At 37.7% G+C, this 72,089-nt stretch overlaps 3 protein-coding genes and 1 long non-coding RNA gene across 4 annotated transcripts; 2 read left to right on the top strand and 2 right to left on the bottom strand.

The window, feature by feature from the left end:
• Positions 1–11,247: 11,247 nt before the first annotated feature.
• LOC139357564 (tripartite motif-containing protein 51-like) lies at positions 11,248–16,879 on the top strand. Its single transcript, XM_071075433.1, has 5 exons — positions 11,248–11,324; positions 13,134–13,364; positions 14,077–14,099; positions 15,053–15,150; positions 16,227–16,879. The coding sequence occupies exons 1-5, from the start codon at positions 11,295–11,297 to the stop codon at positions 16,724–16,726; spliced, it is 882 nt and encodes a 293-aa protein (XP_070931534.1). The 5' UTR covers positions 11,248–11,294; the 3' UTR covers positions 16,727–16,879.
• Positions 16,880–25,744: 8,865 nt separating this feature from the next.
• On the bottom strand, positions 25,745–56,154 carry LOC139357565 (tripartite motif-containing protein 64C-like). Its single transcript, XM_071075434.1, has 7 exons — positions 56,092–56,154; positions 30,980–31,391; positions 30,346–30,441; positions 29,413–29,643; positions 28,616–28,638; positions 27,535–27,632; positions 25,745–26,441 (listed from the first exon to the last, which is right to left on the bottom strand). The coding sequence occupies exons 2-7, from the start codon at positions 31,385–31,387 to the stop codon at positions 25,948–25,950; spliced, it is 1,350 nt and encodes a 449-aa protein (XP_070931535.1). The 5' UTR covers positions 31,388–31,391; positions 56,092–56,154; the 3' UTR covers positions 25,745–25,947.
• On the bottom strand, positions 49,162–50,219 carry LOC139357362 (uncharacterized). The gene is made up of 2 exons (XR_011610347.1): positions 50,115–50,219; positions 49,162–49,973 (listed from the first exon to the last, which is right to left on the bottom strand). It is a non-coding gene; the product is annotated as an uncharacterized lncRNA (long non-coding RNA).
• Positions 52,234–58,014, top strand: LOC139357566 (tripartite motif-containing protein 43-like). The gene is made up of 6 exons (XM_071075435.1): positions 52,234–52,644; positions 53,260–53,355; positions 54,430–54,660; positions 55,640–55,662; positions 56,186–56,283; positions 57,395–58,014. Exons 1-6 carry the CDS (start codon positions 52,234–52,236, stop codon positions 57,874–57,876), a joined length of 1,341 nt encoding a protein of 446 aa, XP_070931536.1. The 3' UTR covers positions 57,877–58,014.
• The last annotated feature ends 14,075 nt before the right edge of the window (positions 58,015–72,089 follow it).

A 72,089-nucleotide genomic window follows, 5' to 3' on the forward strand; every position in this document is an offset into this window, starting at 1 on the left:
TGGAACAGGCTTCAAAGTATTTTAAGGAGGTAGTTCTAGGACAGTCGGTATAAAACTGATTTGATACACAAATTTCTTAGCACAGTCCGTAGTAAAGGCCTGTTAGAGTAGCCGTCAAGGTAGTTTGATGTAAGTGTCCGGGAATTGCATCTGTTTTGAGACTAAATGAGGGGCTAGTTCATGAATGCAAGATGTCTTTGGATGAGATTCATATACATTCGGGAAATTCTATTGGTGGAATTGTTCAGTTATCAACTTCTAGGAGTCAAAATTCCCCTGGCTTTAGGTCTGCTCTTGGGACTGTATTAAGAACCGCAGGCTAATTCTTCATAGTCTGTATATTCGTAGCTTCAATATCATTGGTGGCCAATTGTTTTGACAGTAAAAGAAGTGTTGTTAATCTCATCTGTCTGATACAGAGTCTCTCATCTGTTTGATACAGAATACATAGGGATGGGAGGGCAATTAAGATCAAGATAATGGCAGGCAAAATAGTTCAGACAGTTTCGATTTCTTGGGCATCTATGGTGTTACTGTGAGTTAATTTTGTTGTGAGTATTAGGGAAATAATATATAGGACAAGGGAACTAATTAGGAAAATAATTATAAGAGCGTGGTCATGGAAAGTAAGTAGCTCTTCTATAATAGGGGAAGTAGCGTCTTGAAGGCCTAATAGAACTGGAACTATCATTAAGACATACAAGATCTAACCTATAATTTAACTTTGACAAAGTTATGTAATGATTTTACTAATATCTTATAGAGAAAGCCATAGAGGTTATGGGACTGGTTTGAAACCAGTTTTTGGAGGTTCAATTCCTTCACTTTTTGTCTAGAGTTTAACGTAGATTTGTTCTTCAAATGTGTGGTCCATGTGGTGGACAGCCGTAGTCATTCTAAATTAGGAGATGATTATTCAGTTGTTAGAACTTTTCGTTTTGAAGCAAAGGCTTCTCGGATTATAAAGATTGTTAATATAACTGCTGTTATTGAAATAAATGAGCCTACAGATGAGATAATATTTCATGTGGTGATCACATGAGGATAATCAGAATAACATCCAGGTATACCAGATAGGACAAGGAAGTACTGTGGGAAGAAGGTTAAATTTATACCTATAAATATAATGGTGAAGTGGATTTCAGCATAGGCTCCATTAAGTCTGTAACCTGAAAATAAGGAGAATCAGTGGACAAAGCCTCCTATGATGGCAAATACTGCTCCTATTGATAGGACGTAGTGGAAATGGGCTACAAAGTAATATGTATCATGTCACACAAAATCTAGTGATGAGTTAGCTAGCACAACGCTGGTTAGACCTCCTACTGTGAAAAAGAAAATGAATCCCAGGGCTCAGAATATTGCGGGAGATCATTTGATGTTACCGCCTTGCAGTGTAGCTAATTAGCTAACGACTTTTAATGGCAGTAGAGATAGCAATAATTACAGTGGCGGAGGTGAAACATGCTCATGCGTCTACGTGTATTCCTACTGTAAATATATGATGGGCCCATACAATAAACTCTAGGAAGTTAACTGATATTATTGCTCATACTATGCCCATATACCCAAAGGGCTCCTTTTATTCCAGAATAATACGTTACAATATGGGAGATTGTCCCGAAGCCTGGAAGGATAAGGATATAGACTTCAGGGTGACCAAAGAATCAGAATAAATGTTCATGTAAGATATAAGATAGGGCCACCCCTGCCAGCGGGGTCAAACATGTAGTGATAAGGTTACGGTCAGTTAATAGTATGGTAATGCTGGCGGCTAGGACTGGGAGAGAAAGGAGGAGAAGGACTGCTGTAACGAGAACTCTTCAGACAAAGAGGGGTGTTTGGTACTGGGATATGGCTGGGGGTTTTATGTTAAGAATTGTGGTAATAAAGTTCATGGCCCCTCAAATAGAATAAACACCTGCCTGCCAAGTGGAGTGAGAAGATGGTAAGATCCACAGAGGCCCCTGCATGTGTCAGGCTTCCTGCTAAAGGGAGATAAACTGCTCAGCTTTTCCAGCGCCGGCTTCTACTGTTGAGGATGCAAGTAGGAGTAAGAAGGAGGGTGGGAGAAGTCGGAAGCTTATATTATTTTTCCAGTGAAGTGCCATATCGGGTGCACTAATTATTGGAGGCACTAGTCAGTTGCCAAAGCCTCCAATTACAATTGGTGTAACTGTAAAGAAGATTATAATGAATGCGTGGGTGGTAACAATAAAGGATCATCTCCTAGCAGAGTTCCTGGTTGGCCTAATTCTGTTCCAATTAGAAGGCTTAAGGCAGTGCCCACTATCACTGCTCATGCACCGAATAGTAGATATCATGTTCCCATATCCTTGTGGTTAGTTGAAAACAACAATTGACGAACATAATGTGTGTGTGTGTGTGTGTGTGTGTGTGTGTGTGTGTGTGTGTTGGGGGGGGGTTGTAAAATGGCTGAGTAAGCTTAGACTGTAAATCTAAAGACACAAGTCAAGACCTCTTTTTACCAGCCCTGAGGTGATTTCTCATGTTGAATTGCAAACCCAAAGGAGCAGTTTCAATCCTGCCTGGACTGCTCCCGCCTTTTCCCCCCGATGGGAGAAATAGATTGAAGCCAGTTGATTAAGGTGTTTAGCTGGTAACTACATTTTCATGGGTTTGAATTCTACCAATCTAGTAAGGGTTTGGCTTATTAAAGTGGTTGATTTGCATTCAACTGATGCAAAATAGAATCTTGCAGTCCTTACTTAGATCTGTTACAGAAATTAAGTGTAATTTACTTACTAAGGGTTTTGAAGGCTCTTGGTCATACTTAACCTAAATTTCTAAATCATATTTAGTATTAATGGAGAGATGGGTAAGAGGAGCACAGAGAAAAAGGTAAGTGGGGGGAGGAGTAATATTGGTTTTGTTTTTTTGAACTGTCATTTTATTTTCTTTTTATTCAATGTGGGGAATATTGTCACTGAGATGGAATAAATTAGGCATATATAAAAGTATAGGTTGAGTAGAGTTATAACATCAATAATGGTTTGGGCAATAAGACTATTGTCTTTTGTAAATTCTTGAATAATTAGTCCTTTAAGTCGAAAACCTGTTAATGGAGGTAAATCTCCTAGGGATACTAGGATTAGTGGGCTCATGGGTGTTAATCATGTTAATTTATTTCAGGCATAAGATAGTGACAAGTTTGTGGTGCTTATATTCATGTTGAGTGCTAGAAATGCGGTAATTGTTAAAGTAAATAATCAAGTTTGGAATAGTAATGTTTGGATTATAAATTGACAGTGGAATTATTCAACCTATGTGAGTAACTGAGGAGTATGCTAGAATTTTTTGTAGTTGTGTTTAAGTCCTCCTCAACCACTCACCCACTATAATGGATAGGAATGTGATAGATACGTGGATATTCGTGTTTATCGATGGAGAAATTTGAAACGTAATTGAGAGAGGGGCTAGTTTTTGTCATGTGAGGAGAAGTATACCAGACATTAGGGAGGTTCCTTGAGTTACTTCTGGGACTCAAAAGTGAAAGGAGCCATTTCAGTTTTATTACTAGGGCGATTATCATTATTAAGGAAGAAAACTGATTAATAATGTTTATTATTGCTCATCGCCCACAGAACAGGTTATTGAAGAGAGCACCTATTATGAGAACTATAGGTGTGGTTGCTTGTGTAAGGAAATATTTGGTGGCTGCTTCTGTAGAGTGGGGATTTATTTTGTTTTAATTAAAATCAGGGGAAAGAGCTAACATATTTATTTCCAAGCATGTTCAGATGAGAAATCAGTGTGAGCCTAGCATTGCGATAAGAGTTCCTGTGAAAATAGTGGTTCTAGAGTAGGTAGAACCATAAGAGGCGCTAGTCTTACTTTCTGCTCTATTCCTTAAACTTTTTAAACCCAACACTCATTAGTTCATTACCTGGAATCCAATGGAGGGAAACAGGTAAGATCTTGAGCCATTTTAGAATATCTACGGTTAGATCGGCAGGGGCTAGGAAATAAGATGGGAACTCTACTTCACATTACTCATTTCACTATTCTGTGCTATGAAACATAACTGTTAAATTGAAATCAAGCATTCAAATTTAGCAGTAGGCTGTGTAAGAAAGGGGTACTAAGTCAGATATGGGAAGAGTAAAGGATATTAATCTTCTGCCTACTGAATTTAGATATTAGCATAGAAGAAAATGTTCTGTTAAATCTGCTATGAAAATGTTTTGAGGCCGGAAATGTTGGATTACAGCTGTAATCTCACTGCTTTGGGGTAAAGGCAGGAAGATGTTTTGAATCTAGGAGTTGGAGACCAGCCTGGGTGGCATAGGAAGGCCATGTCTCTACAAAAAATAGAAATAAATAAAAATAAACAAAAACAAAAACAAAACCAAAAAAACAGAATGGTAGTTCCTGCCAGTTGTTCTTTCTACTCAGGAGGCAGAGATGGAGGATGGCTTGACCCCAGAAAGTTGAGGCTGTTGTGAGCTAGGAACCACCCACTGCACTATAGCCTGGGTGACACAGCCAGACCATGTCTCTAAGAAAATAAATAAGAAAAGAAAAAAAAGTCTTTCAAATCGAACATCTATGGTACTGTTTGCAATTGCTGCCTTCATTATTTCCTTAAGGAATATAATCTATTTGATTCTGATTTATTTTATAATAATAAATTTAATACATTCTTACATTTAAAGGCATAACACTTGTGACATAAAAGCTATGGTAGCATAAAGGAAGACATGTTGAATTGTTGTGTTATTTGATTCTGATTTTTACAGGCTTCTCTCATGTTAAAATGTTCAACAACTGAATGCTTTATTCATGAGATAAATAAACCTCAAAATGTAGGCTGAAAATCAGATAGACAAACACAAAAGGAATCCCACATGTTTCTGTGGTTCTAGATAAGGCAATACATTGAAATATTTGAGGATTTATGGAGTTGGTGACATGGGACTGATTCCTGACTCCCTCCCATACAGGAAACAGGATAGAAAAGAGATTGCTTATCCTTTATGTGCTTAAGTATGAAGTTGGGACAATGGGATACATATTCGACATTTTCTGTTGGGATTATGGAAGGTGTGGGTAGGGAGATAGCAAAGTATGTGGTACATCATAGCCCATGGAGTACATTGATCTAATATATTTATTATCTTAACAGAAATAAATAAGGGGTTTGAAGAGAAAATGACTGGGGTTTCCAGAAGAATATCTAATAAATGGGGTTTTCAAAGAAAGAAATTTAAGAGGTTTAAATATAGTCTTGGACACTCAGAGGCCACAAAGCAAAATATAATTTATTATTAAATTAATGCATTTTTATTAGCATGGATAAAATTGTGCACAGGTTTCTCCATGTGAGCAAATAAAATAAAGTAGCAATTACAATTTCAATGGAATTATAACTGTTGAATTTTGAATAATTTGCTGTAATTGAATTTTCATTAAAAAATTAACATTTCCAAAATAAAATAAATTCAGTTTTCTATGCATATTGAGAAAGCAGAAATAGATCCCCAACTCCTGTATGAAAATTTTATAATGAATTATGAAACCCAGATGAGGGAGAGAGTCTCTTACAGTTCTCAAAAATAGAATGGTAAATCAATAGAAATCTTTGTTGTAGAGGAAGGTTTCAGATGCTAGAATGGAAACAGACTCTCAGATCCAAAAAAGAGCCTTTTGTATTGAAAGGAGATGCAGTGGGAAATGAGGAAGTGTTCAAAATTGGTTAGAGTGCTCTTTGTCCACATGATATATTGTTCTTGCCCATACACACATCTCTAATGCCCACACCCATCTCTAATCCCGCTTCTAGCTTGGACTTTTAGAACCTACAAAATGTCAACTCTAAAGGGTCTTACATTCTCATATTTGTTTCATAGTTTGAGACTCATGTAGGAAAATAAGTTGTTTCATTAATAAGGCCACAGTAGACAGAAGTAGGTCTAGATTGAGAGCTCCTGATTTCCAAGGCTCTAGACTTCATCTGCCTAAAGTTGACTGTTGGGATGAGTAAATTATGTGGTGCAAAAAGTTGTTGAAGTTAAACTAGAAGCTACCCTTTTTCCTTTCTCTCCTTGCCCCAACACTTTCTGATACACATAGTCATCAGACCTTGTGATGGAATACCAGAGCCCCACCAGGGAGCCCCTGAATCTCAGCAGAGAATATCTGCAGGGTCCAGTCCATGAACTAAGGTCTCAAAGGCTTCCCACTCTTGAGTGCAGGGCTGAGCCCCCAGTACCCTCCATGCACCCGGGGCCGATCTCACCTCTGTGTGGACACTTGGATTACCTCAATCTATTGAGTTACAGAATGTATATCCAGGGGCTTCATTCTGTTGGTGGTCTTGCACAGTAAACTTAGGAACAAGGAATCCTAGTTTTCTCTTTCTTAAATTTATGCCATATAACCTCGTAATGATTTGTTCAATGTGGCAAGTGGGCGAGCTTTAACTACAAGGAGGGAAATGACAGCAGCAACCATTTTGTAGCATACACACACCTCCTTCTTATTCAATGAAATATTAACCTAGGCCCTGCTGGGAAAGCAGTTTTCAGATGTAAATAAATGTTCTAATTCTAGGACTAGGAAGTCTACCCCAGTAAGTCTGACTTTACCAGTGAAAGTCCTCTGAAGGAAGACTTAGACATTCCTTGGACAAGATTAAAGTGTGAAGGATCTCTATTGTTCCAGTTGATCCCTACTGAAAGCTTTATTCCAGGACCATTGGGATCCAAACAGCAGATTGTTTTTTCCTGATTGACTGTACCAGAGACCTTATACTTCCTTCATCAGCCCCCCAATTGAGTAAACTAATTCCATGTACTAAATCCATATATGAATCTCCCTAAGTGTACATATATCTTAAGGGTTCTGCTTTTGTCTTTGAAACTTGACTGATATATGGCTGATAGATATGTTTTCACAGTTCTGTCAGTCTTGACCATAAATCTTGTGAGGTACTAGCAAATAATTCCGCTGTGAGAAGATATTTGGGTGTCCCCTTCTGGAATCTTTTCCTTCTTTTGGAGTTTCATCTCACAAAACAAACTTTGGAATAGAAAAAAGCCTACATAGTCCTTCCCCATCATCTGGATTCTGCATTCATGAATTTGCCTACATCCTAATAGATATTTATAATCCGAAAATCAATACTCATGGTACTTTTCGAGCCATTCTAGGCTATTATGCACTATGTGGAGGAAAGTAGTTAAAAGAATAACTCGTGTTTTACCCATGAGATTGGCAAAACTTTTGAAAATTTGATAAGATGCTAAATTATTATGTGGGATTATTTCATTAATTAATGAATACTCATAGAGTGCTAAAAAACAAAAATGGAAATTTTAGTTCTCTTTGGCCTACTCTGAGAATACCATGTAGATAAAGGAGGCTTTATGACTGGGTGATGTGGCTCACCCTGTATTACCATCATTTTGGGAGGCTGAAGTCAGAGGATAATTTGAAGGCAGGAATTAGAGACTAGACTGGGCAACATAGCCATACCCTGTCTTTAAGAAAAATAAATCAATAAAAAATTAGCTATGTGCAATGGCATAAAACTCTAGTCCTTATTTGAAAGCTAAAGTGAGAGGATTACTTGAGCCCTGGAATTCAAGGCTGCAGTGAGCTAAGATTGTACCACTGCACACCAGGAAAACCTTTCTCTAGAATAAATAAACAAATGAATTAATGTGCCCTTAGAGGAAAGCCTGTGCCTTCGAAGAAACTCAGGAAACAGTATTAATCAATCTTAGTTAATTTCTAGCATATGTTTACCCTGATAAGATTGATGATAGGTATGCCTCATTCAAGCAGTGGTTTTTACAATGATAGTGTGATGCTAATTTAATCAGTGATGAAAAGGTGTGTACTAAATATTGCATAAACCTAATCAACTATGTCTCCACCTTTCTTAATATGCTAAATACCACTAAAGAGGTGGGTGTGGTCTCCAAAGATTCATATAAAAGGATGTAGAAGAGAGAAGCTCATTTTGCTCCAGAGGAGGACAGCACTTAGAGTTACCTGCATTCAGGTGGCCTCAGAAAGTCAGCTCTGCAGGGAATGAGCTCCTGATCTTGGGAGTACTTAAAATAACTTTTTTTTGGAAAAATCACTGCAGGAAGCATTCTTAGAGCCCTGGGGTGAGTGCAACTTATTACGAAATAGTAAATTACAGTGATTAAAATATCTACCTGTCTTAAATCTACTTAATGATATTATTTGTAACTCCTAATATTACTATTCATTTTATGACATGAGGTATTAATTGTTGTTATTTTGTATATTCCAGAAGTGTTCAGTACATTTTTGTAAAATTTTAGATGTCTAGTGTTTGCTACAATAGATTTGTATATATAATAAATACATGGAATTCACATTAAAACATATATGTGTGTGTACTGCATGTACTAATATTGGTACATTGAATTAAGTAAAAAGAGAGAATTATTGAATATTATAAATGTTGTGCTTTCATAACCTTAAGCTTTTAGACATGATTTTAAATTACTAAAGCAACGATGAGATGAAACTGGTGATACTAAAGGAAACAAGAAGGCTCTCCAAAATATCCTAGCTTAGAAATCAAAATACAGTTGTTGAGTGGATAAATGTGTAAGGCATAATTTGATACATGATACTCGTTGTCATTTTGATTGAGGCTTATGTCAGATGAAACTATGAAAACTTCCTGGAAATGGCTCAGATGACTTCTGAAAAATATTTGCTTTTTTTTTTTTTTTTTTTGGAGATGGAGTCTTGCTCTGTCGCCCAGGCTGGAGTGCAAAGGCACGAACTTGGCTCACCACAACCTCCACCACCTGAGTTCAAGCGATTCTACTGTCTCAGCCTCCCGAGTAGTGGGGATTACAGGCGCCCACCACTATACTGGGCTAAATTTTGTGTTTTTAGTAGAGACGGGGTTTCAGCATGTTAGTCAGACTGGTCTCGAACTCCTGACCTCAGATGATCCACCCTCCTCAGCCTCCCAAAGTGCTGGCATTACAGGCATGAGCCACCGCGCCCAGCCTAAATATTTGCAATTCTTAAATTTTCACTTCTGGCACTTAAATTTAACACTGCTCCGTAAGAGAGAGTAAGGTAAATGACTTCAAACTGCCAAAGCAAAGATTATAGTTTGTATGAGCCAGGGTTCTCCAGAGAGACAGAACCATAGGATGTATACATAACTATAACTATAAATACATATAAATTGTGTGTGTATATATACATATGTATACAAAATAATTAAAAGATACTTATATATATATATATATATACACACACAAAAAAATACTTACCATTGTGTTAAAATTCCCTCTCGTATACCATACATGACATGCTGCCCATGTTTGTAGCCTAGGAACAACAGGCTATACTATATGTAGGCTATACCATCTAGGTTTGTGCACGTATAATCTACAATGTTCGAACAATTAAAAAACTGCCTAATGCATTCCTCAGACCATATATCTGTCCTCACTCAACACATAACTGCACAGGGCAGGAAGTCTATTACAAGAATTTGTTCCCTTGATTATGGAGTCTGAGAAGTTGAACATAGGCTGTCATTAAGCTGGTGTCCTGGAGATACCAGTATCCTGGCTGAGTTAGAATCAGCTTTAGGAGAGGGAGAAAGCAAATGGCCTTCTCTCTGCCCTTTTTTTCGGTCTGAGCTCCCAGCTGATTGGATGGTGTCCACCCACATTGAGGGCTGCTGTTCCCCACTCAGATCACCAACTCACATGTCTCCCTGGAAACACCTTCACAGACTCCCCCAGAAATAATGCTTCACCAATTCTCCATATATTACTTAATCCAGTCAAGTCAACACCTAAAATTAATAATAATGCCATAGTAATATAATTATACATATTTCAGTTTTAAAAAAACTGACAATATGTGAGTTCACAGTTTGAGTAGCCCAAGGAAGAAGTTAATTTAAGCCACAAGAAAAATAAATCCAATATCTTTCATTATTTATTTTCTGTCCTAGTGAACATAGACTACTTTAGTTGTTGTCTTTTTGTTTATCTGGTTGGTTGGTTTGTTTTGGGGTTGCTTTTGTTTTAAAGAGCCAGGCTTCTGGGTCCCTCTTTCTGAAAATATGCCATAGAGCCCTCTGACCATCTTCTCGTGTTTTCTTATCCAGTGTAGGTTTTCTACTCCTCTCCCATAGTCATTCAGTAGTTACTTGAAAGAGGAATAGGGACAAACATGATTTAATCTAGACCTCTTAAGACTAAACCCAAGTTTCATATCAATCCCAGGGAATAGGTTATTGAACAGATTTGCATCATGTTATGGTCAGGAACTAGGAGCAGAAGAGGTTGTGAGTCATCTAGTCAGTGGTGTCTGTTATAAAGCTTGAAGACTCTCTTTGTGTATAAATTTTTCAGTTTTATTACAGAGGAAATAGTTTGTTCTGCTTTAATGAGCACTGTTGAGAAGAAAATATAGCTATCACATATCACCACATGTTCAGAGATTTTCACCAACCCAGACCCCAAAATGACATGCTGCTCTTTCTTCCTCAGAAACATGAATTCTGGAATCTTGCAAGTCTTCCAGCGGGAACTCACCTGCCCCATCTGCATGAACTACTTCATAGACCCAGTCACCATAGACTGTGGGCACAGCTTTTGCAGGCCCTGTTTCTACCTCAATTGGCAAGACATCACGGTTCTTGCTCAGTGTTCTAAATGCAAGAAGACAACACGGCAGAGAAACCTGAAAACTAACATTCGCTTGAAGAATATGGCTTCCATTGCCAGAAAAGCCAGTCTCAGGCAATTCCTTAGCTCTGAGGAGCAGATATGTGGGACTCACAGAGAGATAAAGAAGATGTTCTGTGAAGTGGACAAGAGTCTGCTCTGTTTGCTGTGCTCCAACTCTCAGGAGCACCGAGACCACAAACACTGTCCCATTGAGTGGGCTGCTGAGGAACACCGGGTAAGTGATGCCTCTGAACATCCATTTCTATAAAGGACACAGGAAATTCTTGTAAGTCTATTTCTTTGGAGATTGGATGATGCCATCTCTGTGTCCCTTTAAGCACGTCTGTTATGAGTTTCCTTGGCTTCACACCTCTCAGATTTGACAAATATTTGGAGAAACAAAGCAAACTATTTTCTATGGACCAATTTGTCTCTCATTTGGGGTTCTTCGTATATTAGAGAGTGAATGATACTTTAGTGTCTTCACTTGTGCTTCAATTCATGGCTCTTTTGCAGGAGAAGCTCCTGAAGAAAATGCAGTCTTTATGGGAAAAAGCTTGTGAAAATCACAGAAACCTGAACATGGAAACCACCAGAACCAGATGCTGGAAGGTTAGTACCGTATTACTCTACCTTCTCCAGTAACTTATGGTGAACAAATGGGTGACTCTTAAAATAGGAACTTGATCTCAATCCATAATATTTCTGGAATTCAATAAAAAAGGAAAAAACACTTGAGAAAAAATACCCTAATTTTTTATATAAGATAATATGACTCTTTGGTAGGATTTCTAACCAGACCACAGATGTTACCCAAGCATGCTCATCTGTCTCCATACAAATCTATAGCAATACACCAGCAAATACAAGAAACTGGGCCATTTCACAGTGTTCCCATTGGGCTGCCTGGATAACTTCCGGGCACAAGCGTTATTTGGCAGACATGGAAATTTCAGGTGAACTTTCTAAGGCTGAGTCAGCATGAATTTGAATCCAGGTGGGCAAATATATTTGAAATGTGAGTTAAATATCAGGCAGAAGGAGCAAGAGTGCAAATTTAGAGGAAGCATGAAATTAAGTATCAGAACTAATTAATATTGAATAAGTCATAACAAGTAATGGAAAAAGTGGTAAGAAATGTAGACTCGTGTCTTGATGAAGACACAAATATGCGAGAAATATGGGAACTAGTATATAACATAAGGAGAACTTTAGGGACTTGAGAAGAATTCTAGAAATGATTTTGTCTTTGTGGCTGTTTATCTTGAGGGTATGATATCTAATATTAATTCATTAATTCATTCTAATATAAATTCATTGAAAAATATTTTATGAATGCCTAGTGTATGTCAAATATCAACCTAGAAAATTAAGTGGTTTTTAAGAAGAAAGAAAACATACAAATCTTGCAATTGAAATGAAAGAAGCAAATGGTTACCATGCAGATATGTGAAGTACATGATGTGTTAGAGGGTAGTAGTGTATTTGGAGAACAATCAAGCAGGAAAGTAGAAAAGGAGCACAGAGGTCAGGGACTGGGGATGAGGGTTTGGGTTTTAATTAGTGTGGTCAGAAAAAAGGCTCATTGAAAAATTCACACTGAAACAAAATATCGATCAATAAGAAATACATATATCCTCCTGTTTGCCTTCCCCTTCCTCATAAATGTAGGAATATATATGTGTATCTGGCTGTGGGTGTATATATATATATATGTGTGGATATATGTGAGGAATATATATACACACACAGATACACATAGATATTCCTCATATATCCATATATAGCTATATATGAGAAATATATATATGAGTACATATATGAGAAATATGTATATATATGAAAATAATTCTAGATATAGGAAACAGCATGTGCAGTAATATTTCATTTGCATTTATTTGGGGGGTTGAGGAACCACAAAGAAATCCATGTTGCAGATTAGGGTGAGTTTGGATGAGAATAAATGAAACCTAATTAGACTATGTGGTGCTGGGTGAAATGCATTGAGTTGACAATGCTAGTCTGTGGTCATTGCATAATTTCTCATATAATGGGTTTACATAAATTGCCCCAATTCTCCAAAATAGAAAGAATGGTTTCCTATCTAGCCAATATTGCTCGATAGTTTAATTCTTAAGCAAGAACTGTGTTTTCTTTCTATAAATGTGTGTTGGAAGAGAGAAATCCATTTTTATATAACTATCTTAGAAAACATTTTATCATTAATCAAGTAAACATAACTGGGCAGAAACACCTATGTTGATATTAATGCAGAAAAAAGGAGAGGAATAAAATGTTGTGGAATCTGAGAATTGACAAGACTGAGGGTTAAAATATTGGATGTTCAGAATGCTAAGAGGAATCAGTGAACTTCAAGAGAAGATGGATACAACATTTCTATTTTGACTCTTGTCACTGCAGGATTATGTGAGTTTAAGGAGAGAAGCAATCAGAGCTGAATATCAGAGGATGCCTGCATTTCTCCATGAAGAAGAGCAACATCACTTGGAGAGGCTGCAAAAGGAGGGCGAGGACATTTTTCAGCAACTCAATGAAAGCAAAGCCAGAATGGAACATTCGAGGGAGCTTTTAAGAGGAATGTATGAGGATCTGAAGCAAATGTGCCATAAAGCAGATGTGGAGCTACTCCAGGTACGGGCTGACCATGGGGTATCAGGATGTAGAACTTTCACATACATGGGTGTTTTTCCTCTCTCCTGAAATCCAACCCCACTTTACTTCCATGATTTGCTTCTAAAAACACGTTTCTATAACTAATGCTACTCAGTTGGGAGGTTATAGCCTCTCCTATGGATTCTACCAACCGAAGGTCCCTCCTACTTTATCCACCAGCAACAAAACTTTGTGGAATGACCAAGGTAACAGCCCCAAGAAATATTTCCCATCAAAAGTCAATGATATATTTAGGATTTTTGAAAGTGGATAAAATGAGAAGTGATTCATTTGCACTTAGGTTAATTTGGAGACACGGCATGATGGAGAAGTTGGCGAATCTAGGATCACATTAATATTATTTTGAGATCCACTCATTTTGGTAACAGGGCTTAGGGAAGATGACTGAGTAGCTTCTTTATGGTTACAGCAGAGCACAGACTCTGTGGGCCTCCTCTTCCTTCACTTGGAAAGAGAATGTCTTCAAGACTGAGACTTTATCAGAACATTAATTCATGACATATGACAGACTGGGATTTTCATGAGAAAAGAAACAAAAAATGCTTTCCAGGAGGGAAAATTGTAGGAAAATAATATCTTCAGAAACTGCCTCCAAATCTCACAGTGAACTTAGTGGAAATTGCATCATGTAGAAAGCACTAAGCGTTTCTTTTTCTTTTTTATCTTACAGGCTTTTGAAGACATATTACACGGGTGAGTGCATACCAAGATTTTAGGAGCTGCTCTATCAGTTTCCACAAATACCAAGCAGGAACTTTGACACTGAAGGCATAATTGATTCAGATATTGATGTTACCTTGTGCTGGTTGTACTTTCTCCATCCCCCACCCCATGTTGTCTTCTATTTTGTTGCTATACTCAGTGATTTTATTAGGCAGTTCAATGAAAGTCCTGCAAAACCAAAAAACAGACAAAATATAACAATAAAAATAAAAAAGAAAGAAAACAAAAAATCGGTGAAAGAAGAGTAAGAATGTGAGCATCTCTATTCCTAATTTCCTTTTTATTGCTCAAAAACCTGCATATTTGAAAGAGAAAATGTTACATTTACTACATGGCTACAAAGTCAACCAGGGGAAGCCAGGGAGAAAAAGGAAAGTATTTTAGCAGTGAAAAGTGTTGATGATTTCTAGTTTATATTTAAATATATAATTCTGAAAAACAGAGGAGACGAACTATTTGGAATGTTTGAACTGTGTAGGCCTCCAGAGAACCTCAGATATAAAAGGCAGATCTCCCTGCCTGGAGCATATTTCAACACCCTGGCCTTGAGAAGGAAGCAACAGATGCAGCAGTCTTAAAAATAAACCCACCTTTCCAGATGGTGATATCAGGAAATTCTGGTGAAGTCTGGAACCCAGAATTTTATTTTTGAATATTCTCTTGGTCTTAGGATTAATGATCCTTACTAATTTGGAGCAATAAGAAGAAAGACCCAAATGAATTCTCACTCAGACAGATTTTTCTATCATGCTTGAAAATCAGGAACTGTGAATAAGAATGAATCTGAAACAGAAAATGGTAATTTTGGAATTAGCAAATGTGTGGGTTAAAGGGAGTCTCATGAAATGTCTTTTCAATAAAAGTAGTTGATTTTTATGTACCTTTTGGCTGTAGATGTGGTAACTGCATCTTTCTCCTTGCAGGTATGAGTCCCTGCTGCTGCAAGTGCCCGAGCCTGCGAATCCAGAGCTCAGTGCAGGGCCCATCACTGGACTGCTGGACAGGCTCAATGGATTCAGAGGTGAGTGTCAGCCCATTGGCAGAATTCCCACAGTGTATCACTTCTTGTTAGAATCATGGGGGTAATATTTTACCCTTCATCAAATCGTTATTTCATTTCAGAAGGAAGTGAGCGATATGACTATGCAACCCTATTTTATCTGTGTTTCTATTTATAGTCCAATTTATAACATGAAGAGTAAAACATAGTGAAAAACAAATATGTTCTGGGCTCACATGGATAGAGCTATATTTTGGGTAAATGGAATGACATAAGAAATAAAAAATTGAATAAATGGAACAATGCTCAGAAGGAAGCTTAATAATCCAAAGTTACATAAAAATTTTACATTTCTTTACTGTATTTCACTTGCATTGTTAAAAAACAGTTTTTTGGGGAATAGAGTTCACAGCAGTTTGTTGGAGTATTTGTATTTTCTTACAATAAATGTGTATTATTGATACAATGTAAAAATTTGACTTGCTATGTAAAAAGAAAGAAGAAATTATTTTGTAAATAGAAAGTAAAAATAGAAATGATAATTTCAGTTCAGTTACAACATGAAGACCTACATGTAAAATCTAAAATTCAGTTTCAATCTAGAGCTAGCAGGGAAGTCCACAGAGTGACTGGTGAAATATTTTGCAAAAATCTGCCTTAAGTTACCACTTATAATGTGAACATATGGACTTTTATCCAGTTATCTAGAGCAGTGCTTGAATAAACTAAAATCTTCCCATTCTTGTCAAAAGTATATCACTAGTATTTAAGAACAAGAAATATTTTAATAATGACCTTGATAGCTGAAGGGCATTCGGGGCATATAACATTTCACTTTTGCATTGGAAATTGGATTAAAACAGGCTGGTTTTATATTCAACTCTCAATTTTTGAGTTTTCAATACATTTTCAATGTCTGTTTTTAGGATGTTGTTTTTCCTATAGAGAATATTAATCATCCTTATACTTGATTAAATGTTGTAATCAAAATTCTCCTGTCCTTGTAACTTCAAATTTCTTGGTAGAACAAATTTTCCCTCAAGAATTCTAATTTCTATTATTTACATGTAGCTATACTTTTTTTGTTATTTCTGCAGTTGATTTTACTCTGCAGCCTGAAAGAGCCAATAGTCATATCTTCCTGTATGGAGATTTGAGAAGCATGAATGTTGGATGTGACCCTCAGGATGATCCCCACATCACTGCAAAATCTGAATGTTTTCTTGTATGGGGTGCTCAGACTTTCACATCTGGCAAATATTATTGGGAGGTTCATGTGGGGGACTCTTGGAATTGGGCTTTTGGTGTCTGTAACAATTATTGGAAAGAGAAGAGACAGAATGATAAGATAGATGGAGAGGAGGGACTCTTTCTTCTTGGATGTGTTAAGGAGGACGCTCACAGCAGTCTCTTTACCACCTCCCCACTTGTGGTGCAATATGTTCCAAGACCTACCAGTCGGGTAGGATTATTCCTGGATTGTGAAGGTAGAACCATGACCTTTGTTGATGTTGATCAAAGTTCCCTGATATACACCATCCCTAATTGCTCCTTCTCACCTCCTCTCAGGCCTGTCTTTTGCTGTAGTCACTTCTGATCAGAGACAAGTCAGAAGTGTGTCTATATGCTGTGGGAACCCATTTGTCACAGAAAGCCCTCTTTTTTGCACCTCATCAAACAGGACAAATAAGTTATATTCAATGTCTTTAGTTGCATTCTAATGTCATCAAACCTCATTTATAGTGTTTCTATTAAATATGGTGAAAACTTTAAAACCACGTGTATTGGTTCTTTGTTTAATCGTTTTTGGAAAATCATTACCCATGATGTATGGAATAGAATATATTCTCTGGTTTTTCATTATTTCTGAATGTCACAAAGTGAAATAATAGATGACAGAGTTGTCTAAACAAAGTTAAAATCAGAGGAACAAAGTAGGGATCTTGGGCTTCATGAAAAACTTGGAGGCAAAAGACTGAATGGTAACCTGGCAATATTTTCTGCCTCTTCATCTAATATTTTCTGTCTCTTCATACTTATCCATGTGTTTTATTTATGAATCTATACTTTGAAGTCATCTTATTTGACCTCCTATGCTGTGCTGATCTTTCTAAATCTCATATACACAAATGCTCATACATTATTAGAGTGTTTTTCTACAGTGAAATTTACAAGGTGATCAGGACAATGCTGGATCAATTAAATATTCAAATGGACAAAACTGAATACGGACCCCTAGCTCAAACCATACACAGTTCATTTCCACATGGATTCACATTCTGAAGGTGAAGGGAACACAATAAAATATTCTCACAGAGAAAGATTTCCTAACCAAGACAAAAATGTAACAATTAAGAAGGAAAATTTAGTGAGTTTATATCAAAAATGATGACTTCTGCGTTTCAAAATATACCACCCAAGAATTAAAATGCAAAGGAAGAGTGGAGAAAAATATTTAACCCAACATATATGCAATAAAATACAATACATGTGATTAATGAATGTAATCAATAAAAGAAAATGAACCCAATATAAAATTGGGAAAATATTTGAACAGGCACTTCATAAAATTGGAGGCATAAATAACTGGACAAATATGTAAAAGGGATTACTTGTATTAGTCCTCAGAATAATAAAAATTAATCCATAAGTTGAACTACAGGCGTCCATAAAAATTAGCAAAATTTAAAGACACATAATATTGTGTTGTTGTGAAAGACAAAGAATCAGTGAAAGTTATTCATGGCTGGAGGGATGTAAACTGAAATACTACTTGGCAAACTGACTATGAGCATTCCTTATGGGCTAGATATTCTAACTCTAAAATAGATTCCACAGGTTGCCTATGTGTATTTCAAGATAAACACAGTGTTGATCATTGCATCAATTTTTATAGTAGCTCCAAATTGGAGACAAAATAAATACTAGTCAACAGTAGAATTGCTAAATAAATTGTGATCTCATCATAAAAAATAATTCTGTAAAACAAAGATAAGATGAAAATGCAATAAATTAATGAATCTCAATGAGAAGAAGAAGAATTGAAACACACAAATGTTATATTATAGATAAATATATTTAGATAAATTGTGAACTCCATTAATTGATACTAGAAGTTAGAATATTGAATGATATTTTGGGAGGTAATCGTTAGGAAACTGAAAAATTAACCAGGATGAGATACAGGAATCATTTCAATCAAAGAGAGAAACTAAGTATTTTTTCAGGCAGAAGAAAATTATATACATATATAAAATATTTTAATGTATAAAATAAGAAGCTTGAAATAAATGAATTTGATGTTATGCCTAATTTTTCAAATGCATATATTGTATATATATACACACACACACACATAATTTAATTTATGGTAAGTTAACATCAAGACATAAACTTTTTTTATTATTATACTTTAAGTTCTGGGGACATGTGTAGAACGTTCAGGTTTGTTACATAGGTATACATGTGCCATGGTGGTTTGCTGCACCCATCAACCCATCATCTACATTAGGTATTTATCCCAGTGATATCCCTGCCCTGCCCCCCAGCCCCCAACAGGCCCTAGTGTGTGATGTTCCCCTCGCTGTGTACATGTGTTCTCAGTGTTCAACTCCCACTCATGAGTGAGAACATGCAGTGTTCACTTTTCTATTCTTGTGTTAGCTTCCTGAGAATAATGGTTTCCAGCTTCATCCAAGTCCCTGCAAAGGACAAGAACTCATCCTTTTTTATGGCTGCATAGTATTCCATGGTGTATATGTGCCACATACATTTGTTTTACAGTCTGTGAAGAGATTCACAGAATATCACATTTTAAGATCTGTATTTACCTCCCCATCTCTCCCGTGTGACACTGCCCAGAGCACTGCCTTGAGAACTTTTGCAGCAGGGAAAGCGGTTTGGAGAAGCGTGCCTGGGAGACGATGTGGCACTGCCTAGCTGGGTCCTCGGCTGACAGAGGTGAGGGTAGGGCTCATAGGGACTTGGTAATGCTGTGAATTATGTATGTGTGGCAGGAAGGTGCCACAATGCCAAGGTCCCACGTCTTCGAAATTCCATGAGGTCCGCATGAAGTTGAAATAAACACCAAGGGCAGTCCTCAAGGGAAAAATAAAAGAAACCTCCACATAATGGACTCTTTGGAACTGAGTCTGGAAGAGAGGGCTGCCTGGTCCACTCCAGGAGAATTTGCCTAAAAGAAGTTTGCTTCCCATTGTATTCTCTTTGCTTGTTCTAAATATCACCTCCTCCCCATTCCTGTAATTTGCATCATTCTGGGCTCCTTACTTTTGCTGCATCCTTTTTTTACATTTTAAGGACGCCTGGATTCGATTTACTTAGGAGCACATAAGGCTTACTTTTGTATTTCTGGTAATCATTTATTACATTTCCCCCATTTTATCAAATGACACGTTTTTCTCATGTCTATTTTTAATATGTTAAAAATTTTGTATCCAGTTTATCTAAAACTCCTTGCTTAAAATGAGTTTAATTCTAGCAAGCTATACATGCTTATCGCTGCATTGTTTTATAATTTGATGATAAATGTTTTCCCCCAATATATGACTGTATGGATACTTTTTAAAAAGATACAATAAAATCCGATCTCTCTGTCTCACTTGATTAAGTGGCTGAACGAGTCAATACCTCCATCAAATAGAAATATCCGGCCTCACTTAACCTAATAAATAAGAACATCCAGTGTGCACGTGCACCCACGATGAGAAGACCAAAGCAAACAGCCAAAAAGGAGAGAATCCCATGATTTCTGTGTAAACTCCTACAGGTAACATAAATATTTATTGCTAGAAACAGTATTTTAAATAAAAGGTTTTCAGGCAAGTGTATTAAAACTGCCTTGGATACAAGGGCCCTATCACTTGTAAAACTTAGCAAATCGGATGACGATTAAAAATACAAAATTACACAGAAAATACCCTTCGATAAATTGATTTTTTTTTTTTTTTTTTTTTTTAATTGAGACGGAGTTTGCCTCTTGTTGCCCAGGCTGCAGTGTAATGGCGTGATCTTGGCTCACTGCCACTTCTTCCTCCGGGTTCAAGCGACTCTCCTGACTCAGCCTCCGCAGTATCTGGGATTACAGGCATGTGCCACCATTCTCTGCTAATTTTGTATTTTTAGTAGAGATAGGGTTTCTCAATTTTGTTCAGGCTAGTCTCAAACTCCCAACCTGAGGTCATCCGCCAGCCTCGGCCTCCCAGAGGGCTGGGATTACAGGCGTGAGCCACCGCGCCCGGCCTAATAAATCGATCTTTAAAAAAATCTTCATTGAGGTATTCTAAAGGGAGTCTTTAAGGCCACATGCCCGCTAGGTGTACTGATTCCTAGGGTGGTTGGTGTCAGGCGAATCAACGTGGCTCCTCCCCCAGCCCCTTCCTGGGAGCATCCTAGAGAGACAGCGTGGAAACGCACGCGGCCCGGTGGTCCCGGGAGCAGCCATGGTGCCCAGCCCCGCGGCCTCCTCCTGCCCTCGAACCCCACGTCAAGCATCCGCGGACTCTCACGTCCTCTTCTTACAGGGCGGCGGGCGCTTTTCCTGCACCTTGGCCTAGCACTTCTTCTAGGCCTCCTCCGCCTCCCGTTTCTCCTCCTTGGTCACCTTGTAAGGCCACTTTGGTATCCGCAGGTGGCTGCTGTCCTTTGTGCGGCCCTTCCGCGCCGACCTCTCCGGACTGGAAGGTGGGCGCCGGCTCCATGCTGAGGCTGACCTGGGGCACCACCACGCCGGCCACAAGCTGCTCCGCTGAAAGCCCTGCAGGGGCAGAGGCTGGCCTTCCGCGGGGCGGGGGTAGCGGAGCCCCAGGACCCCTGTAGCGGGGCAGGTGGGAGGCCGGCTCTTGCGGAGCCCTCCTGGGAGCCCGCGGCCGCTGGGCCGGGCCGCTTGGGCTGCTCTGCGCCCTCTGCTTACCTGCCTCCTGCGCCCGCCCCCTCCCCCAACCCCCCGCCGCGCCGCCAGAATTTCCTGCAGAGCCAGGATTTCCTGCAGCGCCAGCCGCCTCTTACGCACGCACAGAGTGCTCTCGGGGGACAGTGTCTGGCACGCGATGGCCACGGCGGGGCTGTTAAGAGGCTCGTGGTCATCCTGACCATGTGATCCAGGGCGCCCAGATCCTCCGGGCCGCGCACGGAGCGCAGCGTCAGCGCGGACAGCTAGCAGTCCTTGAGCTTCTGCAGGCGGTTCTTGGAGAACTCGGGCTTCCGCGCCCTCTAGAGGAGCGGAGACAGCTGAAGCTGCTACTTTTCCCTGAACTGCTCCCTGCAGGGGCGCTCCTGGAGCCTCTGCATGAAGCCAACTTGTAAATGGCCACTCCTCTGGCGACATCCCACGACGGGGGCCCTCGGGTGGAAACTCGCCCCTGCCAGCTCAGGGCTGGGATGCGATCGACCAGGCATGGCGGCTTTCAACCCGAACGCGTCCCTCCTTCAAGGTCAAGACCCGGGACATAGTTCAACAAGTAGTTGGTGATTGATGATAGCGTGCCCTGACGGGGCCAGAACAGCCCCTTTAGTAAAACAGCGCAGGAAAGTGATGAAACAGATGCTCAGCTCCTTTCTTCATTTTCATTTTAATTCCGTGATGCCTCTGTGTCCCTCTGACGACATCTCTCCTGGAATCTGTGACTCTGCCCGTCTTCAATGCCTACTGAGAAGGGTTCCTGGCCCTCATCAGGCATGAAAACCTCAAAGCCCTCTGCCCTCAAGGTGGGATCCCTGGGCCAGCGGCATCAACCTCACCAGGAAACCTGTTCTTCTACTCAATCTTGGGCCCCACCCCAGGCCTTTTCAAAGAAAGACTCCAGGGGCAGGGCCTGGCAGCCTGGCAGCACAATCAGAACTCACTGCAGTCTTATACTCCTGGACTCAAGCTATCGTCCCAACTCAGCCTCCTGAGTACCTGGGACAACAGGTGCACACCACCATGAAAGGCTAATTTTCTTTTTACTTTTTGGTAGAGATAAGGTCTTACTATGTTGCCCAGACTGATCTCAAACTTCTGGCCTCAAGTGATTTTTCTGTCCTGGCCTTCCAAAGCCCTGGGATTATAAGTATGGCCACTGTCACAAGCCTTATATCAATTTTTATTTTTTTTATTACAGATAACTTCAAAACGAAAAGTATTTTATTAGACTTCTCTTAAGTTAGCAAAGCAGTGTTATTACTGACCCAGTCTTCCCTTATTTTCAGCTTACGTACAATAACAAAATTACCTTTATTTTTTAATTTGTTTTATTTCATATTTTCAAGGTGCACAATATGTTGTTTTGAGATACATATACATAATGAAATGATTACTATAATGAAGAAAATTAACAAATCTATCATATCACTTAGCTGTGCTTCTTTTTTATGATAAGAACATCAAAAATCTAGTCCCTTAGACTATTTCCCTAAAACAATACAAGATTATCGAATATACCTACAGGTTGTGCATCAGATTCATTTATTCTACATTACTGCGCCTTTCCAACTTTTGCCCTTCGTTTACTTATTTTATTCCCATCAATGTAACCACCTTTTTTAATGTATTGAGCTATTAAAAATAGATTTCAAATATGAGTGGGGCCATGAAGTGTTTTTCTCTGTGTGTCTGTCTTATTTCACTGGAGAAAACTGCCATTTACATGTCTCCTAAATTTAGTACAGAAATAGAGTGCTAATCAAGAATGTGTCTCAGTTTTGTTAGATTTTTTCCAAGTTATCCTCTTTATCAATTTTTACTTTCTGCACTAGAAAAGAGTCAAAATGATTGTATTAAAAAAATCTGTAACCAGGCTATTGATAAATAACTTTTTTTTTTTTTTTTTTTTTTTGAGACAGTGTCTTTCTCTGTGGCCCAGGCTGGTGTGCAGTGGCATGATCTCTGCTCACTGCAAGCTCCACCTACCAGGTTCATGCCATTCTCCTGCCTCAGCCTACCCAGTAGCTGGGACTACAGGCACCTGCCACCACGCCTGGCTAATTTTTTTGTATTTTTAGTAGACATGGGGTTTCACCATGTTGGCCAGGATGGTCTCGATCTCCTGACCTCATGATCCATCCACCTCGGCTTCCCAAAGTGATGGAATTACAGGCGTGAGGCACCGCGCATGGCAGATAAATAACTTCTTTTAGGGATAAACAACTCAGGAAGTTCAAGATTTCTGGATTAATGATTGACAATGATCTTAGTGGTCTCTCTTTGATTTATTTCAATTGTAAGTAATTCTTGGTGATAGTCTAACATAAATTCTGACAGGTGAATAGTCTAACATAAATCCTGACAGGTGAAGAGAGTAAATAAAGTATCTCTGGGAGAATCAATAGAATAAGATTATCTTGGTTAAATGTCTAAGAAAATATGCTAAATAGACACAAACACTTTTTCGTCTTCCAAAATCAGAGTCAAATACTAAACGATCGTAAAGTAGCTAATTCTGTCTTTTTGCAAAAGTGAATCTTAGCTAAATTAGAAGAATGTCGGGAATAAATTTTTCCTTGAAAGCTAGGAACAACTAATGTAATTAAATTATGAGGCATTGACTGTAGCGTAGAGTTTTAGCATCAACAGAAAAGCTCACAAACATACGTGAAAATCAAAAAGGAGTGCTGGGTTGGAGCCCTAAGGTGAATAATTTTATCTTCTCAGATCACTTGGAAAAAAGCAGTGAGTCCAAAAGATGCGGGTGAGAAGCTTTCTCTCTGCTAACCCCTAATGTTCTGCAATAAACATGTGGAGGCAGAAGAGAGAGAGATTATTACAGAGTCTGTGTGGTATAGAGTGAAGAAATAAGAGAACATTTCTGATAAGTATTTTCAAAATTTGGAGAATCATTCCTATCTAAATCATTCATTTAAGGGACTAAAATACAAGTAAGATGTTTCTTGCCACATAACCCTCAGCTAGCCAGGCTCTAAAAAGGACAACACTGGACACTTTGACAGTGGTAAAAAGCAGGGTTTACTCACTCTCGAATACTAAGGACTGGTGATAACCTTAGGCAGCACCTTATCTCTTTGGTTGAGGTTCTGCTTTGTTTCATTGAACAAATCTCTTGGGTTATTTTCTGTTGTGCCAGTCATTTAATTTGTTTTCTGAATCAAATGATAAGAATAAATATTGTTTTGAATGTTAACAGCATTACCAGATATATCTTACGTCTTGGTGTGCCATCTGCCTAATTTTGAACCTATAGGATGGGAATCAAAGCATTGTGAAGAACACCAGGTGATTTCCTTATAGCCAAATACTCGTGTCCCTCCTACTTTTCTTTTGGCTTTCCTGCTGCATGGGTCATGGCAATAAATGGGAGTTTTCTGCACACAGAGAAAAAATTCACTTGTTGAAGATGTTAGTCTTCTTCTTGACCAACTCTTATATTGGTACAAACATGTGAGAGCAATGCACCTTCTGAATCATGTCAAATGTATGGTCTTTGTTAAAGCAGGTAAGCTGGTGCCTTAGGAGACGTAGCTATCACATTCTACTATAGAATTTTCCATTCTGTATCATCTGGATTCTTATTTAAAATTTAAACTAATGTTGTTCTTCCTACTGCATAAGAATGTTTATACCACTTTATGCTTAGTAAGTGATTAAAAGTATATGTCAGTTAAAATCAGGACAGTCTCCTTTATTCTAAGTCCTGTTCCTGTTCCCCATCATCTTATATAGGAACCTTCCTCTTTCAATGGTTTATATTAAAAAACCAAAGACAATTGAAATCAACCCTATAAAAAATTATGCTACAATTATCTTAAACCCTAACATAACAGTATTGTCTTTGATATGAATCTGAAAATCAATGTATTTCTTACTTTTTGATTAGATATTCATTAGTATGTTCTATCTTATTTTGCTACTTATATTTTGGAAAGTTTCTTAATGTTAGAATAGTATTACATAACTCCTCTACTTATCCATTTATTCATTTTATTTATTGTGTAATCTATTCTAAAAATTGCATTAGCAAAGAAGACAAATAGTGCCATTACCCCCTTGGAATTTTCAATCTGGTAGTAATAAGAGTTTTCAGAATATTATAATCTGATATAATATACTCAGAGAATATGTAATAGCAGAGCAACCCAGCACTGAGAAACTGTTGTATGAGCTGAAATGTGATTAATAACTAGGATGCTGATAAATAATAAAGTCTGTGAGGTCAACTTAACTTGGTCAGACTTAAATAAAATAAGCACTCTTTATTCTTTGTAAGATAAGATATATACCACTTCATTTTTCTACCCCAGCCTGTTCAAATATACAAGTAAAACAAATGGTTTACAGTGTGTAAAAACTGAAAACATAATCTCTGAAAAAGAAATCAGATTTAAAAAAACTTATATTGTATGATTTTATTTACCTGAATGCAAAAACATAAAAAGTAGATTAAGTGTTGTGAAGGAATGGGGGAGGGTGAATGGAGAATAAATGTTAATGGGTATTGGGATTCTTCTGGAAATGATAAAAGTGCCCAGGCAGTAGAGAGTTCTGATGGCTGCACACGTGTGATATACTAACATTCTCTGAATTAAATACATTAGAACATGACTTTCACGGTAAGTGAATGAATCTCAACAAAACTTGCACAAGAAAAGCCATTATTGATGTTCTAGTAAAGATTCCACAATAATTTATTATTTAAAATAACTTAATTAACAAATGTACACATTCAAGGTGGTTATACCATGTATAACCACAAAGTAGTTACATTCCATGAAGTTACAAGGAGCTCACAGGCTCTCACACATAAGGTCTCAGGACACTATTTACATCATATATGGGAGGTCACAATAAATCATCATGAAACCAACTTTTCATGTACAACCAAAGCAAAAGAAAGGTCTCAGAGGGGAAGAGAAGGAGGCAAGAGGAAAACCATAGATAATAGAACCTTTAGAAACATCAAAAAAACTCACAGATCCATTATCATAATCCAGAAACACCCCAACCCGACCCAGAGGCCTTTGCACATGCTGAATCAAAGGTGGAGAGTTGGTGGAGAGACTATAACCATTGCTCCTCTTTGAGGAAATTAACAAAAATGTTTCATCAGAATCAATAAGGATACTGCTATCTGCTGTCGTGGAATCTCTACAGACTCCCAGAATCCAGGTGGAGGAGTGGGTCACATCCACTTCCCAGTAATGCCTGCCAGAGTTGAACGCTTGCGCTCCCCACACAGCAAAGCTCTCCACTCCCTGGGGATCCATGGGTGCACTGCGATGGTCGTCTCCAAATATCACACGTCTCACATCCTCAGAAAGGCTTATATAGCAAGGAGTCATTTCCGTGCTCAGAGCATTATCCACTGACAAGGAAAAAGTACTATATTAGCGAGTGCTATGAGGGACAGAGGCTCTGTGGCCCAATTATTCACTTCAGTTGCTTTTCTTCCAAGAAAATACAGAAAAGAGGAAGCCAAGAGAGTTCAGCGCCATGCATCCATGAAGATGAAATGTCATTAAAACTCTACAGCACATACAATTATATACTATTCCTTAAATAATAGAGAAAAAATGTGACCATATCACTGGGCGAAGTAATGATTTAATGTCTACCTCTGCATAGTTTTTTTCAGGACATATATAAAATGGTTTTTTTTTTCTTTAATAGAAAATCTTCTTGTATTATTTGTCTTTAAGATCATCAACAGGTAGACATCACTTTGCCATGATGTGAGTATTTATTGGAATGTAAGTTATGCCTGTTATAGTCTCAAACCTCTAAACTTTGGTAGAAATTGACACATGTAAAGTTTATAAGTTTCTGAAAGGAATACTCTGGCTTTACAATATCTCTTTAGCTCCTGATTCAATCTACTCTGCATTCCTGCCCTCTGCTACCTAGACCTGCCCTCTTGAATGGAGGTAACATGCTTAGGCCATGTTCACAGATCCCTCACCTTTCAGTTGTTACGTATATGATGGCATTAAAATTGTCCTGATTATGGATATTTTAGTCATTTTTTTATCAAAATGCTCTGATTTTGTAAATAATAAAGGTTACTTGAAGAATGCATGTAAATGCACATGGAATAGAGCCAATTAAAAACCATTATGCCAAATCTAACCCTCAAAATTGAATTAAATTGAACTAACACGAAATACTGATGCCACCGTGACAACTAGTGTCTTCATAACTACATGACCTGAATACTCTTTGTCCTCTTATTCTGCAGACAAAGTATGTACCTTGCTTTACATTTTCATCAAACTCTAACTCAGGAAATTGAGTTTTGATCTTTGTAGTATTACTATGCAGGTAGAGAAGATGCACATGCTTTGGAAAACTATGTATTACCTACATGTCAAAAATAATACAACTTAAATGGGAAAAGCCTCGACCAAGGGACGCAATAAGCAAATGATTTGAGGCTGGACTGCTAAGCAGCTGGATCTTACCTCTGAAGTTGTTGAGCATGTCTAGGACTCCAGTTATGCGCCATGAAGTAAGCTCTGGGTACACTGGCTGGGGCTTTTGCATCTGTGCCAAATCAGCCCTGCAAAAAAAATGGCCTCAGCTATATGTCCAGGCCCAGAGCTAATCATACCATCATACAAAGATATCATATTTTCATATAACATGTTTCCTCAGAATTCTGGAAACATGAATTCTGAGGAATTCATGTTTTGGTTAACTGCATGCACATTTTATTCCACACTCCAAGGGCCAGAAGAGGTTGCTTTTTCTGATTTTTTTTTTTTTACATAAAAACCCAATTTCCCCACATATGTTGTTTTCAGACATTACACAACTTCTAAAGTCATTAAAAGACATTGCGTCCCTCTCCGCATCATACCCCCTGAGGGTATGCAAAAATCTTGGAAACATTTCAGAGAGCAAAAAACTCAAACAAAAATCTTTGGGACCTGAGCCTGTAGCTGTCACTAATGCTAGTCACTGTCTAACATAGAATATTCACTGAGACAAAAAGCTTTCATCTTTTGTGCAAAACAAAAGAGAATAATTCCAGCCTGAACACCCTGCTGCTGAGGGTCCCAAGGCAACCATTTTCCTGAGGTCTTTCCTAGAACTGGGTGTATTGTGATGGAGTAGGTCCAGGTCATTGACACTTTTAGGAACAAAACCTTCCTCCTCAGGACACCCAGAGGGAATCTCTCTCCTCCCTCAGTCTTTTTTTTTTTTTTTTTTTTTTTTAATCTCCTACCCCTCCAGAGTAGAAGACACCTCTATGATTCCTCAAAGTAATTTTGTATTAAGATCTGTGGGGTAGGGCTGGACAGGATGGATGGACTGGGAAGAACAAACTTCAGAATGGCAAACTGTTTTTACATATATTTGAATTCATACAAATTTTAAGATGAAAACTTTCCAGACCAAAGAGAAGACCTCAGGCCCTCTTTTCAAACAAAAATGGAAATAGCCACTGAGAATGATATTAGTACCTCAAAATGTATACACCCCGTTCATTCACAAGAGAATGAACTTCTCAGAAAAAGCATTTTTTTAGTGTAAACTCACCTTGCTGATACATTTCCCACATCCTGCAAAAAATAAAAGACAATGTTAATTATGAGAGATTTTTCCTTCTGCATCTTTTCTCATACTCTTTTTTCTTTCTGTTTTAGTGTTTTAAAAATGTGTATCTCTCTTCATTCCCCTCTAAGTAATCATTCAAGGCTACGTTAATAACAGAACCTCAACTAAATAATGGAAAGCATCATCAGTGGGCATGAAGAAGAAAGGAGCTGAGCAAGAGATGGTAGAGTAAAGCAAAGATATCTAGGTTTCCAGTGTCATTAATTTCCTAATCTTATTTCCAAGGAAAGGTCTGACCACTCATGACAACTGGTAAAAAACAGAGCAGAACCATATGAGAAACAGAGTACACGGACATTGATGAGCAACTTTCACAAACCTCGCCCAGGCAAGGGGAAACCCCTCAATGGCTTTAGCAAATCACTGTTGTATGGGACATCAGAGAGTGAGGAGGAACTAGGGCATATAAATGGAGTATTACTAACCTTCCCCTAGCCTCAAGTTCTAATGATTTTAGATGATCTCTCTGTGTGGATAGTACTCTAAACTATGTTGAAGAGAATTTTGTTATATGTGATCTGCGAAAATGACAAAAATTTCCCAAAGATTACCAAAGTATCCAGTAATAAGTGACTGGACGGATGTACTGTAATGGTGGGAGTCAGACAGCATGTGTCACTTAGCTTAGAGCAGTGACATATGCAGGTGACATTTGCATGTCCTGGCAGCAATGTCCAGCAAGGACTTCCTGTCTCTGAGGATGGACCCTCCCTCCTCACCTGGAGCAGCTCCACGACAGGCATGTGGCACGTCTCCCACAGCTCTCTGTACATGTCTTTCATCCTTTCTGAATGTTGGGTCATTCTCACTTGACTGTCTTGTAGTTGTTGGAAAAGCTCTTTTGCTTCTCTTTCCAGTGCCTGCAGATGCAGTTGCTCCTCCTCATCGAGAAGTAGATGCATCTTTTGATATTGAATAGTGGTTATCACCTTCCTTATTGACACATAGTCCTGCAGAGATGTTTGGTTAAAAGAATTACATGTTCTCACTCTCAATAGAAAAGTTCAAATAATTATATGCTGGGTGTAATCAAGCAATTTGTAAACTTTCTGCCTCACTCTTGCAAAGAGTCTTGAATATTTGGTGTTTTATTCTGTCCATCTTTTTCAATATTCCTATTCTCTCTCCCTTTTTAAATTACAACCTATATAAAGACTCCTGGTTTCTGTCACTGTGATCCTTTTTTACAGTTCTTACTGAGTCAATTATTTCCTCTATTAATCTCTCTTTTAGGATTTTTCCATGTCTGATTCGCTAAATGTTAAAGAACAATTAGCCATACATCATATTATACGGTTTTTTTTTTTTTACTTTTACTATATTTTTACTCTATATACTATTCTATTTCTTTCCTCTTCCTCACACCCAATCTTAGTGAAATGTTGCCTCATCTCCAGTGTCTGAAAAAGTTTATATTAACCTTCAAATTTGAACTAGAATACATATCATGCCATTTATCCAATATACTAGAATTAATTTGGCTAGCTTGTGTGGGCTTCTGTATTTGCGATTCCTATTATATCAGTTGAAATCACTACATTTTCTTGGGATGAAATCACTATCTTTTAACTGGTAATTTGAATTTAGCTAAAAAGTATAAGCCAACATTGTCTTTATTTGCGTAAAAATAAAGGAAATATTTTCATTCTTACCACTAACGAACGAAATTTTCTAGTTTCCTGATTTAGATGGTTTTGTGTCTCTTGATTGATTCTCCACAAATAGTCCATTTCTTTTATAAGTTTCTCCTGTAAAAGAAGCAAGAAGCTTAGCAAAAATGGAGACAGTATACTAGATTTCATCCCCTTATCAATCAAATAAAAAGGCTGTAATTGAAAGAAACACAAATTCAAGTTAGAGTGGAGTGGTCAGATTTTTCCAAGTTAAACAAATTTGGTTCTATTAATTTGGATATGAAAAGTCATAGAAATATAATAGAGAGTTTTAAGGGACCCTTCAGATAATATCATCAATTTTCTGAGAAACTGGCTTTTATATAACATGACTTTGAAAAGTGTTCTTGGTGCTGGTCACCTGTTCCACAGCTCCATTCTACACGTTTGAACAATGTTTCTAAGGAAACCTCCTTTAGTGAAGTCTCAACACAGCTATGATTAGAGTGCTAAATTAGTCAGCAACATTGAAAGGACACGTTTATGTGTTATGATTGACATGGAATAATCACCACCTCCACCATCTGCATTCTCATCACCATCGTTGCATTGGCCCTCACCATTCTTATTTGGGACTCTATACATATCAAACTGCCTTAGAGGCATCACATACCCTGCATTCCTCAGCAGCCCATCCTATTGGACTGTGGCTGTGAGCCATGTGCTCTGGTGACTCAGAGCAGGGCCCACAGAGCAATCTCTTGTCAACCTCACAGAAGAGCTCCTTAGTCTCTTCATGGAGCACACAGATACTGTGTGAGTTGTTGATGTTCTGAGGTCTGGTCTGTCTGGCTAGGGAAGCCAGCTTTTTGAGTACAACATTGGTGTTGAAGTCGGGCTTCACTGAGATTTCTCTGCACTCAGGGCAGCGCATTGGTGCTCTGCCTTCTTCCCAGCAGAAGTAGAGGCAGGGCCTGCAAAAGCTGTGCCCACAGTCAATGGTGACCGGGTCTATGAAGTAGTTCATGCAAATGGAGCAAATGAGCTGATTCTGGAAGGCTTGCAGGGTGTCTGAATCCATATCTCTGAAAATTAAAAAAAAAAGTGAGAATTTCTTTCTCTTATTTTTATTTGCCCCGATGAAAAGGAAAAAAAAAAGCCAGTGGACCATTTTCCTTGTCTACTTGAGTCTGTCCAATATATCTAATAAGTTAGCTCCAGTGTAAACTGAGACATAGTAAATGCAAACATGCTGGATTTATAAAGTTTTCCCTCAATAGCCATTGAAAATTGGGGTCCAGGAATCCCTGAGATACCAAGATCCTTAGATGTTCCAGGCTCTTATTAGTAAATGGTGTGGGATTTGCATGTAACCTAAACCTATCCTCCTGAATACTTTATGTCTAGATTACTTTGAATGTCTAATACAATGTAAATGCTGTATAAATACTTGTAATGCCATACTGTTTAGGAACAGCAAGAAGATTGTTAAAAATATGTATATGTTTGGCAGGACGCAGTTGCCCACACCTGTAATCCCAGCACTTCAGAAGGCCGAGATGGGAAGATCACGAGGTCAGGAGACCCAGACCATCCTGGCTAACATGGTGAAACCCCGTTTCTATTAAAAATAGAAAAAATTAGCCGGGGGTGGTGGCATGTGCCTGTAATCCCAGCTATTCAGGAGGCTGAGGCAGGAGAATTGCCTGAACCCAGGAGGTAGAGATTGTAGTGAGCTGAGATGATGCCACTGCACTCCAGCATGGGTAATAGAGTGAGACTCTGTCTCAAAAAAAAAAAAAAAAAAAAAAAAAAGGACATGTTCAGTACAGTTGCTTTTTCCTTCTTCCTGTACATATTTTTTTCTGAGATTAGTTGAATCCACAGTTCTGAAACTTATGAATATGAACAAGCACCTGTGATTCAAATGAGAAAATGAGATGAGAGCCCTCATAGTATTTTTGTTAAACAAGCCATATTCTCAATCAATCCCAGTTACTTAGCAAGCTTAAAGCCTGGGTAGACGGTAAAAGCTGAGGCGATTTCTCAGTCACTTATATAAGCTGATTCTTAATTCTTAGTCTCATTCTTAACCACATTCTTAATCTCGTTCTATGTCTGTCATTCTCTCTCAACGATTCCATGATGATAATATATGAAAGACACTTAGTATCTATGCTATTATTCTGTACTCCCTGCCTCCAAACTCACCTATGAAGTTTGCTCACACAATTATAAATGAAGTAGGTTTTATCTAAGATTGATTAATCAGAGTGGACTATCAACTCCTAAAATTATCAATCATTAAATTTGTCCTTTTAACTTTAATATCAAAACTTTTCCTTTCACTACATTAATCATAAATCATATCTATTATTTTTAATTTAGAAAATTTTTTCCCATATTCAATTCAGATGATTAGAGAGAACACTTTCACATTCTGAAATAGTGAATATTTAAACTATAATAATTTACAAGAATTAATCAACAATTAATTATCTTCTAAAATAACAATAAAAGTGAAGATATGTATTAGGTTTTCCACTCTACACTAGAAAATCCAGAAATGCAGTTAATGGAAGCATGGCCACCAATTCACCATTCCTTTTAGTGACTTGGGAGTTGCAGCCTCTTGGGAGCCCTTGTCAGAGGGTTACATCTATTTTTTTTACTTCTTTCTTTCTTTCCCTTTTATTTATTTATTTATTTATTTATTTATTTATTTATTTATTGTTGTTGTTGAGATGCAGTCTCACTCTGTCACCCGGGCTGGAATGCAGTGGCGTGATCTCAGCTTACTGCAACATCCGCCTCCCAGGTTCAAGCAATTCTCCTGCCACAGCCTCCCGAGTAGCTGATACTACAGGCACCCGCCACCATGCTATGATAATTTTTTTGTATTTTAAGTAAAAACGTGGTTTCGCCATGTTTGTCAGGCTGGTTTCTAACTCTAGACCTCAAGCGATCTGCCTGCCTTGGCCTCTCAAAGTGCTAGGCTGCAAACATGAGCCATCGTGCCTGGCCAATTAAAACTATTTTCAACAGCTTTCAAATCTAGTCTACAAACTGCAAATTTTGAAGACACAGCAAATAAGACCTTTGCAATAAGAAGTTTCAAAGTAATTCAACATTTTTAACATTGACTTTGGTGTACATTAGAACCATTACTACATGCCAACATTCTAGGGAACATTTTAGGTATTTTATGGGTTCTATCATTGCATGAAACTATCGAAATATACCTTTTCACACTTAAAAAAAAATCTAACAATACAGAAAATAGTCACATAAGAAGAATCAAATAGCAAGGCACACAAACCAGATGTTACAAATTGAAGATACTTTACATTGATTTTCTGTAAAATCATGAAGACAGTTACTTGTTTGCTTAGAAAAGACCCAAGCATGCTGCCGGGTAAATTTAAAGTATTTTTAAGAGAAAAAGTGAGCATGATGAGTTTACTGCAGATTTTATACTCACAAGGCTATTATGAATGGTCTCAGTCTAGAAGCTCTGTAGATATCGAGATTAGAAGTAACTCCTGGTGCTCCAAAGCACAGCAGTCACAAATGCAGTGGGTCCTCACTGAAGGAGAGAGAAGTCTCTGGACAAGCATCTTTTTAAAGGGTATGGGCCCAGGAAAGACCACACCCACTTCCTGAGATTGATTAGATTGCACAGAAAGGGGTAAATTGACTGATTAGGTTTATGAAGTATTAAAAACCACACTTGGGGGCCCAAAGCTCAACAGACAAGTTTGGAATGAGAGGCAAGAAAGTTGACTTAACACAGGTTATTCAAAGAAATATTTTAACTGTAACAATTATTTCATTAAATATTGTCACATGCTAATTGCTTTTTTTTGTTTTTTGTTTTCTTTTGAGATGGTATCTCACTCTGTAGCCCAGGCTGGAGTGGAATGGCTCGGTCTCAGCTCACTGCAACCTCTGCCTCTTGAGTTCAAGTGATTCTCCTGCCTCAGCCTCCCAAGTAGCTGGGATTACAGGCACCCACCACTAAACCCAGCTAATTTTTGTACTTTTAGTAGAGACGGGGTTTCACCATGTTGCTCAGGCTGATCTTGAACTCCTGACCTCAGGTGATCTGCCCACCTCTGCCTCCCAAAGTGCTGGGATGACAAGCGTGAGCCACTGCACCGGGCCACATGCTAACTTTAAAATTTTGTTTCTCACTGTTTTAAAATTATAATTCCTTAAGTGCCTAGCCGTTATTTATCTGAATATGTTCAAAGATAAAACATTAACTGGGATTACCAGCACATCTGTACTGTGTAACTCTCTTGTTTAAAAAAGTACAGCAAGGAACTCAATTGTGTTTCACATAATTGTATATATAATGGTTGATGGAATTAGTTGTAGCAGCCTGTTTTTCTTATTTTTACTATTTTATGACTATTTCTGTGTTATATGAAAATAAAATCTGTTTTTTATTAATTCACCTTTTTCAATAATTTTAAAACTGATAATTTACACATATATGTACATAACTATCTATATCAATGTTATGTATTCATATTTTTAAAATTATGTAGTAATTATTTACACAATAATAATTATTATTATTACTTTTTTTTGAGATGTTGTCTCCCTCTGTCACCTAGGCTGGAGTGCAATGGCATGATCTTGGCTCACTGCAACCTCTGTCTCCCAGGTTCAAATGATTCTCCTGCCTCAGACTCCCGAGTAGCTGGGATGACAGGTGTCTGCCACCATGATTGGCTAATTTGGGTATTTTTAGTCAAGATAAGGTTTCACCAAGTTGGCCAGGCTGGCCTCAAACTCCTGACATCAGGTGATCCGCCCATCTCAGCCTCCCAAAGTGCTGATATTACAGGCATGCGCCTTGGCACCTGGCTGCTATTTACACAATAATGATGTGCATAATTATCTTTAACAGTGCATGAAAGTTATTTTTAACACAGTTGCCATGCTAATAGATTTTGTTGTCGTTTACCATGATTTAATAAATTCACAAATTATCTAATGTTTGGGGATTTAGGTCATTTCTATAAACTGAAAATTACAAACCTTGCTAGAAGTTGAAAAAGTAAAAATCTATATGAAAATCACCATTTATCTATTAATGGACATTAAAAAAATTATAAAATTTATAAAAACCAACATATCCTAGGAAAAGATGAAGTGGCTGTCTTTTTCATCAGTCCATGGCATTGCAAATTAGTATGTTTTCTGAAGTGTCATTTGATCAGCATTATGCTTCAAAAAATACATCCAATAAAGTTAAGAAAAGGTAATCATAGATACTTACGTACAGACTTTTCCAGAAATGTTGTTCTTTGAAAACTGCTTCAAACACTTCTTAAAATGTTGCATATTATCTAGCTAAGTGTAGAGAAGAAAGACTTTCTAGCATTCTCACTTCTCAGTAAAAATTCAATTCTATATTTTGTAGACTGCCCTGTATTAGACAGAAATAAACAATAAGCAACTTATGAGATGCAAATAAAAGAATACAAAATAATTGCAAATTTTAGTGTTAGTAACTGAAAAAGTTATTATCTATTTTACTACAACTGTGTTACCATGCAGGATAGGTAAGAGAGAAAAAGCAGTATTTCCTTGCCTAATTAAAAAATACCCTGTCATTCAAGTGAAAATATCAGACATTTATTGATTACCAACTCTGTGATAAAAACTGTTCTGAGTGCTTTACATGTTCTAACTTACTTAATTCCTACAACAACCCCATGAGATAAATAATATGTTATACTGATTTAAAGATTAAGAAATGTGAGAACAGGAAACTTCAATAATTTGCCCAAAGACATATTCTAATGAAGTAGGAGAGCTAGGGTTTGAAACCAGGCAGTCTCTGAAAACAGCTTTCCTTTCAGTGACATGACATACGTTGCCAAAGTATGTTCCTAAGCCACCAAATTACATACAATATTTTTGGGGGATGCTTCTTGCATGCTGGCAGAATTGATTAAAAGTTCACAAATCTTTCAAGCATTGTGCAGGTTTTAGTCCTTTGTTTTGAATACTAATATGCACACTGTCCTACATCTACCATATTGTCCAACTCTCTATCAATGACATGACAAAAAGCCGGTGAGCATGCTCAGCTAAACCCCATAACAAAGGCATTGTGGAAATCCTAGTGTGCAGTGCAACTCTTCTTTTCAAAGCACAGAATGTCTCAGAGGGTCTCTTATGTGCACTATTCTGATCACTCACAAAATGAGTGTCTACTGTGAACTCTCCTTACTGGTAAGGATTCGAGCCAAAATAGTAACAAACCTGCACATTCTGCATATGTATCCTGAAAATTAAAGTAAATTTTTAAAAAGTGTAAATAAAAAACAAGACTAAGTCCTTAAGGAGCTCATGGTCTAGTAGTTGATGGAAAGGAAGGGACAGTCATCCTAAAAGTCTTCCTAAAAGAAACAATACCTAAGCTAAAAGCCAAAGGATGAGCGTAGTCTTATCTTTTCTGATAGTAAAGTCTATGTGAGAGCAGTGGTCATGAGAAAAGATTTCGGAACGTGGCATGGTGGCTCATGCCTGTAATCCCAGCACTTTGGGAGGCCTAGGTGGTTTCACCAGTCAAGCTGAGAAGTTTAAGGTCAGCCTAGGCAACATTGGAAACTCCATCTCCACAAAAAATAGAAAAATTAGACAGGCATGATGGTGCACGCCTGTAATCTCAGCTACTTGGGAATCTTAGTCTGGATGATTGCCTGAGCCCAGGAGGCAGAGTTTGCATTGAGCCGGGATTGTGCCACTGACTCTCGCCTGGGGGACAGAGTGAGATCCTGTCTCATACACACAAGAGAATATCAGTTCTGTCCTCTTGCTGGTGATATCCTCCAATTGCATCCAGGCCAGAATGCTTGCTGAAATGCAAATGTGCCTATATTCCTACCTGCTTAACCTCATTATGGGATTTTGATAAACTACAAGAAAGTAGTTACACTCCTCTCGATGTCTTCCAAAATGTACTTAATGTATTTGGTGCTCAGTGTACAAATTGTTCTTCCCACAAATGCCTTGGAATCTAGTAAGGGTGAGTTCTTTGTATTTCTTTAACTTGCCACAATCATCCATACTTCTATTATTTTGTATAACATGATTACCTTGTCAGTGGAAATATAAATAAGTGAAAGTAGTTTGAATCGCTGTGGCATTGCCCAGTAGAATTGATGATCCACAAATTATATAACCCAGACATTCCACCTATCAGAAGATACTGTCAGGAATGAGAATCTATTGAGTGTTTGCGTTAGGAGCCATGTTCACAAAAATCAATATACAAAAATCATTCCAAATGTACAACAGTAGAAAATGAATAAATATATTTTGTGATGCACCGTTTATCCAACTTTGGGTTATCCACTACAAACTCACTCTTGCTTGTTTACATAAATAGATCTGGATCCTTCAAATACTTTTCCTTTGCCATGTGTTATGATGTCAATCTTTGTGAGTAGAAAGCTTTGGAGAGAAATAACAAAAAAGTGCTTCCAATCTGCTTTGGAAATGACACCTCCAGTGTCTGGCCTGGAGGACATACAGGGATACACCAATGCCCAGATTGTGTAGTTCAGGCTGCTGCTGTAGCACCCACTTCCTGAAGTTCACTGGGGCCCATGAGAACTCAGCAGCCACGAGCTTCTCCTGATACTACCCTTTTCCATATTTGCAGTGGAGCCCGTCTGGCATGACATTTCTTCATAAACAGCTTCACCAGTGGCCCAGAAGGCAAGTCTCTGGGGAGCTCTGAAGTGTGGATTTAAAGCAAGTTTTTCAAGAGCAACAATACAGCAACTTCTAAACATTCAGTGAGGCCAAGGGGTGAGAGGACTCTCCATTGACTACTCCAGCTTCACCCTGGAAACAACGGCAATTCCTTATATGTGTCATCACGTATTATTTAGACTTCTCCTTACATTCTACTAGACAATATTTCCTTGCTCAGCTGCTGTTATAATTAATCATTCTATACATTAACTTTCCCTATTCACATTATTATATGTTTTCTCTTTCGTGACGGACCATGAATCTTACTTTCATTTGAATAAATGCTATCCATCTATCTATCTACTTACCTATCTATCTATCTGAACACTTAAAGACCAGTGAAAAAAAATCAAGTACCATAAAACTATACATGGTATGATTTTATTTTAAAAATTTCAAAACTACCTAAAGTCAAGCCATGAAACATGTAAATGATATAGCCTTGTGTGATAAAATTATAAAGAATACCACAGGAAATAAAGGTAAACAGAAAATTCAAGAAAGTGAAAAAACACAACTATCATTAGTGCATGGGGAACCCAAAGATATTGGAAATGTTATTTTCTTAATATGGTTAGTAAGTTCACAGATATTCATTTCATTATTATTTTTCTCTATACTTCTATGTTCCATGATAGTCTTTTATATAAATAAAATATTTTCAATTAAAAAATAATGCTATCCTATGCTATAGAAAGATTACATTTACTAAAAGTGTAATTTAACCAGTGTCCCAACTAGTGTGCTGAGATCGTGATCCTCTCAGCCTTGGGGGCCCCAGGCAGGGCGTGAGAACTCTGGCTTGGAGTAGTTGTGCATATTCTGCACTGTGCTGTATGACAAACTGATGTTTTCCCATGTATGAAGAGACATGAACACGTTAGACTTGATTCCCCGATAATGCCAGATGAGAGTTTTATGATATTTGTCTATTCCCCTTGGATTTAATACTGAGTTTGATTCTTCCACTTCAGAATAACCTTGTATGATTATACATTTTAATTTTTTAATTTTTTAATCCATTACAAGACAATAAAAGAAAACACATATGCAAACATATATATGGACACTCACATAACTGTATATAATATCCAGCTTTATGTCTAATATGCTAATTTAAAAATTCATCAGTAGAACCTATCATGGTTCTTTCTGAGTGATATACCACACAAATTCTATATAGGTTCTCTAAAGAATCCCCATAGGCTACTTGTTTCAAAGACTCTGAAACTGCCTGCACTGTGAAGGCTGCAACAGAAATTTTTCTCTTCACTTCTCCCCTAGCCTTGCAAGGGTCCACTTTGCTTTTCATTTCAAACAGAGCATTAGAAATTCCTGGAAATGACTCCCCTGAATACTTGCTGTGGCTGCTTGGAGCATAGGTGACATGCCTGTTGATAAAACAACATGCTGTTTACTAGTTTCCCAAATTATATAGAGGAGAAACGCAAGAGCACTCTACAATTCTAACATTGACTATTTCTAATTTAACAATTTGAATCAGCCACTTGTCAACAGAACTTCCACATTCAATCATCTCTAAAGACTCCTGTGGCCGAGTGCAGTGGCTCAAGCCTGCATGCCCAGCAATTTGGGAGGCCGAGGTGGGTGGATCGTGAGGTCAAGAGTTCAGGACTAGCCTGGACAGCATGGTGAAACCGCGTCTCTACTAAAAATACAAAATAATTAGCCAGGCACAGTGGCACGTGCCTGTAATCCCAGCTACTCAGGAGGCTGAGGCAGGAGAATTGCTTGAACCTGGCAGGCGAAGGTTGCAGTGAGCCGAGATGGTGCCACTGCACTCGAGCCTGGGCTCCAGAGCGAGACTCTGTCTCAAAAACAAAACAAAACAAAACAAACAAAAACAACCAACAAAACAAACAAAAATGTAAAGTGGTAAGTGGTTCTATGCTACCATAGTAGCAACGATATAGTAACCACAGCAATCACGCTCGGTATTAAAGTGATTACTGACGATTTTTCTAATTCTTTAAAATAAGCTACATACAGTTGATATTAGTATTTCACAGAGGAGGAAACTGTGGTCTGAGAAATCAGGTGACTAAATGATTTGTCCCAAAGCACATTACAAGTAAGTGCTGAATTTTTATTATATTACAATAAATTATAGCACAACTGTGATCATCAAAGTCTTGTGATTAGCCAAACTTCTATTGTGTTTTTTGTCCTTTTTAAAAACATCACAGTACTATGTTAGAATATTTAACATAAAACATGAAGAATCATCAAAAGCAATTTTGTATTGTTTCACATGACCACGGCAGAAGAATGTTTATAGAATGGGCTAAGACGGTTCACACAACAGACCTAGAAAGGAAGGACAAATGAAAGTAAAGAGAGAAGGCCAGGAGCTGTGGCTCATGCCTGTAATCTCATAAATTTGGGAGGCTGGGCTGGGAGGATTGCTTGAGGCCTGGAATTGTAGACCATCCTGGGCAACATAGGGATACTCTGTCTCGACAAATCTAAGAACAAATATTAGTTGGGCATTGTGGCACGTGACTGTAGTCCTAGTGATTTTGGAGGTTGAGGTGGAAAGACTGATCAAGCTCAGGAGTTTGGGGCTGCAGTGAGCTGAGATTGCACCACTGAACTCCAGTTTGGGGGACAGTGTGAGACCCTGTTTCTTAAGAACAACAACAACATAAGTGGGGGCGATGGGTAAGTTAAAAAATATGTTGCCATTGGACAACCAATCAAACTGTTTCAAACATGCTCTTACTCCCGATCCTGACCCTTTGATAATCCCTGGACAGAAAGATGGATCCATTTCTGGCTGTCCAATGACCTAACACCTTCGACAATATATATAAGATCAACCTGGGGATAGTCAATGTTTGGCAGAAAAAAATTGCAATAGTCAACATTTAGGGGGGATAAAAACCTCTAAATATAAAAAATGGGAAAAAGAATAAATAAATATATATTTCTTATATAAATTATATGTGGAGAGATTTACTCAGTTTTCTGTATACATAAACAAAAATATATTTAAAATAGTAAAGGGACTAGAATTATACACACAAGAATATAACCATGACTTTATATTTTTCTGATGGAATTAGGGAGATATTTCTTTTCTGTTGTTGCTTTCTTGATCTTTACATTTTCTAAAATAAACATATATTCTTTTAAAAGAAGAAACAAAAAGATACTGAAAATAAAGCTATGCAAAATTATATTACATTGTTTGAGAAAATATGATATTTATCATTTACTACATATATTTTGAAATTTTCTATTGGATTGTAAGAAATCAACTATGATATTTATCCACAGTCCAAAGAAAAAGAAAAAGTGATCTTATAAGAGGGAGTCATTTTTTATTTTCCTACCTATAAAAATCCCTATCTGGTAACCCTAAGGATCAATAAATGCTCGTTACAGAAATATCGGTTGATCATTCATAATTCTTAATAATATTGGAATGAGAAATGAACATAGTTATAACTTCATGGAAATGTATCTCTACACACAAAATAAAAATTTCAGAATAAAACTGAATTTAATCAGTCATCTCTGGGAATTGGTTCCAAGACCCTGATAGATATCAAAATTTGTGCATACTTAAGTCCTGCAGTAAAGACACGTATATATGAAAAGTTAACCCTTCTCTTCTGTGGAATTAACAAGCTGAATGTGTACAAACAACTAAACAAATCAAATTGATCTATCAGAATAATAATCCAGATTTTAGTATAAATTATTTACTATTTCATCTTTTCAAGTGATTTTCAGAATAATGTAAGTACAGCATTCTCAGAGTCTGATAAGACTTTCTGGATTACCTTGCTCTGCCTCAGTGAGGAAAGGTAGCTGTGTATGTGGGATCTGAAGTCACATCTGACCTCCCTTGCATTAACTGGCCATAATGTAACTCTCACCACATGTTTAATGCCCTTTGACATCCTGGTCTTCATATTGTTAAGACAGTGAAGTAGGCAATAATATAAAACAGAAAATATTTCTGAAATACATGGTTAAGAGTCCAAATGGAATGTAACAGTTTTGTTTTATTTACTTTTGTTTTTTAGAAAAGCATTCATAATTCTCTTACTTTACATTATTCATTAGTTCTTTATTAGCCACATCTGAGGTTCTCAGATTCAAGCTCATGTAATGAGTGTCATTCTTTGATAAAAGTTCTAATATATCAAAGCTAAAGGAAAAATAATTGTTGAGATTTATTCCATAGAAATAAATTTATTCGCTTAAAAGCCTTTTTTCTGGATTTATGTCCTTCCTACTTTGTGATATTTTTAACAAAATCATTTACTGTATGCAATACTAATATTTGAAAATATAAGTTTGAAAACAAAAAAAATTTGGCAAAATAAAGTTTACCATCTTTAAAAATAAAAAGTTGGCCCCCATATGTGTGGGTTTCGTTCCTTCAGTACTGTATTTTATTTCATTTTCTTAAGAAATGGAGTCTCACTCTTTCATCGGGCTGGAGTGCAGTGGCTTGATCATACCTCACTAAAGCCTCAAACTCCAGGGCTCAAGCAATCCTCCTTTCTCAGCTTCCTAAGTACCTGGGATTACAGTGAATAAAACTGTATTTTCTATCCACCTTTGCCTGCTGATGTGAAATCTACAGATAGAAAGGGCTGACTATATATTTTTTTTAAAAAATTGTGGCACGGGCGTGGTGGCTCACTCCTGTAATTCCAGCATTTTGGGAGGCCAAGGCGGGCAGATCACTTGAGGTCTGGAGTTTGAGACCAGTCTGACCAACATGGAGAAACCCCGTCTCTACTAAAAATACAAAAAATTAGCCAGGCATGGTGGCGCATGCCTGTAATCCCAGCTACTTGGGAGGCTGAGGCAGAAGAATCGCTTGAACCCTGGAGGCAGAGGTTGCAGTGAGCCGAGACTGCACCACTGCACTGCAGCCTGAAACTCCGTCTCAAAAAACAAAAACAAACAAACAAAAAAATTGTTCTTAAGTAGACCTGTGCATTTCAAATCAGTTTTGTTGAAGCATGAAATGCCTATTTTAAATTTCTATAATATGCAAATTAAAAACAATAGCATACATAGCTACCATATTTTTAAATCTTATAAAATACATTCTGCTGAGGCTTACGAAAGCACAGAAACAGCTGCATGTGCCAATGGGAAAAATGGTAGTGATTTTTATTTACATTGGAAAAATAATTCACTGATAAACCCAGATATATAAATATAGGCAAGACTTTCTTCACCTTAGGTATCCTAGTAATCTACTCACAGAAGTAATATCAACATTAAAATAAGATAATCTACTAATGTTTAGTAAGATGCCTGGCAAATTATAAATATTTGCCAAGTAATAACTAACAATATTCTTATTTTTAAAGCTAAACCTATTAGGAAAACAAAACATGGTGTTTATTTCAGTCTTTCTACAATATCTGAATGCCTGCTATATATCAGACACTCCCGGCTTTCACAGAACTTACATTCCAAAAGGAGTGATGAGGTTGCTATTGCAATAAGAATGATTCAATCTAATTGAAAGTGTATCATGTATCCATAAGCTATGAGTAGAAGAATAATGAGTCACTGAATTCAATATACCAATTCTGTCACAATGTCGTTAACTAATGAGAAACAATTATTACATCAAGAAAGCATTAATTATTATATTCATTACTTTATCTCTACTTTTTTATAATTTAGTTTTACTATCAGTTAGCATTTAGAACTGGCTGATGGCTTCCTAGGTGCCAATTGCTGTTTTGTATGTCTATACAATAACGTGATTTTTAATCTCCAGAGCAATTCTGCAAGTTGGACAGGGTAGTGGCCCCATTTCACAGATGAGATAACGATGGGTCGGGAGTTAAATAACTTGCCTAAATTCACACTGAAATGGGAGGCCCACATTGTTCTTTCCACTGCACCCCGTTGACAAAAGAAAAACAGGAATAACATGTAATAGGAAAACTTCTATAATTTGGATTTCAGTTGTATTCAACATTTATGAATTTAACATCATGAACTCAGATTTTGTAGCAGTGTATGATAAGTGAAACCCAGAATACCTGTTAGCAGCTCCCATAAACAGATAAGACAATCAAATGAAACATAATTTCAATAAAATGCTATGGGTTTCTGAATCAAATTCACAAGGCATTTCTACAAATACAAAAATTGATGTGGCTACACATACGTAAATGCACACACACACACACACACACAAACACACACTTCTCTTTCTCTGTATCCTGTGTTAACACCCTGTGTCCTTTGATACAGGGGAAAGAAGTCACACAAGAAAAGCAAGATGAAGACATGTCTCTTCATTAGATTTCAAAGTTTTGGTTGAGAAATTCAACATTCAGCTGAATTTACTTAGTGAGAAATTACTATTATTATGTCCAACGCACTGCTTAGGTGTTTCAGGAATTGTTAACATCATATAGAGACACAGACGTAATCTTTACTATCATTTGGAGAAAACGAACCAAATATAGAGAAATTCAAGGAAGAAAAAGCTGTGTGTCCTTAACAAACCATGATTCAAATGATGAGGCATTTTTCAGGGAGAGAAAACATCACTTTTCTTTTAAAGATAGAAAAGCAGCTTCATGGAATATGCCGTGTTTGAAGTCTGCTTAAATTTTCGTACTCATTGCTGACTTTTTACCCACATAAAAAAATTGGAAAGAATTGTTAAGCATAAGAAAACAATTCTGCCAATAGTTATCTGAAGATAACACAATTATTATACTAATTGATTAACTCCCTTTAAGTTGTTCCTATATTTGTTAAATGAAATTAATCAAATTATATTTACAATTTTACATCCTTTCTACTTACTTCATATTTTGTTATAAATATCTTCTTATATTGTATTTTTGATAATCTTTTTTTTTTTTTTTTTTTTTTTTGAGACAGAATCTCACTATGTAGCTCAGGCTGGAGTGCAGTGGCGGGACCTTAGCTCCCTTCAACCTCTGCCTCTAGAGCTTAAGCCATTCTCTTATCTCAGCCTCCTGAGTAGCTGGGATTACAGGTGCCTACCACTGCACCCGGCTAGTTTTTAATTTTTGTTTGTTTATTTGTTTATTTATTGTAGTTTTTAGTAGAGATGGGGTTTCGCCATGCTTGCTAGACCGGTTTCAAACTCCTGACCTCGGGTGATCTGCCCACCTCGGCCTCCCAAAGTGCTGGGATTACAGGCATGAGTCACCGTGCCAGGCCTCTAACGAATCAATTCTAATGATTATAAAATGTTCAAATTGGTGAATATCAACTTATTTAATATGTCTGTTCTCTTAGGAATAGGTTATTTTGAAATACTTGCTATTATTTTACAACTCAAATCTTTTTCAAAGCACTCTTTCTTTTCCAAAATTGAGACTTTTTCTTCAGAAATAATTCAAGAAATGAAAATACTACAATAAAGTACAGAATTTGTGACAGCTCTTGCACACTTTAGCAATACATAACTATCACTTTCAGAAAGGTTAATACAATTCACAATATTATCAGAAAAACCTGGGTACCAAGCCTGGGTATCATGCTTCAGTGTACCAACTAGAGCAATGGGCACTACCAAGGTATAAATTGTTATGCTACTGTGAGCGGCAGAACGATAGCAAAAGGGTTCCATCTAATCATTTCAACATGGAAGCAAACTTTTCATTGGGATTTATTGCTAATATCAACATATTCAGCTAAAATATTTTTCGTTTCCTGGGGAATGATATAAAATATTAATAGGTATGAGAAAATACACTACCACTATGGAATGCAATAATTATTGCATGAGATAAACACAGGGTTTCACAGAAAGATAAAGTCTTTGAGTGTTCACAAAGAGATTCTCAGATTATCTGAATGATAAAAAAAAAATTTAATAAACTTAGAGTTGACCCTTGAACAACTTGGTGGTTGGAGTGCCACGATCCCATGAAGTCAGAAATCAGCATGTAACGTTTGACTTCCTCAAAACTTTGGTATCAATAGCCTTCTGTTGACTAGAAGCCTTACTGATAATGTTAACAGTTGATTAATGCATAATTTATATGTTCTATGTATACTGTATTTTTACAATAAGGATAGCTAAAGGAAAGAAAATGTTATCAAGAAAATCAAAAGAAAAATATATTTACTATTCATTAATGCAACAGTGAATACAATTAGTAGAAGCGTGTCATTATAAAGGTTTTCATCTTCATCATCTTAATATTGAGTAAGCTGACAAGGAGGAGAAAAAGGAGGGGTTTCTGTCTCAGGGGTGGCAAAAACAGAAGAAACTCCAATTATAAGTGACTCACATAGTTCCAACCAGTGTTATTCAAGGATCAAGAGTATATGTAAGTCCAAAGTTTTAAAACTATATTCTCTTTCGTTTTCTAAATAAAATTAAACTACATTACAAAAAAAAAAAAAAAAAAGGAAATTCCTGAGAATTTCAGGCAGGTAAACTGGGGAGGAGGGGTTGGCAACTATATACACGATCCATCATAGTATTGGAATTCCATAGAGTTCACGTATGCGATTTACAGATATATCATGAGAGAGGCAGTGCTTAGAGATGTAGCAGAAAATAGGGTAGTTCAAGATGGGGCCTAAATGCATGGCTGAAGAATTTGTATTGATTATTTATTGATTCAAACATAAAATGAATACTGCTAAGAGAAAAGATGAAATGAAAGTACACATGCATTCTGAAAGGAGTACAGATTTCCTGATGGAAAAGTAAAAACAAACAATGTATTTTTTTTTTTGAAAGGAGTCTCACTCTGTCGCCCAGGCTGGAGTGCGGTGGCGTGATCCCGGCTCACTGCAAGCTCCGCCTCCCGGGTACACGCCATTCTCCTGCCTCAGCTTCCTGAGTAGCTGAGACTACAGGCGCCCCACACCATGACTGGCTAATTTTTTGTATTTTTTTTTTAGTAGAGACGGGGTTTCACCATGTTAGCCAGGATGGTCTCGATCTCCTGACCTTGCAATCTGCCCGCCTGAGTCTCCCAAAGTGCTGGGATTACAGGCATGAACCATCGTGCCTGGACAAAAACAAATGCTATTAAAGAGTCTTCTAAGCACTAAGAAAGAAATCCAGTGGCTCTTTGTGAACACTTCTAAGTACTAAGAAATAAATCAAATAGCTCTGTCTGAAAGACAGAGAGAGAGATCATCAGCTTAATTATTCGTAAGTCATCCTGATTATTTAAAGGTGATATCTTTAAGGATATTACTTACTTTTTTCTTCAATATATCAAGTGCCTACTGTGTCTTAATAAGCATTCTAAGCCAATGCAGAAATGAAAAAAGGAGACAGATTTTCTTGCACCTAAAGAGCTAGTGAGGTTGTAGGGTGAGAAACACAAGTCAACAAGTCAAAATATAACATTCAAAAAGTGAAGCTGGCACAGTGACTCTGGCATGTAATACCAGCACTTCAGGATTCTGAAGCAGTAGGATCACTTGTGCTTAGGAGTTAGTTAGAGACCAGCTTCAGCAACAAAGTGAGAGCCCATCTCTAAGAAAAGATAAATAAAATTAGCTGGGTGTTTTGGCAAGTTCTGTGGTCTCCGATACCGGTTTAGGTGAAAGGGTTGCTTGAACCTGGGAAGTCAAGGCTGCAGTGAGCTGATATTTCACCACACTTAGGCCTGGGTGATAGAGCAAGACCCCGTCTAGAAAAAAACAAAAAAACAAACAAACAAAAAAATGTTTTTAATAGATTGGCACATTGTGATAAGTGCTTTAGGGAAAAATACAGCAGGAAAGGAAAAGAAAGAAAGTAGCATAGACAAAACTGAACTTTTAATATCTTATTCAGAAAAGATATAATATAGAATACCTGTCGGCAGATACCGAAGGGATACTAGAAACTAAAGCAGGTGGCTATTTCATGTATTTTGGCTTTTTCCTAGCTTTTTAGGAAGTGATAACTACATTAAAAATATCTAAATCCAAACTGATTATTTCTCCACACCATATTTGCCCCCATTGTCTATTATGAAGCTTCTGATATGAAGGAGAAGGAATGAGAATAGAGAAAATTTAAGCCAGGCCTCAAGGCTGAGAGTAACTTATTTATGATCAGTAAAGTCTCATTATATGTATGGCAATTTAAACATGGTAGGTGAATTTTATTCTGTGTGAAATGAATCAAAATCTTACTCTTAATACTGCAAGTAAATATGACAAGTGTATATGGAGACCAGAGACAAGTGCTCTGCTGCCTTTGGCACAGAACACAAGCAACACTTTTAAGTTTCATTTCTTGTTTCTGAATATAAGAGGAGGGGAGAATGTCTGTCTATTGACTTTGACAGTGCCCTCCTGCAAATACTCATCCCTCATTTCCCTTGTCTTAGAATTCTCTTGACCTGCCCCTCCTCCTTCATTTGATTGGCTCTGTGTACTTATGTTAGAATCAGAAGATCTGGGGGAACTATGGCTTCTAAACCTGTACACTGAACTCTACCCATATCCAGTCCTGTGACCTTATAAACCTGCTCAACTGAATTTTCCTCCCTTGGAAACTCTCTTCCCACTGAGTTTCTCTCCTCTGCTCCTAAAACCAAATGGCATCTCCTGTCCTATCCCTGGATGGTTTAACCCAGGAAAACTCCTGGATGCCAGAAGAGTCAGACAAAGAAACAGGAGCCTTGTGGGTCCTGAGATTCTCAAAGATATAAAGGGGACATCCTGAAATCTAGAGTTTCTTCCTTGCCTTTTCCCTCCCTTACAGCTTCTGCTGCTCCTGAGAGCTTTACTCTATTTCTCATCCAGCTCAGACTGTTGCTGGACCTGATAGTTTTTGCATAGCCAAGGTGGTTCTAGAAGAACTCTTGTCTGCTTGAGGTCTGCGCTGCTTTTCTGCAATCTGAAGCATGGTTTTCCACGACTACATGAAGATCTGGAGCCACTGGTAACTAGGCAGAGAATGTTCTCATGTGTCCAAATGGCATGTCACTCCTCTCCATAAGCAGTGGAATAAACGCATTCAGATGAAGCCCTGTCATCATTACTTTGTCAAGTAGAAATACATTTCTATTTGTAGCAGGACGAGCCGCAGACAAAACTCCTCAGACACCGGATTAAAGAAGGAAGAGGTTTTTTATTTGGTCGGGAGCATCGGCAGACTCGCGTCTTAAGAGCCGAGCTCCTCGAGAAAGAAATACTTGGCCTTTTTAAAGGCTTACAACTTTAAGGGGTCCACATGAAAGGGTCGTGATAAATCGAGCAAGCGTGGGAGACGTGACTGGGGGCTACATGCCTCAGCTAACACAAAGTTTTACAATGCTTTTTTCATACAGTGTCTGGAATTTACAGATAACACAAGTAGTTTAGGCCAGGGGTTGATGTTATTATTATTACTTTGTTTAACTCCTAGGGCCGCGTGGTGGTGCCAAGGTTGTCTGGCTATTTATCTTACTTTTGTTTCTTTCTCACTTTCCTCCTGTCTTGTGAACTAGGCAAGGTAGGGGGAGGAGGGCAGCAGGAGTAGTAGTGGTCTCCTTCCTTAAATTTACCTTGGAGCAACATGTCCTACACTATCTTGGCCCAGGGACGTCCCTGAGATGGAGCTTTCTAGACTTTCTCTCCATTACCCCTTGAGTTGAGTTGGGCAGTGCCAGGTAATATAGGAGGGAATCCTCCATCCTGTGGTTGTTGAGAGACCCTTGGAAGGCTTCATCCGGAGCAAGATGAGCAGGAGAAATATCCCTTCTGGAATGGAGGCCAACGGTGTTCTTAGATTAAATTTTTACGTTACAATAAAAAATCAATTGACTGGGTGTGGTGGCTCACGCCTGTAATCCCAGCACTTTTGTAGGCTGAGGCGGGCGGATCACTTGAGGTCAGGAGTTCCAGACGCATCTGGCAAACATGGTGAAACCCCCTCTCGACTAAAACTGAAAAAACAAACAAACAAACAAACAAACAAAAAATTAGCCAGTAACAGAGCCAGAATCCTTTCAAAAAAAAATACATATATATAAATAAAAATAAAATTTCTATTTTGAAGAAACTTAATCATCTATGTTAACACCCACCTACGCCCTGTGAAATGCAATCAATTGGAAGAAAGGGGTGTGGTCTTCAGAGAGTCATAAAAGGATACTTCAGGAGCCAAGCTCATTCTTCTCCAGAGTCCACAGAGCAACTTTGCAACTGGCCTTGGAGACTTCCAAAAGCTACCGACTCTGCACTGTGAGACTCTCATCCCTGAGTGGAATCCATCATATTCGACAGCAAGCTTTGGTGAGAACATAGATACATTTCTGACGTAAGTACACAAATTCCAGAGTAGGAGCTACTATTAGCTTACAAACCAAAACAAAATTTGGGGACTTTATCTGCAAACTTAGATTATTTTTAATGCAATGATCTCATTTTCTGAGTTTTAAAAATGGTTCCATTTCTTTTTTAAAATTATATTAAACATAATCCATAGGTTTATGGATTAAACGTGGGCCACCATGTTCAGCTATTTATCTATTTTAATTAATTAATTAATTAATCTATTTTGAGATGGAATCATGCTCTATTGCCAGGCTGGAGTGCAGTGGCGCCATCTCGGCTCACTGCAACCTCTGCCTTCCAGGTTCAAATGATTCTTCAGCCTCAGCCTCCAGAGTAGCTGGGACTCTAGGCGCCTGCCACCACGCCCATCTAATTTTTGTATTTTTTTTAGTAGAGACGGGGTTTCTTTATGTTGGCCAGGATGGTCTCGATCTCTTGATCTTGTGATCTGCCCACCTCTGCCTTCTAAAGTGCTAGGGTTACAGGCGTGAGCGACGGCGCTGGGCCTATTTTTTAAAATTTATATAAGTATTTTTAGAGACAGAATGATCTAGACATTTTGCTTTGTCGCCAGTCTAGAGCTCCTGAGCTCAAAAAACCTGCCTGACTTGGCCTCCCAAAATTCTGGGATTACAGGCTGGAGTCACTTTGCCTGGCCTAGGTTTTTATTTTTATTTTAGCAAAACATACATTCATTTAAAACGCTGAGTTAATGTCTAGTGCCAATGTTTTATTTGTATTATTTTCTTTTTGGAGACGGAGTCTTGCTCTGTCGCCCAGGCTGGAGTGCCGTGGCGCCACCTTGGCTCACTGCAAGCTCCGCCTCCCGGGTTCACGCCATTCTCCCGCCTCAGCCTCCTGAGTAGCTGGGACTACAGCTACTGGTGCCCGCTACCACTCCTGGCTAATTTTTTGTATTTTTTAGAAGAGACAGGATTTCACCATGTGAGCCTGGATGGTCTCCATCTCCTGATCTCGTGATCCACCCGCCTCGGCCGCCTCGGCCTCCCAAAGTGCTCGGAATACAGGCGTGAGCCACCGTGCCCGGCCTCTAGCGCCTATTATTATTGCATAATACTTACTATTTTTCTGACTGTGTGAAAGAGTAATGATAATGCTTCAATTATCATTATCTTTCTGTAAATTTAATTATCTGTCTTTTAAGGATGTGGTAATATTAACCAGTATATCCCCAAATTAACAGACAGTGCAGGAACAGTAAACATGCCAGAAAGTTTTTGTTGATTGAATTAACATAGCAGCCTAGAAAAACAATGATTCTTAGCTTTGCCTTGGAGAGGTACCTTACCTTGATTTGACTGTTTTACCTTGGAGAGTAAAGGCTAGCTTTTTCTGATTTGGAGAGAGGTGTGAGTTCTGCTCTAACGTTTTCAAGCAGGGTCCTTCTGGAAAAGTCATTATAGATGGTTGTTGTAGTTAAAGAAAATAATGAGAGTAGAAGAGCTTAGTGAGCTTTCCTTCTCTAAACCAATCACTGGCAATAAGAGTGTTACTGATTTTCAGATCATTCAGACTCACCTCTTGAGAGTATAGGTTGATGAAACCCTTGAACCCTAAGCAATTTGGTGGACACTAACACCTCAGAAAATCTGACATTCTTCTATGCAAGAAAGTAGAGTTTGGAAAGCCGGACATGTGTCGATTGGAGAACGGTTGTTTTTTCTAGAGGTTGATGTCTCTTTGTGCCTTAGTTTTCCATTTTTCCTATTTCTGTCATTGCAAATTAAATCCTATACTTCTCTAGAAAAAAAGGATATTATTCAATCACGACCTGATTCAAACTTTGCTTGGATCTTTGTCTCTTCAGGGTAGGAGAATAAATTCTTGTGGTTTTCTTTCCTTAGGAAAATGGACTCAGACTTCTCACATGCCTTTCAGAAGGAACTCATCTGTGTCATCTGTTCGAACTACCTGGTAGACCCTGTCACCATCTGCTGTGGGCACAGCTTCTGTAGGCCCTGTCTCTGCATTTCCTGGGAAGAAGCCCAAAGTCCTGCCAACTGCCCTGCATGCCGCGAACCATCACGGAAACAGGACTTCAAAACCAATATTCTTCTGAAGAATTTAGTGACCATCGCGAGAAAAGCCAGTCTCTGGCAATTCCTGAGCTCTGAGAAACAAATATGTGGGACCCATAGGGAAACAAAGAAGATGTTCTGTGACGTGGAAAAGAGTCTGCTCTGTTTGCTGTGCTCCAACTCTCAGGAGCACGGCTCTCACAAACACTATCCCATTGAAGGGGCCGCTGAGGAACACCGGGTAAGAGATAGCTCTGCAATCACCTGAAAGCTGGAGGGTGGCAGAGTTAAAGAGATTAGAAGGACGATGAGAATCATCATGGTGATTACTCTCTTCTTTACTGAGTGCCAGGTGCTGTTCTTGGTATCAATTATGACATTTGGGTAAAATGTGCAACTCTACGTTCCTTCATGGAGCTTGCACCCAAAAAGAGACTGATTAAGTAAATGTTCTTATTATTGACTCTACAGTTCAATGCTAAAGGCATTGAAAAGCAACCAAAACTACAAGTGCAAAGAAACGTATTTTTGAAATATATTTATATTACTGGACAAACGAGTATGGGGATAGCACACTACAAAATCAGGGGGCTAGCATAGTGGGTTCTGAAGCAGGATGTTTCACTGAACATTAGCCAGGTTACAGGAAATCTTGACTCTTCAGTTTTCTAAACTGTTCTATATTCTGAAACCTCAGAACTGAAAATATCAATTGAGGATGAGCAGTGAAAAAATTGTTTTTTTCCCTTCTCTCTAATGTATTTATAGATTACATCCCTTGCCTGCGTATATCATTCAGAGTGTGGAATCTATGGTATTTGACTTTCTGTTTTTTAACCTCATAATTCTTTTGCAGGAGAAGCTCTTAGAGCAAATGGGGATTTTATGGAAAAAGATTCAAGAAAATCAGAGAAATCTAAATGAGGAGAGAAGAACAGCCCTCCTCTGGAGGGTAAGTATGAGACCGTGAGTCCTCACAACCAGCTTGAGATAAGCGTGCTGACAACATTTATATTAGCAACTTGAGTTGAAATTCTCATATGCCAGATTTTGTCCTGTGTTTATTCATAGGCTGGAAAACAACCAGACTCTTCAATATAATGCTTGTTCAGGTTTTTTGGAAATGTTCTTCAGATAAGTAAAAAATAAATATAAATTCTGAAGGGCAAGTATGTGCTTAAAATTAATAAATGTTTCAGGCAGAGTTTTCTGAATAAGATGAGTTATATAATATTAATTACATAGTACATAATTGAGAAATAAAGTTATTTAATGTTGAATATGATGTTGGCCAGGGGGAAGAAATCAGGTAGGAACAGTCATTTAAGAAATGTGCCTGTGCTGGTGAAGTCTGATAGCAAAGGACCCAGATGATGCCAGTTCATGTAGGAGAAAATGTAACATGATGAAAAGCTGAGGAGAAGGGGTAAAAAATGACTGGGGGAGTGAGAGAATAACTATGTCAATATTGAGAGGAGAAACACAATGGAATGGAGATTCATGTTCTTAGAATGGCAGGGCAATACAGAGCCTATGGCTTTTGACAGAAGAAAGATAGGAGACAGAAAAGAGGTAGTCGGTTTGAGAGATGGGGGTTAAATTTTTTACTAAGATCCTTTTTGTGTGATGGCTTCTGATTCTGATTATAATATACTAAAATCATTTCTACTGACAGTGATTCTTTAGTCTGTGAAGTACAGAGATTTGAAACAACAAACTAATTGAGTAACAAAGATTATATATATTATCCATGACAATTTGACAATCAATCATAAATTTTACTTGTTTTCTAATGGTATTTCAGATTTAAGAGGACATATATTTAAACATTTAAATCTGAAGGGCTAATTTGCAGGTGTTTGGGAATTGATGAATTACTTAAATTTTGAAGGAAGTTCTTGTTTAACTCATCAGACTGTTTGTAAATGATGGAAAATAAAAGAAGGAACGAGGAGGATGAATTTGTGGGTTCTGTGAGGTGGAAGTAGGCCTGGGTATGTAACCTACAAAATCCATGTCCCTACAGGGCGATGTGGTTTTACGGGCACAGATGATCAGGAATGAGTATAGGAAGCTGCATCCAGTTCTCCATAGGGAAGAAAAACAACATCTAGAGAGACTGAACAAGGAGTACCAAGAGATTTTTCAGCAACTCCAGAGAAGTTGGGTCAACATGGATCAAAAGAGTAAACACTTGAAAGAAATGTATCAGGAACTAATGAAAATGTGTCATAAACCAGATGTGGAGCTGCTCCAGGTAAGAATGGAGGATGCCCCTTGAGATACTTTGTATTAGCTGCCCTTTACATCTTTGCCTTCCATTGGGTACCCAAGACATTATTTCTTCTTCTCCCACATTGATGGTGAGAGCCATATAGAGATAAACGATAACTGCTAACCTAATCATGGAAGTAAACCTTTATGGAATTGTGCAACTAGATTTCCATAGATCATTTTCTACCACAAGCTTCCTCCTCCAGCACATTTCATTAAAACTGTGGAAGAAAAAATTTCATGTGAAAATTCTACTTTTGTCTCCAGTGGATAATCCATAGAAATTATGGAAAAACTAAGGCTTCCTTCTTCCTCCTTTTGGGAAGTCCTAGGTTTGAAATGCTCTTAATTTCAGCCATATTAACCTTTGGGGGCTAGCCCTGAAAAAGACTACATTGTAGACAGCTGCAGCAATGCGCAGTCACTACTCACACCTTTCTCTCTCATGCAAATTTAGGGTCCTGAATTTATCAGAAATTGATTCTGTCAATAGGTCTTACTGGTATAATTGCTAGAGATGAGAACACATTTTAAAAGAGTTGCAGTGATAGTATATGGCAATTCTAAAGTTTTCAAAGCTAAAGACCAGATAGGCAGAATAACACCTTTTTTGTTTGTTTGTTTGGAGAAAGAGTCTTCTTCTGTCACCCAGACTGAAGTCAGTGGCCCAATCTCAGTTCACTGCAACTTCTGCCTCCTTGGTTCAAGTAATTCTCCTGCTTCAGCCTCCCGAGTAGCTGGAACTACAGGCATGCACCACCACATCCAGCTAATTTGTTTGTATTTTTAGTAGAGATGGGTTTTTGCTATCTTTTCCAGGCTAGTCTGGAAATCCTGACCTCAGGTGATCCACCCACCTTGGCCTCCCAAAGTGCTGGGATTACAGGTGTGAGCCACCTCACCCAACAAGAATAACAACTTTCTAAAGAAGTCATTTTTTCTTTCTCTCTCCCTCTCTACAGGATTTGGGAGACATCGTGGCAAGGTATGTCTTTGGTCATCAGTGCAAGCTGGAGCACCAGGCATGCTATAAAAACATCAAGCTGTTTCCAACAAAATGAAAACATAATTTACTAACACTATAATGTGCCAGTGTGATGGTGTGTGAATGCGCGTGTACTCATGTGTTTGTGTGGTGTGTTGAATGTTACCTATGCCTTTTATCAGACATTAACCATTTCTTAGTTTCCCAAGTGACTCAGGGGGTTATGTTTTGAATAGTTCAATGCAGAAGTTGCTAGAATACAACTGCCTGTTTTTAGGATTCAGAATCCTAATTAGAGATAAACTATTTGGTGGCAGATAGGGAGAGAGGCATTTATCTTTCAGTGGCAGTAGGTTAGAAATGGAGTGAATAGTTAGAAAGATTCCCTAAGAGCCACAAACCCATCCTAGGATTGTGAAGGTACATTACCATATCAGAAGTGGATTTGAATGAAGCATTTTCTGTTGGAATCTATTAAACACAGACATGGGAAACTTAACCAACTCAACCAACTTCCTTGCAGGAGTGAGTCTGTGCTGATGCACATGCCGCAGCCTGTCAATCCAGAGCTCACTCTAGGGCCCATCACTGGACTGGTGGACAGGCTCAACCGCTTCCGAGGTGAGTGTCGCCCTCTTGGTGGGATCAACATGCAATGCCTTCATTTATGGTTTTCTATGGGCAGCTTTACCAGTGTAATCATCTTTCATCTAGAAGAAGAGAATAGTCTGTGAATAGGTATTTCTATTTATAGTTTCACTATCATCAAACTGACCAGAATAAATAAAATGTGGTGAAATGTAATAGGAATCAGCCACATAACAAATTTCTTAGAAAAATAAAACATGCAGAAGGGCCCTTTAGGACTTTAGGAAGCATTCCCTGATACAATTTCATGTATACAATTATTACATGAAATATGCAGAACTAAATTAATTGAGGACATTTCAATTTCAAATTTAGTGCAGTTAACAACTGATTTGAGTGACAGTGTTTTTTAAAATACATTTCAGGTGAAGATTCACAGCATTTATAATTTTAGTCACGTTTTTAATCAACAAAAGCATACATGAGTAACTTATATAACAGCGCAAAAACTGAGAATCTGTGAAGCATAGAAACGTGATTTAGTGGTTGATGAGGCCTTAGATAGAACTCCAGGATAGATCATGATAAATCTAGCAGACGAAAGAAACCTGTGTCTGAATCTGACATGAAAGTCAGATAATTCTTGCAAGGAATCTGCACTTTTCAGAAGGCAGATTCAGATTTTCTCTTTAAGTATGAATTTGCTAGCTTCAGTGACAGATTATAATATTTCTGGCAAAATGGTAACTTTTTATTTGGGTCTAGGAATGCTCCCCACCTCATCTCCCGTCCCCAGCCTCCTGCTCTGCCCTGACAGAGAAGAGGCAATGGAGGTTAATTTTATTGCTATGGACTTGGCTGCAGGGCAAGAGCTTCCAGTTTTTCAGTTGTTACGAAAGGTCGCTCAACTAGACATAGACATGACCTTCCTCCCCTTTATACTTTTTGAGTTTATAGAAATTGTGATCCTTGTAGTTTAGCCAATTACTTGTACAGATACACTAACACCCTTTGATTCCAACATTTTTCCAGACAGAAGTTTCTTTCTAATCTTGACCTGTGTTTTCTAGTGAGAGTCTCTTTCTTATCTGAACATGAGAATTTATAAACTACTTTTCACTTGAACATTCTCTTTTTTCTACAGTGGAAATTGCCTTCACTTGGGAAGTAACCAATCACAATATCAGGCTGTTTGGGGATGTGAGAAGATTGATGTTTAGACGTGGATCTTTGAATTCTGACAGATCTGACTATTTTGCTGCATGGGGAACCTGGGTCTTCTCCTCTGGGAAACACTACTGGGAGCTGGATGTGGACAGCTCTTGGGACTGGGCTCTGGGAGTCTGTAAGGACTCCTGGATAAGGAAGAATAGCACAATGGTTACATCTAAGGACATATTTCTTCTTTTGTGCGTGAAGGTGGATAATCGTTTCAGTCTCTTGACCACCTCCCCATTGTTTCTTCACCATGTAGAGAAACCTCTGGGCCGGGTTGGTGTGTTTCTTGATTTTGAAGGTGGAAGTGTGAGTTTTTTGAATGTCACCAAGAGTTCCCTCATATGGAGTTACCCGGCTGGCTCCTTAAATTTTCCTGTCAGGCCTTTCTTTTCCACTGGCCACAGATGATCAGGATTAAGAACCCTGACTGTTTGGTAACTCCATATACAAGGGATCCCTTCACTGTTGATACAAAGAAATCATACTGTTCAGGCTTTTATCTATGTTAGTGTCACTTCATTTTGTTGCTATTAAATAGAAAATATGTAAAATGCAAAACCTTTTTGTACATTTTCTTACAAGTAAAATAATCTCCTATGGCCAATTTCCTAAAATATGTATTGTGATTTTCAAGTGTTTGTGAATTTATTGGATGGAATTCTGGAAATATGTAGGTGTATGTTTCCAACTTAATGATCTCATGCAGGAACAAAATTTGCACATCACAGACTGACAGGATTTTGTACAATGCACTTGTAAGTGTGAACGTTCCCTCCTATTAATACAGTAAATTCTACACCTCATCACTTTAGGGGGAAAGATGTACTTTACACAGAAGTTTTCACTGAATCTTTGGGCTAGAATAGGAACTTAACAGTTATACATCCTATGGAGACAAAATACATTCTGAGAAATGCATTATTAGGCGATTTTATCATTGTGTAAACATCAGAACACACTACAAAAACCTACGTAGAATATCCACCTACAGACATAGGCTACTGGTACAGTCTATTGCTTCTCTGAGAAGTTGCTAGCAATGTCTGAGCAAGAACCAAAAGAGTTTCACCCACATGGAATTCTGCTATTTATTAAATCAAACAGCATCACCCAGGGAAAAATAGACAGATGAGCAGACTGTCTGTATTAAATGTGTTAATACTTCCAATTCACACAGACTGAATTCTCATTGATACTCTAGAGACCTGAGACATAACCATCACCTCATGTTACAGTGGAAACATATTAGTATCAGGGGGAAAAAAAAACAACTAACTAAATTAAACCAAATCAAAAAACAAAACAAACATAACCCAGATCTGATGAAAACCCAGTTTATAGTGAGTCCATTGAGTCTGTCTGCCCACCAAATGGTCATTTTCATGATCACTGATTAAATAATGGAAACAAACATTCTACTTCCAGTCCAGCAGATGATCCTGGCTGATGTCTGGGGTTTCTTGGTTGGGGCTGTTACCTAGAATATATTCAAACGGCCTCTCCAGGTTGTCGCTTGGCCTTGCTCACAGCATGGTAGATAATTTTCCACAGTGAAGATTCCCATAGAGTCAGGAGAAGTCTATACTACCATTATGCTACAGAGTAAAACATCAGCTGCAGTTACAACCCTACACAGAGTAAAGGAACTAGAACACACACAGCAGTAGCCGTCTTGAAGTTACATCACAGAAAGACAATGGGGGACTGAATATATATTTTAGCACATTTTAGAGAGAATGGGGGAGGAATATAACCTACTACACCTACTCTTCCTAAGAAGTGGACCTTGAGGATCTATATCCAGAGACTCAGGGTCCTGTAAAACATGAGATCCAACGAGCCCCTTACAGAAACACCATTCAAGTTCCATATTCCTGTAAAGGGGCAATCAACAATTAACCACGTTAATATTCTTTTGGAAATTTTCTTCAAGATTTGGTATCAACTGGACAATCATTATGAACACAACACAGCAAAATCACTGAGGTAGATGCACACGATACTGGAGTAGAGGGGTGGAAGGAGTGGTCCATCTCCTTCAAGATGACCATGTACAGACACAGTAATTCTAGGACAGTGAGATAAAAAAAGGTCAGTGAATACTTGTCAGGAACCCCCTTCTGATGTCTATATGTGGCTGCAAGCTATTCATGCAAGCCTTCTGAATGCCTTGTACTTCCCAAGATTTCTTGATATTAAGAGCCACTGTCTGGGGTTCCTAGTACATAGAATACTTTCAGCATAGAGGGTGACAAAGTCTTTCCCTCAAAAGCCAGAAGTTCAGAAACCTGTAGCCGAGTCATTCACTGGACCTTACCAGTACGTGTGGACTGAAGAGACAGATATTGGTTTTAAGCTCAGATAAAAGCTTTTCCATTCTCACTGCCTTGTAGACTCTCATACTCAAAAGGGAAGGTGAGGCTAGGTCCTGTGACTCTTCATTCTTCCAGACTGTGGAAGTTTTTGATGCTGACTCAGAGATATGTTCTCTGTTTACTAAAATCTAATGTCTATTAACATTCTGCTGCAAAAGAGATAGGCCGCGTCCTGTCACAGGCCTCTCACCCTGTGCCCATATGTTCCATTCCTCTGGCCCTTACTGAACCATGATGCCTGCCAGAATCACTCTGAAATTCTTCTGTGCCTCTGTCAGTCTTCTGGCCCAGTTCTCAGAACACAGGTCCCTGTCTATCCGCTTTCCAATGATCTGTCCTTGCCCTTCAAATTCACAACATAAGAAAAGTTGGTCATTAAAACATCCCAGAATGGGAAATAGGGGTTGCCTGTTTTGTCTGAGACCAGCAGTGCAGATGCAGGACTCTAAGGGAGGAGGAGAAAGCAAAAGTTGATGCCTTTGATACTGCTCAGTCACACCCTTATGACTCTAAAAGGGTAAAAGGTATTCGGGGTTAACTAATGGCAACAGAAAGAGGACAGTCATGTTCAGGCATATATGGAGAAGGAGAGTTTCTATCAGTGTCTGACACAAAGTAAAACTCTCTTTCTTTACCGGAATGCACTCATAAATGTGTCAGAAAAGTAAAGTTTGGTGAGGAAAAGCAAAGTTGTAGAGAACAAGGGATACTGATGAAGAAGACAAGAAGCAACATTTCCTGCACATGTCAAAATAATTCTTGAGTCCTTACATGTCCTGGAATTGGCATGAGGTTTCTACTGTGTATTTTCCACTGTGAAAAAGTCAGGCGAGAGTAATGTGGTAGCATGGTTAAGAGCGATGTCTTGAAGCTAAATTGCCTGGATTTGACTCCCAAACTCACTGCTCATAAGCCTCATTCCCAGAGCAAAGTGCCTTTCTCAAAGCCTTGTGTATGGGTGTGGGGTGTATGGGTATATTAGGCATATATTTATAAAATATAGTATTTGTACATACACAGTAATTGTATATACGCAGACACGGAGTGACCATACAAACTGTACAAGGACAGTGGCCATGGCTGGTAATTGATTTTTTTTCTCATCAATTTTATAACAAAATTACTTACAATGAAATGATGTTATTTGAGGGTTTGATGTATATGAATCTTTCTACAACTTGCCTTTTTTATTATATAAATATGCTGTGGAGTACAGATGGATGTTTTCCTTCACCGTAATCTTTCAGATTTTATTTCATAATTTTTTAGATTTATAAGAAGTTGGGAAGATGATAGAGACTTACATATTCCCATACCTGGTTAATTTTTACTCTAAAATAATCATCTTACATTTTCATTGTACATTTGTTAAATCTAGGAAATCAATATTGATACGTTACGACGAGCTGAACTCCAGACTTTATTCAGATTTCCCCCCAAGTTATTCGGTGGTACGTGCTTTTATTAGATTGAATATCCGGATTAGGATTAGATTGAACATTAATGATGAAAGAATTTGTGGGTGTTGACTGTTATTTAGCACATGGATCCAGGGAAAACATTACAACCTTGACAGAATAAAAGCCAGGCCTAAAAATTCCATTGTAAATAACGCCTTCCTGTGGTGTTCTCTGCCGCTTCTGCTTCATACCAAACACTCAATCATATTGTCTTGGTATCTGTAGTTTTTAAGTCTACTGATTGTGTTCTCTCTCTCTCTCCCTACTCCTGTCTCCCAGCCCCATCTTTCCCTTCCTCTCTTTCCCCTGTATTTCTTCCTAAATAACAGCAATGGTTTCTACCAAATTTTAGTATTCAGGTAGATCTTTGTAAAACAATTTTGTGTTCGTTTTATTTTTTTTTTTACCTGGGATATTATTCTTTGTCCTTTTCATGGGTTAATAGCTCACAGTACACTTCTTGAAAAAGCTTCTCTGTTTTCACAGCTAGTCTCATCACTGATTCTGTTACTCAAGTTTTTTTCTGCACCAAAATGGTAAAGTTCACAATTCTGAGAGCATTACATTTTCTTTCAAAATGAAAACGAAGGATGTACCTGTTGCTGGAATTTTTGGGGGAACTGCTTCTGGGATCTGGGAACCTCAAGTCTGAGGGACTGCAGATGTACACACAACACTTCCTGGGCACAGTACTCAAGAAGTAACATAAGGTCCATGTGAAAGCACCTTGTAAGTACTGTCATTACTCACTTAACCACGGGAATACATTCTGAGAAATGCGTCATAAGGCAATTTCATCACTGTGCTAAAGCAAGCCTAGACGGTATAGCGTACTACACACCTAGACCATATGGTGCAGCCTACTGCTCCTAGGCTATAGACCTATACAGCATGTCACTCTACTGAATACTGCAGGCAACTGTAGCACAATGGTATTCGTGTATCTTAACAGATCTAAACATAGAAAAGATACTGTAAAATATGGTATAAAAGATAAAAAGTGATACACCTGTATAGGGCACTCGCCATGAATAAAGCTTGAAGGACTGAAAGTTGCTCTGGGTTAGTGAGTGAGTGAGTGTGAATGCCTAGGACATTAGCTTATAAACATTGCTCTGTACTCTTAAGCTAGACTAAAATTTATTTTTTAAATGTTCCCTATTCAATATTAAATTAACCTTAGTTTACTGTAACTTATTACCTTTTAAACTTTTAATTTAACTTTTTAATTCTTTTGTAATATGCTTAGCTTAAAACACAAAACACATTGTACAGATTTTTGCAAATATTTTCTTTATATTATGGTTGTATAAGCATTTTTTTTAAAGTATTTTGTTAAATGTTAGGACACAAGCACGCACATTAGCTAAGGCCTACACAGCGTCAGAGTCAGCACCTTCACTGTCTTCCACCTCCACATCTTGGCCCACTGGAAGGTTTTCAGAGGCAATAACATGTATGGAACTGTACCTCCCATGATAACAACGCCTTCTTTTGGAATAGCTCCTGAAGAACTTGCCTGAGGTTCTTCTTAAGGAGAGATAATCCATTTTAGAAACACGTGGTATATGTTTGGTTTGTTTCTTTTGTTCATCATACATTTCCATGAGTAATGCATTGTGTATCTTATGACAGCTGTAACATCGCTATCAGATGGGACTTATTCAGTTTCCTTATAACTTATGGAATTTCCATCTTGTATGCATTCTGCTATTGGTCAAAAAGTCATTATGCAGAGCCAGACTGTACTTACTTTCTTCCCTTGTGCTTTCTGAGTTCTGCCCTGAAGCTGTCATTTTGTGTGGCAGCAGTCTTTGCAGCCACAGCCAATGGTCCTTTTTCAGGCATACGGGGAAATTTATTGTGAAATTATTTTCAGGCAAAAAGTTTTGAAAGGCAGTTTTCACAATACTTTTAATACGGGCAAAATTTGTTGAAAGCATTGAGAAGTTATCTAACTGCAGATTCTTAATATCAAATTCCAGGACTATAGTGTATTCAAGCGAGGTGGTTTCACTTCAAAAAGTAAAGTATAAAGGTGGCAGTGATTCTTTAAAATATAACTTAAATCCAGGCATGGCTCCCAATTTGCTTAAGGAAACTGATTATTTTGTTTATGTCAGACCTAACTCACAAGAACATGATTCACACACACACACACACACACACACACACACACACACACACACACACACAAAGAAACAGGAGAAACTCACTTTTACGATAAACCCACTCTTGAGATGAACTAATCTACTCCCTTTCACTAATGACATTAATTTGTTCGTGAAGGAAGAGTCTTCATGACCTAATCACCTCTAATTAGGCCCCACCCCTTAATGCAATTGCACTGCAGATTATGTTTTCACACTTTAGGGGATTCATTTAAACTACAGTAATAGCACATTCTGAGTTTTTGTATGTATCTGTCAAATTTTAGTGCTAGCACTTTTTTTTAAATTAAATAATACAGCCTCTTACTGATGACATTTACTGGTCAATCTTCCTCATTAGACTGAGTGTTTGAAGTCAAAAATTACAGTTTTCATTTCTACATTCTACTCAAGGAGGATAAGGCTTAGTAAACAGTACGTGCCTAACTAATTTGAAATGTTTGTAAAACATCACAAAAAGAACCCCAGTTTAATTTGTATATCTTAATATCTATCCTGAGTTATACTCCTTAAAACCACCTGCCAGTAAAAATCACTTATGATATCTGTTATTTGAAATGAAAAGAATCAAATCTTTTAAGCTAATTTACAAATTTAATGTTGAGCAGGGAAGTAAATGGTACAATTGTCAACAGTGTTTTCCAAATGCGTTCAACATTCTTAGCCACAAGAAGTTAATATACAAAAGATACATTATCATAGCCCTGAAAGAAGAAAAGTGTACATGTACCCTCACTGCACTCTTGAAACAATCTGCAAGACTTGAGAGTCAGTAAAAATACGTAAAACATCTTTTTTGCATCATCAAAGAATTTTTGATTCTGTACCTTCTTGTTTATTTAAGAAAAATTCTAATTATGCTTTAATTAATATTCATTTCAAAAACAAGAATATATTAGAAGTCCACACTTTCAACAAGCTTTTTCCTAAAGCTAATTTTACATTAAAAAGTTTTTTCTTCTAATTTCAAAAACATTTATAAAACATCAATTGTAGAAATCTATTTTCTATTTTACTTGTGTATTTTATCAGCTTATTTTATGTTTAACCACATGAAAATCATGGAGAAAATGTGTCTATGGTTAGGTAGAGTAGTCCCCCTTATCCACAGTTTTTCATTCTGAGGTTTGAGTTACCAGGGATCAAAACTTGGCCAAAAAATATTAAATTAAAAAAAATCCACAAATAAACAGCTTCTAAGTTTTAAGTTCCCTGCTATTCTGAATAGCATGAAGAAATCTTTTTCATTCCTGCTTTGTCCCACCTAGGACATGATTTACACCACCACAATCATCCGTAACCTCTCACTTATCACTTTTTTCAACTGCCATGGTATGGTAGTGCTTGTGTTGAAATAATTCATTTCTTATTGTATAATGTCCCCAAGCACATGAGTAGTGATGCTGGTGATTCAAATATGCTAAAGAGAAGTCATAATAAAGTGCTTCTTTTAAGTGAGAAGGTAAAAGTTTTCTACTGAAAAAGAAATGAAAAAAAATATATGCTGAGGTCGTGGGTTGAATCTTTTACTCATTAAATTGTGAAGAAGGAAAAACAAATCTATACTAGTTTTGCTATTGCATTTCAAACTGCAGAAGTTACAGCCGCAGTGTGTAATAAGTGCTTATTTAAGATTTAAAAACAATGGTCATTAAATGTGTGTGTAGAAGGCATGAACAAGAAACGTGTTCCAACTGATGGCAACATGTTTCCTCAGAAAGCCTTGAACCTATATGAAGATTTTAGCAAAAGACCCCCCAAAACAAGTAATGCTAAACCATTTAGTGCAAGTAAGGACAGTAACACAGATTCAGGAAAACAGAAGGTCAATAATAGCCTAAAGCTCATGTCAGTGCCTACATCATTCACCTCATTTCAATTCATCATGTAGATAACGTATCATATCACATCATCGTCAGCTGTATATTCCATAATCATTTACATTCAACATGTTCTGTTTTATCTCATCATTTATTCCATATCTCAAAACCTGAGGAACATGGTCATCTTCCTGGGATTTAAGTCACAGTATAAAGGATTGCCTTAGATAATTATTTATTCTTGTCTACAAGAAAATATTTCCAAAATCAGGTTTTTCTTGATTTACAAATATTTCGTGAAATTATTTTTGACTATTGCTTTATTTTTATTTTCTACGTTCTCATCTGGATTTCTACAATAGGTGCCTAAATGTCTTTCTGCCTTCAGAACGGCGTCTTTCCAACAACCACTCTAACATTCTTCAGTCCCATGGGGGAGATCACAAGGTCACATTCCTTTGATCCAATTTTACCCAATTTCTGGCAATTCCTCTAATGCACTTCATGTTCTATTCTCTCTCATCAGTTGCACCTGTGAGTCTCTGCCTGAAATGCTCTCCCCATCTGGGGTCAATAGAGTGTCTTTTTAGTGTAACCCATGCACTGTCTGGGGTCCATAATGGATCCAGCAGCATTTCCTCTGGGCTTCCCTAGTCCCTGTGTGCTAACCATTTATTTTCTTGGCTAGTTATAAAAAAATTTACTTGAACTGTTCCTATGATACTTGAATTGGACCGTCATTTTAGTTTATGAGTGGCAAAGAAGGGTCTGAGTATTCCAGTAAAGAAGTATGTAAGGAACAAATTATGAGAAAACATTTAGGAATAGGGAAAAAGGGCTAGGTGCGCTGGCTCACACCTGTAATCCCAGCAATTTGGGAGGTCCGGGGCAGGGGGATCATCTGAGGTCAGGAGTTCAAGACTAGCCTGGCCAATGTGGTGAAACCCCACTCTACTAAAAATACAAAAAATTGTGTGCCTAGTTGGTATACAAGTCCTTTCAAACATGACTCAGTAAATTATAGAAATTAAGTTTCTCTGTGACCTACACCTCACAACCTCTTAATCCATTCTTGCTCAATATTCTTAACTCTGCATCTAAGCTTGTCGTCATATTACTCTATTTGGATGTAGTTACACAACGATAAGTTCATTAATTAATGAATTAATAACATGGAATTAGCATTCATTGAGCCCCCTCTTTGTATCAAACACTGTTCTAATATTTGCTACATCTACAATATTTTTCACAGATGTTAAAATACTTCAGGATATACAGTGTGAAACCATTTGTTGTATTTGTTTTTTAGGTTAAAATACAGCATACACACTGCTAGAATTTTGATTACAGTCTGAAGCACAGAAATGGTAAGATCGCATAGAAGTCGGGAAACTCCAGCCTGACAGGCAACTATTACCAGTGCAACTCATAATTCATACAACATCCAGCACCATAAGTAGTATGGGTGAATGTCCGTAACGGACTTAAATTACAGGTCTCTTATCTGGCATGAGGAATGTTAAAATGGGTTCTGAGTGGTAAAATTAAATATGTTTCTAAGCTAAAGTATTTTAGAGATACCTTTTATCTTTGGAAGAATTAAGAATCCTGTGGGCCCTGTAATTTTCACCCTTACAGATAATGCTCTAGCTAAATTTTTAATTGTTCTTGTGCAAATCATGAACCAAGAAGGACTCTGGATGCCTGACGTTGACTATAAAGTAAGTAGAATTCTGCCTCAGTAATCTTGGCAAGGTTATGTTTGAAAAACTTAGAAGTTCATGGAATGGAACATTCTGAAACCTACAAAACAGTTTGGATGAGTTTGTTTCTTATAAACATGAGTAAATGTTTAGTTAATAAAATGTGGTTTATGTAGCCAGATTTAGTTTAGGACTTGTGTTTGTTATAAGGTAGCATTGAGTTTAAACAAGGGATGCGGAGAATAACTAAAACTCATTCACCTTAAATTTCTTCGACAGCTACCAAAAATCTTAGCTTCTGCAAAACCAAACTTACGCAGATCTTTTCATAAAGGACAAATTAGCCCTAAATCAAATGGACAGATTATACAAATTATTGGAAGGCCTTCATATAACCTGAGAATCTTCGTTCCATCAAAATATGAAGAAATCTAATATGCATAAGTCGGCGTTCTGTAATATAAGTTAAAAAATGCAATTTTTATTCCTACATGAAGAAGATGAAGATGAAATAGTATACAGGGTAAGCACCACTAATCAAAAAATCTCAAATCCAAAGTACTCTAGAATCCAAAACTTTCTGAGCTCTGACATGTCACAAAAGGTGAAATATTCCACGCATGGCTTCATGTGAAAGATGGCAGTCAGAAACATATCCCTAATAGACGAAAGAATCTTCCAAGCTCTTAAGCTGCAACGTATCTTTCTGTGTCCACCTAGATTTCCCCAGGCAGGCACACTCATAAAGGGTTATAAAATGATATGTGCACACAAATGTTGTTTTGTGAACACAATTATTTCAAATATTGTCTAAAATTATTGTCAGGCTATCTGCGTAAGTCTATATGAAACATAAATGAATTTTGTGTTTAGACCTGGGTCAATTCCCAGGATATGTTATTATGTATATGCAAATATTCCACAATCCAAATATATCCAAAAACTGAAACTCTTCTGTTCCCAACATTGTGGACAATGGATATTTAAGCTGGATTACATAGCTTTATAGTGCATGTATTAAAAAATATGATTGAAGTCTGTTGATAAAATTATGAAAATATCAGTTTAAGCTAAATCCTGTTATTCTGTACATCAGAAGAGGACACACAGGGTTTATGTCCCACCACCTCCAAGTAGAATATGACAGGTATAAGGAATAAATAGCTGAATATAAGTATTCATAATCCTGAATTTATTTTGATGAATCGTTTCACTTATGCTAATTTCTACTGTCATGAGATATTTCCTATGTTTGACCGAAGGAGTAACCTGTAGACGCTGGTGCTAAATCCAATATTTTATCATTGTAAATATGTTTATTTACATTTATATCTTTTGCACTATTCTGTAAACTTCAAACTGCAGCATTGCAGTAAATTCATAAGTTTTCAAAAAATTCCTCCCACTCCTGCTCTTCCTCCTCTCTTCTTGTTTTCTTCTTTTTGTTAGAAGCACAAGTCACGTAGCTTTGCTGACTGATGTTTGGGATGCTGGGAGCAGAAAGTAGAGCCACAGGAAGGAAGATAGAGAGAAGAGCTGAGGGCTCTCAACGCAGGTCACCTGCCAAAACACTGAGAAATACAATGTATTAAAATCCTGAAGTTACAAGATTCAATCATTGTGAAACAAAGAAATAGGAAAGAAGGTTTTTTATCTGCTGCATGTGGCATGTGTATTATTTGAAGCATAGATAGAAATACTTGAGGCTAGAATTTATATTTGCCTGCTGTTGTCCAGTGAAGATTTTAGAACTCTTTCCTAGTACTAGTATTGCTGGCTCAGAGACAAACTTATGTGTAAGGATTTTAATGCATTTTCCCAATAACATTCTCCATGAAATTTATACCAACATTTCAAATGGTAACTGATGGTACCTAGTTTACACTGTCAGAATATTTGATAATATCATGTATTAATTCTGTCCAATTTTAGATTTTAATAATGATAGCTCACTTATGACAACAGCTTGTCATTGAAACTTGGGAATTACCTATTTTCAAATGTGGAGGATGGTACATCAGACATGATTATGGGAATATTGATCATATATTCTAAATATTAGATATACATTACATTTCAAATTACTTGGTAAACATATAATTGTTTGTCTACGTATATATAATCATTTTTCTCAAAATTTCCTATTAGTGGGTGTCTCTCGCCCAATCTGAAGTGCAGTGGCACGATCTCCGCTCACTGCAACCTCCGCCTACCGGTTTCAAGCAATTCTTCTGCCTCAGGCTCCTGAGTAGCTGGGATTGCAGGCGTGTACTGCCAATGCATTTTTGTACTTTTAGTAGAGACGGGATTTCACCATGTTGGCCAGGCTGGTCTCAAACTCCTGACCTCAGGTGGTCTGCCTGCCTTGGCCTCCCAAAGTGCTGGGATTACAGACGTGAGCCTCTGTTTCTGGCCTTTTTTACATAAACATATCTAGTGTTCTCTAGTGAAAAAATACAGCTGGAAGGAAGAAGGGAAGATGAAGGTGAGAGAAACAATGAATTTGAGAGAAAATGCTATTTAGACTAAAATAGAATGCTGCAGACACCAAGACAAAGTGGTTAAGATGTGTGTTATGGAGCAGAAATGGCAGAAAATACCACAGTAAAGAGATTTACAGTTGGATTCTTAGGTCTATCTTTTACTCTGTCAATGTTGTGGCTTCTAAACACATCAGTGCTCTCCTTTGATCCATGTGTTAATTAACAGCCAACACTCTGCCCCCTCTCCCCAATTCTTTCATCATTTTTAACCCAATCTATTTCTAATCCAGCTAGTCACTGTAACAAATGTAATCATCTAAGAATTTTAAACATATTTTTGATGAACTAGTGAATATACATCATTCTCCACAAAAATACTGTTTGAGAGAAAAATTCGATGGTATTTATAATCATGTAAGTGCATCCACACATGCAGACATATACATATGTAATATATGTCTATATTTATGTATCTGAGTTAATTGCATTAATTCGAGTGGCTACCTGGATTAGGATTACACTGGGCTTTGCTGGTGAAAGAATTTGGAATGTTGTTTGGTTACCCTGTAATACCTAGATGAATATATTAACTCTGTAATGCTATTACTGCAGAAACTCCCTTAGATGTAATCAAGGATGATTGCATAGGGACGCATACTGTTGCACACTTTCCAATCATGAAAGAGAGAAAAATAAATATATTGTAAAGTGGAAATAGCTTAGAAAACTAGAATGCCTTTTACTAAACCCTTTAAAAACAAACACCATCTATATGTATTAATATATTGATACTAACAGATTTTCCTTTATCTCTTATGTGATTATAATTCCTACTTTTCACTAGTATTTTTATTATGGACAGACATAGTATTTTATTATGGATAGACATAGAAACAAAATTCTCTCTACACAGGGTGTAAAATTAATATATAATTTTATATATAATATAAAAAATATAGATTATATAAAATATAAATATATAAATATTATAAAATATATATAATGTAGGGACTCGATCAGTTTCTGCTAGTGTGGAGACAAGTCATATCATGGCAAGGGGCCATGATGGTAGGAGCAGTCAAAGGAATTCTTGCATTGTGATGAGTGCATATAAGTTAAATGAGCCTCTTATCAGTAGAATTGATAGCAGGATAATGGCTAGGGTTACTTCCTGTGAACTTGTTTGGCCTACAACTTGTAATGTGCCAATTAGTGCATACTTTGGATTTGAATGCTCATCCTGATCGTAGAATAGAGTTGATGGCTAGGCTTGATATGGTTAGTAAAAATAGGAGGCCTATATTCAAATTAATTAGAGGACCTCCTATAGGGAGGGGAGTTCACAATAGGAGAGAGATAGAAAAGGCCAGATTTGGAGCAATAATACAAAGGGTAATAGTAGATATTGAGGGCCATAGGGGTTCTTTGGTGAAAAGTTTTATTGCATCAGCGAATGGTTGAAGCAGTCCATTAGGGCTTACAATGTTAGGCCCTTTGCATAGTTGTATGTAGCCTGAGTTTTCGCTCAATGAGTGTAAGGAATGCTATGGCGATTAGAGTGGGAAAAATAAGTAGGAGAAGATTAATTATGGGCATATTGTTAAGAAGAGGAGTTGAACCTCTGATTATAAAGTTTTAAGTTTTATGCAATTGCCAGGCTCTGTCATCTTTACAAACCCTGTTTTTGGGTAAGGTATATAATGATTTGTTAAATTGAGATAACGTCATTTATGAGGAAAGGGCACTTTATGAGTGGACCCTATTTCTCTTGTCCTTTCATTCTGGGAGAAATCTTAAATAGACAGAAACAGACTTGGATTGCTCTGATCTGAACTCAGATCACCTAAGACTTTAATCGTTGAACAAATGAACTCTTAATAGCAGCAGCTGCATGATTAGGATGTCCTGATCAAACATCAAGGTCATAAACTCTATTGTTGTTATGGAAATCTAGAAGAGGATTGCACTGTTATCCCTAGGGTAAATTATTCCATTGATCAAACTACTGGATCGATATATATTGATACGCTTAGAATAGTGCTGTCTTAGTCAGGTTGAGTCATGCTCTGAGGTCACCCCAACCAAAATTTTTAATGCAGGGATACTGGCTAGGGCCTGTAGGCTTTTTGAGTTTTTATTTGCATTAATAAAATGAAGCTCCATAAGGTCTTCTCGTTTTATTTATCTACATCCGCTTCTTCCCAGATAGGTCAATTTCACTGATGAAAAGTAAGAGACAGCTGAACCCTCATGTGGCCATTCATACAAGTCCCAATTTGGGGAACAAGGGATTATGCTACCTTTGCACGGTCAGGATACTGAGGCCATTCCTGCATGAAAGTGCATTAAAAGCTTACCCACATGCATATAAGCATGTATTAGAAATCCCTCCATCAACCTACTAATATTAACAGTACAATACAAATTTAACCCAATTAGTACTGTCAATCCTTAATATTACATAGTACATATATTCATTCATTGGCCACAGCACGTCCCAGTCAAGAAATTTCTCATCAATATGGATATCCCCCACCAAACTTTGGTCTCTTAACCTAAAACCTCCGAGAAATCACCATCCTGCTCATGAGTACTACCCTCCTCGCTCT

Source organism: Macaca nemestrina, chromosome 12 (assembly GCF_043159975.1).
Source record: "Macaca nemestrina isolate mMacNem1 chromosome 12, mMacNem.hap1, whole genome shotgun sequence".
Taxonomy (NCBI): Eukaryota; Metazoa; Chordata; class Mammalia; order Primates; family Cercopithecidae; genus Macaca; species Macaca nemestrina.

Bases quoted from the DNA above. Each gene is read 5' to 3' on its own strand.
- LOC139357565 (XM_071075434.1), bottom strand. From the start codon at position 31,387: ATGGATTCAGACACCCTGCAAGCCTTCCAGAATCAGCTCATTTGCTCC. The intron at 28,639-29,412 runs GTGAGGAGGGAG...TATTTTTTGCAG, and splicing joins CTGTCGTGGAGCTGCTCCAG to GATGTGGGAAATGTATCAGC. The intron at 27,633-28,615 runs GTGAGTTTACAC...TTTTTTTTGCAG, and splicing joins GTGGGAAATGTATCAGCAAG to GGCTGATTTGGCACAGATGC.
- LOC139357564 (XM_071075433.1), top strand. From the start codon at position 11,295: ATGGAAACCACCAGAACCAGATGCTGGAAG. The intron at 11,325-13,133 runs GTTAGTACCGTA...TTGTCACTGCAG, and splicing joins CCAGAACCAGATGCTGGAAG to GATTATGTGAGTTTAAGGAG. The intron at 13,365-14,076 runs GTACGGGCTGAC...TTTATCTTACAG, and splicing joins CAGATGTGGAGCTACTCCAG to GCTTTTGAAGACATATTACA.
- LOC139357566 (XM_071075435.1), top strand. From the start codon at position 52,234: ATGGACTCAGACTTCTCACATGCCTTTCAGAAGGAACTCATCTGTGTC. The intron at 54,661-55,639 runs GTAAGAATGGAG...CCCTCTCTACAG, and splicing joins CAGATGTGGAGCTGCTCCAG to GATTTGGGAGACATCGTGGC. The intron at 56,284-57,394 runs GTGAGTGTCGCC...TTTTTTCTACAG, and splicing joins CAGGCTCAACCGCTTCCGAG to TGGAAATTGCCTTCACTTGG.